Source organism: Megalopta genalis, chromosome 4, assembly GCF_051020955.1.
Source record: "Megalopta genalis isolate 19385.01 chromosome 4, iyMegGena1_principal, whole genome shotgun sequence".
In the NCBI taxonomy this organism is placed as follows: Eukaryota; Metazoa; Arthropoda; class Insecta; order Hymenoptera; family Halictidae; genus Megalopta; species Megalopta genalis.
This window is the reverse complement of record NC_135016.1, coordinates 25917167-25989255: the sequence shown is the minus strand read 5'-3', so window position 1 is coordinate 25989255 and position 72089 is coordinate 25917167. Positions and strand designations below refer to the sequence as shown.

At 36.7% G+C, this 72089-nt stretch overlaps 6 protein-coding genes across 16 annotated transcripts in view; 4 read left to right on the top strand and 2 right to left on the bottom strand.

The window, feature by feature from the left end:
- Positions 1-3625: 3625 nt before the first annotated feature.
- LOC143259297 (farnesol dehydrogenase-like) lies at positions 3626-12085 on the top strand. Its single transcript, XM_076520831.1, has 5 exons — positions 3626-3958; positions 6734-6860; positions 8099-8231; positions 10101-10247; positions 10868-12085. Exons 1-5 carry the CDS (start codon positions 3664-3666, stop codon positions 10925-10927), a joined length of 762 nt encoding a protein of 253 aa, XP_076376946.1. The 5' UTR covers positions 3626-3663; the 3' UTR covers positions 10928-12085.
- Positions 12086-16670: 4585 nt separating this feature from the next.
- On the top strand, positions 16671-19491 carry LOC143259296 (farnesol dehydrogenase-like). The gene is made up of 5 exons (XM_076520830.1): positions 16671-17013; positions 17479-17605; positions 17718-17850; positions 18613-18759; positions 19278-19491. The coding sequence occupies exons 1-5, from the start codon at positions 16719-16721 to the stop codon at positions 19350-19352; spliced, it is 777 nt and encodes a 258-aa protein (XP_076376945.1). The 5' UTR covers positions 16671-16718; the 3' UTR covers positions 19353-19491.
- Positions 19492-27254: 7763 nt separating this feature from the next.
- On the top strand, positions 27255-42966 carry LOC143259293 (arylsulfatase I). Of its 4 annotated transcripts, none has more exons than XR_013033114.1 (9): positions 32882-33049; positions 33947-34191; positions 34315-34545; positions 35630-35785; positions 36084-36348; positions 38099-38467; positions 39003-39445; positions 39928-42557; positions 42740-42966. XR_013033114.1 is itself a non-coding variant. In XM_076520825.1 (9 exons), exons 1-9 carry the CDS (start codon positions 32980-32982, stop codon positions 40429-40431), a joined length of 2208 nt encoding a protein of 735 aa, XP_076376940.1. In that variant the 5' UTR covers positions 32884-32979; the 3' UTR covers positions 40432-42966. The 4 variants fall into 4 exon arrangements, 3 of the variants coding, with proteins under 3 accessions (XP_076376941.1, XP_076376939.1, XP_076376940.1); XM_076520825.1 differs by having other exon boundaries at positions 32884-33049; positions 38099-38256; positions 38332-38467; positions 39928-42966; XM_076520826.1 differs by lacking the exon at positions 32882-33049 and adding an exon at positions 27255-27352 and having other exon boundaries at positions 39928-42966.
- Positions 41520-58156, bottom strand: LOC143259292 (uncharacterized). Of its 7 annotated transcripts, none has more exons than XR_013033112.1 (11): positions 56795-57010; positions 56330-56719; positions 55900-56252; positions 55050-55809; positions 54866-54974; positions 53773-53901; positions 44616-53643; positions 43358-43521; positions 42844-42898; positions 42532-42609; positions 41520-42418 (listed from the first exon to the last, which is right to left on the bottom strand). XR_013033112.1 is itself a non-coding variant. In XM_076520820.1 (11 exons), the coding sequence occupies exons 2-11, from the start codon at positions 56954-56956 to the stop codon at positions 42394-42396; spliced, it is 11175 nt and encodes a 3724-aa protein (XP_076376935.1). In that variant the 5' UTR covers positions 56957-56962; positions 57878-58155; the 3' UTR covers positions 41520-42393. The 7 variants fall into 7 exon arrangements, 5 of the variants coding, with proteins under 5 accessions (XP_076376935.1, XP_076376936.1, XP_076376937.1 ...); XM_076520820.1 differs by lacking the exon at positions 42532-42609 and adding an exon at positions 57878-58155 and having other exon boundaries at positions 56795-56962; XM_076520821.1 differs by lacking the exon at positions 42532-42609 and adding an exon at positions 57878-58155 and having other exon boundaries at positions 54908-54974; positions 56795-56962.
- A 981-nt stretch (positions 58157-59137) lies between these two features.
- LOC143259294 (fatty acid hydroxylase domain-containing protein 2) lies at positions 59138-69851 on the top strand. 2 transcript variants are annotated; one of them, XM_076520828.1, is made up of 6 exons: positions 59138-59297; positions 65394-65523; positions 65587-65690; positions 66504-66831; positions 67235-67507; positions 68293-69851. In XM_076520828.1, exons 1-6 carry the CDS (start codon positions 59270-59272, stop codon positions 68450-68452), a joined length of 1023 nt encoding a protein of 340 aa, XP_076376943.1. In that variant the 5' UTR covers positions 59138-59269; the 3' UTR covers positions 68453-69851. The 2 variants fall into 2 exon arrangements, with proteins under 2 accessions (XP_076376943.1, XP_076376942.1); XM_076520827.1 differs by lacking the exon at positions 59138-59297 and adding an exon at positions 62030-62189.
- Positions 69852-69897: 46 nt separating this feature from the next.
- The window catches only part of LOC143259295 (uncharacterized), a 2832-nt gene continuing 640 nt past the window's right edge, over positions 69898-72089 (bottom strand). The window contains exon 2 of the mRNA XM_076520829.1: positions 69898-71973. Within this exon, the coding sequence (XP_076376944.1) occupies positions 71266-71973 (708 nt within the window). The 3' untranslated portion in view covers positions 69898-71265. The remainder of the gene's footprint in view (positions 71974-72089) is intronic.

Genomic DNA, 72089 nt, shown 5'->3' with positions numbered 1-72089 from the left:
ATCTAATATACATGGTGTCCCAGGTTTTAATGTTCAAACTTTGTCAGTGTATTCTATGGCACAAAGTAAGAACAAAATGTTATGTAAACATAGGTCATACAGAGCTTTATTAAGAAGTTATAACAAAAATTCAGAATAGGAATAGTAATCAATTGTTTTTGCAGTTTCTGCGCAATATTTTTGTATTTTTACGAAAAGTTTTTTGTTCAGCAGGAAAACTCTACCCAGGATCGGATTCTGTAGACATTTCTGAAGAAGAAACGACCCGGTAAAAGTGTCGGAACGATATACATTTCGAGTAGATCGAGAAAATGTTCGACGGCAACATGTACACGACGTTTTGCCGCCATGAGCTTCGCTGCTCGCTTCTCTCTGTCCGACAGGACATCAAGCGTAATCAACACCGATGGAGGGATCCAATGGGGCACCCTCTTAGCGTGTGGGGCGTGCTACTTTGAATTTTTTTTAGTACTTCAATGTGCTATATTCAATCCACTATATTCGGCAAACTCTCCTCTGTCTTTTAACACCAATTAGAACTTTCTAACGTTTGTACTTTTCATGCAATACCTCATTTTTGTCGAAAATTTTGGGTTGCTACAAAAGTTCGTTTATTTAAAAAACTGAGGGTGATGGAGCAATTCGGTTTTCGAATTCTTGTTCATTTTGTCGGACAGTGTAACCGTTGGGGAGCAGAGGTCACGCCAGCGTGACAGCGGCCGGCAAAGTGTTAATTGATATTGGAAAAAATTTGAAAAGATTGCTAATTCATCCAATATTTCATTAACCCTAGAAAGATAACCATATGACAACGTACGTAAAAGATAACCATACGCTTCAGAGGCGCATGCTTTTCTAAGGCGTCAATTTTATACTAATAATGGATATTTATTTAAGTTAATCTAGTCATTTTAAAGGTTTGGCATTATTGTAAAAATAAAATGCATTTATATTATATTTTTTTATATTTTAAGTAATTTTAAACTTAAATCACTAGACCTCTATGAAAAATTAACAAAAATCAACAGTCTTCGCAGGCGCCTCTGCGACGTAGGTTATCTTTCTCGGGTTAAACTTGATTTCATTTATCGATTATCAGACATAGTCCTCTAGATTATTACTGATTATTGACTTGAGAAATTCTAACCCCGAAAATCTGAAGAAGGTGGAGCAGCATTGCGAAAGAAAGGCTGCAGCATTCCTGTTAGGAGAATTCGGTCGTTAACATCATCTTCTTCGGAGCTTAAACGGAATGATGCACGCAGCAGTAGATCATGCGGCTTCTATAATAAATCTATGTCAAGGGTTTGCTTTACATTTGTCTTGAAGAGCACGTACTTACTGCTCTGCGAATGTTCTAATATGAAGTCTTACACGAAATTGTACGTATACCCTTGTTAAGTAGAGCTGATAGAACAGAATAGAAGAGCAAAAACTAGAGATCACTATTTCACGTGTTTTTAAATGCACGTGTAATTAACAGTTCCAAGTTTTAACCCGTGTAATTCTTAATCCTCGGGTACCCGTGTATTTCTAACACACGTGTATCCTGTATTAAACGCGTGTATTTTGTGTTCCGTTTCTTCTTTGTGACACAATATTTTCAGCAGTAGTAGAATTTTCATGTGATCGAACATTTGTTATTGATAATGTTGTGAAAAGATTATAATATCATTGAAGAAAGTCCGAATGATGACATGTTTGGACTGATTTTGTGCGGGAAAAGCACCTCGATGCATTCGTAGTACTTTCATGAAAGTGTATTGACAAATGTAAAAGTTTCAAATTTCATTCGTGCCTGATTGCCCATCTGTTTACATTATATGCCGTTGATAGGTCGCTCGATTTTTGACGTATGAGGCTCAACGCTTGGCAACGCGTTATTTGTAATCTTGGAATACATTTTTTTCATTAGAAAAACATATTTTTTTTTAAATTTCGTGAACACGTGTACAGTAATGTCTCTCTAATTGTCCACAGAAATAGACAATTTGGGAAGAGGAGATACGATTATTCGAGCCTTGCGGTTTATTTTTATAGTTATAAATTGTCCACAATTATAACAATGAGCCGCAAGGCTCGAATAATCGTATCTATCCGCTAAACTGGATAATTTGGGAAGAGGAGACATGATTATTCGAGCTTTGCGGTTTATTTTTATAGTTATAAATTGTCCACAATTATAAAAATGATCCGCAAGGCTCGAATAATCGTATCTATCCACTATCTATCCACTAAACTGGATAATTTGGGAAGAGGAGATATGATTATTCGAGCCTTGCGGTTTATTTTTATAGTTATAAATTGTCCACAATTATAAAAACGAAACGCAAGGCTCGAATAATCGTATCTATCCGCTAAACTGGATAATTTGGGAAGAGGAGACATGATTATTCGAGCTTTGCGATTTATTTTTATAGTTATAAATTGTCCACAATTATAACAATGAGCCGCAAGGCTCGAATAATCGTATCTATCCACTATCTGTTCACTAAATTGGATAATTTGGGAAGAGGAGATATGTTTTTTCGAGCATTGCGGTTTATTTTTATAGTTATAAATTGTCCACAATTATAACAATGAGCCGCAAGGCTCGAATAATCGTATTTATCCACTATCTATCCACTAAACTGGATAATTTGGGAAGAGGAGACATGATTATTCGAGCTTTGCGATTTATTTTTATAGTTATAAATTGTCCACAATTATAACAATGAGCCGCAAGGCTCGAATAATCGTATCTATCCACTATCTATCCACTAAACTGAATAATTTGGGAAGAGGAGATATGATTATTCGAGCCTTGCGGTTTATTTTTATAGTTATAAATTGTCCACAATTATAACAATGAGCCGCAAGGCTCGAATAATCGTATTTATCCACTATCTATCCACTAAACTGGATAATTTGGGAAGAGGAGACATGATTATTCGAGCCTTGCGGTTTATTTTTATAGTTATAAATTGTCCACAATTATAACAATGAGCCGCAAGACTCGAATAATCGTATTTATCCACTATCTATCCACTAAACTGGATAATTTGGGAAGAGGAGACATGATTATTCGAGCCTTGCGGTTTATTTTTATAGTTATAAATTGTCCACAATTATAACAATGAGCCGCAAGGCTCGAATAATCGTATCTATCCGCTAAACTGGATAATTTGGGAAGAGGAGACATGATTATTCGAGCTTTGCGATTTATTTTTATAGTTATAAATTGTCCACAATTATAAAAATGAGCCGCAAGGCTCGAATAATCGTATCTCCTCTTCCCAAATTATCCACTTTAGTGGATAATCTGAGCGTCGGTAAGGGAGACATTACTATACTGACACTTCTCAATGACAAGTATAAAAGCTAATTGGTTAAACATCGTGCAAACCGATATGTAGAATATGTTTTCGAAACTCGTGACGACAGGGATAGAACGCAACAAAAACTAAAAGGTCATACAAGCCTTAAAAGGCTTATACAAGCCACCGATGACAGTAAACCTCTGAAGGTGTATGTAATTAAATGACTTATTTACAATCATTCTAGCATGGTCCGCTGCATTGACTATTTTATGACACGCAAGATTGTTTCGCATGGAGGGGACCTCTGTATAAAATAGAAGCAGTACACATAATGATACCAATGTAACAAATATCGTGCCGTAAGATGGAAGACTGGTCTGGTAAAGTAGCGATCGTGACTGGTGCCAGTAGTGGAATCGGTACAGCGGTCGCCAAATCTCTTGTGAAACATGGTGTTAAAGTAGTTGGCCTTGCAAGAAGGAAGGAGCGAATGCAGGAAATAGCCAGCCAACTCGGCAAAGACAAATTCTATCCTGTGCCATGCGACCTCATGAAACAGGACGACATTATACGAGCCTTCAGATGGACCGAAGAAAAATTCGGTGGCGTCGATATCCTTATAAACAACGCTGGAATGGTATCTACGTCGCCGATTATCGGTTAGCATCGTCAATCCATTAATTTCCAAGTTCTTTACTTTTGGTCGAACGGTTATTGAATTTCGGAAACTCTGACGTTTGTTCGAAAATCAATCGATTTTTAGTATTTTAACAGTAAACTTACCGACTCTACTGAATCTCTAATTGAGACGCGTACTGTTTCGTAAAAATGACAAGATTGAAATTTGTTTTTAAATTTTTCGATATCTTTAGTAGAATGTATCCTTTAACTAAAATTAGTATCATTATCCGGGTACCCGAGTACTCATGAGACACTTGGGTAGAGCAAAAATACCCGGGTATCTCATGGGACAGCCGAGTATCTCATAAGTAAGGCCTTATAACTGGCTACAAGAGCTACTATATTAACACTAATTATTCATGCCGTTTATACGTAATTAAGGACCATCGAGTCCCACCGAGGATACCGAGCCTAAGCTTCGATCTGCATATAAAATATAAAGTATCCAAAATGTTTCTTATATTAGAAATTATAATATTTTATGATGTGTTGTGTAAAGCTAACTGTACACATGGAAACATTAATTAATGCGGATTGTATTCTTTTTATTTGTTATTTAATGTAATTTGTGAAACGTGTTTTTATATATTCCGTAAACGAGAACGCGTTTTCTGTAGTTTAAATCTTTTAACACTAGAACTACCGAACCCAAATGTTCGACTAATGTATATTGATTTTTAACAATGCTAAGATTGAATTTATTTAAACTTCGTACGATTTACAGTGAGTCGCATTAATATTCGGACACGATATTATTAGAAAAATTATTGCTCCTTTTTATTGTTTATGATAGTATTATTTAATCAATTGTTTTCTCATATATTGAAGCACTACTTATAGTAAGTAGAAACATAAATTTTGTTCATTTATTGCGCATGTTCTTTTGTATAATAAACGATAAACAAGATTGTGACAAAATTTAAGTGTATATTGTAATATTATATTATATATTTTGAATTATTATACAAAAGAACATGCGCAATAAATAAACAAAATTTATGTTTCTACTTACTATAAGTGCTTTAGTATATGGGAAAACAATAGATTATACATATACAAGGTGTCCCAAAAATGTCTCGCAATCCGAACGTGGCGAGTTCCTCAGGTCATTTGAAGCAACTTTTTCCTTTACAAAAATTTTCCCCGAGGCACCGTTAACGAGTTATTAATGAAAAACAGTGACCAATGAGAGGCGAGATCAGCTGCCGCTAGGCGGCCGAGCCAACGGCGCCAGCGGTCGAGGCGGTCGAATCCCAGCTCAGCTGGCGCGAGGCGACAGAGCCAATGAGCGGAACTGGGCTTCGTGCACTGATTGGCTGGTTCGCCTCGCGTCAGCCTTACTCGATTCTTATTGGTCACTGTTTTTCGTTAATAACTCGTTAACGGTGCCTCGGAGAAAACTTTTGTAAAGGAAGAAGTTGCTTCAAATGATCCGAGGAACTCGCCATTTTCGAATTGCAAGACATTTTTGGGACACTCTGTATATAAAGAAGTACTTCGTAATATATAAAGAAGTATGTGTACCTAAAAATTTCTCCTAGAAATATTTTTATAATATCAGGAACTCTGAAAGAAAAGATCAGAAAAACAGTTATTTCGAATATTGGTAGGCCTAGTGTTAAACATGTTGACTTTTCATTGAAAAGGCAACTTTTGTTAACTGAGAAACAACGAAAGAGGAAAGAATACGTTCAGAATAACGAAAGACACGGTAACAATGTAACAGGCACTTAACAAATGTTCGATATCACTGTTTTTAGAAGCGAAATCTGTTATGTAAGAAATCTCAGTCGTTGCCTTCTTCTACGAGCAACATGTGGCGCATCTAATTATATAAATGACTTTGAACAGTTGTCTTACAGTCAGTTAGAAAAAGCTCTGTACACCTTTCGAAACGCAATAATTTTTTTAAAACTACACTAAATAACTTGAATTCTTTTATTAGATGGTAGAGAGACTAACGTACTAGACAATGGCTAAAATGTTTTTCTTTTTTTAATTTCGTTATTGATTGGAATGACAGAAGAAAGTAAACAAATTGCTTTTTAACTTTTGTTTTGAACCTGTTATATGCGTGCTGAAATTTTGAACGAAATCGATTAACCCAGACTCGGGCTACAGGCGCTGGACGATTTGGAAAACTACAGATTTGGTCGAAATCGTGACCAAACTGAGATTTCTGCCGTCCTTAATTTGTAGTAACTCACAAGAACGATTTCGATAAAATTTTCAGCACGGATGTAAGTCACCGAAATCTACGAATTGCATTTCTTAAATTTTCGTCATAGACTCAGATAAAAAAAAATAAAAAACGAGAATTTTCTTTCTTTTTTTTGTCATTCCAAGCAATAGCAAAATTTGAAAACAGCATTTTAGTCATTGTCTAGTATACTAGTCCCTTTGTAAAAAAAAATTCAAGTCGTTGAGTCTAGATTAAAAAAAGTTATTGCGTTTCAAAAGATGTACGGAGCTGTTCTTGACTGACTGTACGCCGCGGATGATGATCCTCGTTGAATGTATAATTGTATTTGTTGTGCAATTGCTGTGCCTTACGGGCTTAATCAACATTTTATTTATGGAATAAGACGTATTAAATGTTTTTATTCTTTTATTTTTGAATGAAAAATATCTTAGATCTTACTCGATAAATTTGAATTTAATTACGCCCGAAAACAAATAGTCGAAAACAATTATAATCATTTTTCTTTGAAATTGCTGCAGAAGAATGATAATCTATGTTCTTTGTGTGACAGAGGCATCTTACGAAGAGTACCGACGTATAATCGATACTAACTTAATTGGACCCGCAATATGTGCAAGAGAGTTCGCGAAATCGAACAAGAAGCGCAAGACACGCGGCCATGTATTCAACATCAACAGGTGAGATTCGTTGCAAATTTGTGAAACATTTACCTCAATCTTTTTCATTAAACTTTTGAGATTCCATCGAAACTGTTGAAAGTACAATAATGAATCATAAATTTGCTGGGATTAAAATTATAACGTTCCCTGTTATATTGTACCATTAACGTACGATATATGTTTATTATATACCATATATTCAACATCAACAGGTGAGATTCGTTGCAAATTTGTGATACATTTACCTCAACCTTTTTCATTAGACTTTTGAGATTCCATCGAAACTGTTGAAAGTACAATAATGAATCATAAATTTGCTGGGTTTAAAATTATAACGTTCCCTGTTATATTGTACCATTGACGTATGATATATGTTTATTATATACCATATATTCAACATCAACAGGTGATATTCGTTGCAAATTTGTGATACATTTACCTCAATCTTTTTCATTAGACTTTTGAGATTACATCGAAACTGTTGAAAGTACAATAATGAATCATAAATTTGCTGGGATTAAAATTATAACGTTCCCTGTTATATTGTACCATTGACGTACGATATATGTTTATTATATACCATATATTCAACATCAACGGGTGAGATTCGTTGCAAATTTGTGAAACATTTACCTCAATTTTTTTCATTAAACTTTTGAGATTACATCGAAACTGTTGAAAGGACAATAATGAATCATAAATTTTTTGGCTTTAAAATTATAACGTTCCCTGTTATATTGTACCATTGACGTACGATATATGTTTATTATATACCATATATTCAACATCAACAGGTGAGATTCGTTGCAAATTTGTGATACACATTTACCTCAATCTTTTTCATTAGACTTTTGAGATTCCATCGAAACTGTTGAAAGTACAATAATAAATCATAAATTTGCTGGGTTTAAAATTATAACGTTCCTTGTTACACTGTACCATTGACGTATGATACATGTTTATTATTTTAAATGCATTAATAACACCGTAAGTCAATCGGTATAAATTAAAACAGTGCATTTGATAACGATATTGAATATCGCTGAAACTTTATGGAAATTCAATTTTTTCTAAAGAGGCTTATTTTTTTATACACTGTAGATAGTAACGCGATGCAAATCATTCGAATTCTGAAATATTTAAAAATTGTACGATACCTAATCTACGAACGTAGATGATAGAAATTGCCTAACATGTACTTGTTAAATCATAAATACAACGTGAAAAGTAAATTAGGAGAGTCATTCGATTTACAGTATAGCTGGACATTATGCGGAAGCTATTCAAATACCTCTCGGCATGTACGGTCCTAGTAAATATGGCCTGACAGCTTTAACGGCGGAGCTTCGGCATGAGATAATCATTGCCAAACTTAACATAAGAGTTACGGTGAGCCTTTTTGTTACTAGCAAGTATTTTGATTATAAACATCAAATATCCGCAACAAGACGCTGTTAAATTAGATTTAATAGATGATAGATGATGATCGAAAAAATTGAGGCTGTCTCGGGCGCGCATTCGCAATAGCAACAATTTTACTCGCTAGTTTATCATTTTTAACAATACGTTAATTTTATATTACTTTATGAAAGCAACGATGATACATTTATTCGGATTTTTATAACGGTCCCTGTTTGTAATATTCGTTCCTTACAAAAATCTCTCACAAATGTATCTCCACAATTTCGATAACCGTAAACTAACAATTTGTGCAAAATGTTGATTGGTTCTATGGTTTAAAGTCAATTATCTTTTAAATTAATCTTAAAGTATAATACACCTTTTAACAAATGTATGCAAAGTGAATTTTACATATAATATATACGAAACGTAATTGCATAAAAATTGTATAGAAGATTTAAGTAATTTGCAACTTGTGTAGAAAATTTTTGACACAATTTTTCCAATCGTAAACCAAAGTTGCAACTTCATCGTTAAAATACCAAGCTTAAGAACGATTCGTAAACGTTCCATAAGACTATTCATAATTTTTCTCACACATATTTCGGAACATATTGGGTTGGCAACTAAGTAATTGCCGATTTGTTCAATGAAATAACAATTTTTTTTTTACTTGGAATGAAGTTTAATCTGTAATGTATTTTCCATTTTGTTCGATGACCTTTTGCCATCTCTCTGACAACTTGAAAATTCCACGCTCGTAGAAAGTCCGATCCTTTTCGGCCAAAAACTGAGTTAAGTGAGATTTTACAGCGTCATCATCGTTAAAAGTTATACCACGAAAGGAGTTGTCGAGGGATCGAAATAAGTGGTAATCCGATGGCGCAAGATCAGGGCTATATTAGGAACAAGAAATAAATATTATTTAACAAGATTCTACCCATATTTTTTCATCAAAGACATTTTCGGATACATGTTAATTATTAATATCTTTATTATTATCATCATAAAATACCCATATATACTCTCAGACCCAGATAATTTTATTTTAGCTAACCCAATAATTACACCAGAGCATATTAAACCAGAATGATATTTTTTATTCGCTTACACAATTCTTCGAGTAATCCCAAATAAATTTGGAGGAGTAATTGGCTTATTCATGCCAATTTTAATCTTATTATTTATATCTATATTAAATTTAAATAAATATTCATCTAATAAATTCTACTAATTAAATCAAAATACACTTATCGATTATTTATTCTTTCATTTATTATACTCACATGACTTGGAGGACAACTAATTGAATACCCTTTTACCTATTTAAGATCAATCTTCACTATTTTTTACTTCTCTTATTTTATTATCTCTCCAATATTGAACTCAATTTGAGACAAACTATTATTTTAGATAATGAGCTTGAAAAAGCATATATTTTGAAAATATAATATAAATATAAAATTAACATCAATTCCCAACCAATATCCATGAATTTTTGCCGAGTGGACAAAAACGTGTGCGACCTAGCATTGTCCTGGTGGAAAATGACACCTTTACGATTGACCAATTCTGGTCGCTTTTTCTTGATCGCTGCATTCAATTTGTCCAGTTGCTAACATTCACGGATAATAAAAAATAACATAATAATAATGATAATAATAATTTTATAATATAACATTTACGGATATCATAAAAATGGGAGTGAGAGACACCTATAACTGAAATCGGCAATTACTTAGTTGCCAACCCAATAGAATGTTACTTATTTTGAAGGACGTTCATCTTTTTATATCGCCGACTTACACAGTCTCCAGTATAAATTAATAGATAAAATGAATCATGGGTTATTTATAGAGTATCAGTCCGGGAGCCGTACACACAGATTTAATTGTAAATGCAATGCGGTGGAGTCCAGAGACCGCCGAGAAGGTGGCAATGTTACGTGATCAAGATATAGCCGATGCAGTGATATATGCATTAGGAGCACCGGAAGGCGCAGAGGTAGCAAACTTTTTATAAGGATCAATATACATATGTTAACACGTTGAATGTCACGCCGGTTTTACATAAATCGTCCGTGGCGCCACGATGAATTTTTCAATTCATACATATATATATAATGTTGAAATATTATCTGCAATAGATAAAGTTACAGTGTATAACCATGTTTGACATGTTAATTGCGACAGGGAACACTGTTTGAATTGACGATGGTAATAATACAAAATTTTAGATATTGACATTTGTTTGAAATTGTATATATTCCTATCAATTTGGGCGCGCCTATAGTGGCTTACTCTAGTAGCTCACTCGGTCATCGTTTGAATCAAATAATCGTCACCATATGCATTGTTTCACACTTCTTTTGTCTTCACATCGATTTAAAATATACAGACTTATCTTAACAATATAACTGTATCTTAACAATATACAGATAGAATATACAGACACCCTGTACAGTACATATCAGACTCTGCCGTCCAGAGAAATAGCCTCGCGCAGAATTCAGCCGTACCTAAAAGGTTAATTGCCGGTCACCGGTGACCCCCGTGGTATTCAACGTGTTAATAGTTGTTAATATGATTTGAAGCAAAGCTATAATCATTGACTATCTTTTTCAGGTATACGAGCTCACAATCATACCTCAAAATAAACCAATCGAGGTTCCAGTAGCACCATAGATTTGATTTTTAATTATCGAGCAATGTGTAGATTAGAAGACTAACGAAAACAGTAATATACAGGGTGTCCCAAAATTATGGCACTTCAGGGAAATTAGAGATTACTGAGGTCATTCGAAGCAACTTCTTCCTTTACAAAAATTTTCTCCGAGGCATCGTTAACGAGTTGTTAACGAAAAACGCTGACCAATGAGCATAAAAGTATTACTTCTATACTGAACGGTCTAAATATTTCCTTTGTATCCTGCGGTTCAAAAAGCAATATGTTTGCTCTAGAGCAGAGCTGTTCAACAGGTCTCGCGGCGGGCAAGGGCAAATCCACGGGCTAAGGGCAAAGCTATGGGCAAACGTCTTAGCGGAGTGGAGCCATATGGTTAGTGCTTACGTCACTAGGACCTATGAGGATCGTCCGATGCTCATTCTATTTCACTCAATTTCGACGTAACCTACAGTCGACCTCTATCACCGCCTTCAGCTAATAACGTGTCCTACGAGTCGCTTAGGTAAGGGACACCGTTGCCCTCGAAAGACGAGCCTAGAGCTCGCCGATCGGTGTTTGCTCTGGGCTGAAAATCGCTGTCCGTACGGGCAAACTGTTGAACAGCTCTGCTCTAGAGTCTAGGTTCTGTCAATGTTACGGTGTAAACACGCTGATATTTTTATAACGCACAAACTGTTTTCGGAGTTCATTGTGAGGAACACGCTGTTCATTCAATGTTTCATTCATGATTTGAATATAAATGGTTCGTGTCGCCATTCAAGCCTTAAAGATGAGGCGCAAGGCCATAAAAACAAGGCGCAAGGCAATAAAAATGGGGCTCCTCTTCTTAAATTATCCATTTTTTTGTTTACAAGCTGAAGAACAGTTCGGGGGAATTTATTATATTGCGCGAAAATTAAAAAAGTCAGAAAGGTCACATTGGCTTGAAAGATAAAGGAAAAGTTCCTGAATGTGTCAATATCGATTTTTATAAGAAGAGATAAAGCGAGAAAGGAAGAACGAATAATAGAAGAGAAGCGTTAGTTTTAAACGTTAAAAGTGATAGGTTTAGATGGTAATTTGAAACGTTAGTCTTAAGCATTAATTGTAAGAAGCGGAAGTCACATGTAAGTGGTATAAAGGAATATTCAATAAATACTGCTAATAATACTAAAGAATGTTGTGAAACTCCGTAAAATTTTACGTAGTATTTAAAGCTTTTACGTTACTTAAGCTATTTTAAAGTACTTTTTATTTATTTTTTTATTTTTTATATTTTATTTTTTTATATTTTTATTTAAGGTTTGTAATCAGGAAGCTTCACAGAAATAGAAAGAAACAAGAAATACAACAGTTAAATGTTAGAAAAATATAAAATGTTAGACAGAATGACTGGTTCATTCAAGGCCGTTATCGGCGATGATCACGCGCAGCTGCGAGCACTACGTCGTGGACAAAACTACAACAGACCACGCGGTGGCAAATCGTCGGCGACACGCATTGCTTATTTAAATTTTCTCGATCTGTACGAATCTAAAATCGTTTCGACACTTTTTCTCCATTGTTGCGTCTTCAGAAATGTTTACAGAATCAGACGACGCGGTTAGTTATACTTAAGTAAGTTATGCTTACTTAGTTATATAATGCTTCAACATTTTTCTTAAACTTTGAAGGTCATTCAACACTATTTAGAAGCATAAGTAGTATAAATAAATTTTTATTTATAATATTTCTAATATTATAAATATTAATATTATTAATATTATTATTATAATATTTATAATATCATAAATATTATAATAATAATATTAATAATATTATAAATATTATAATAATAATATCAATATTTATAATATTATAAATATTATAATAATAATATTAATATTTATGATATTATAAATATTATAATAATAATATTAATAATATTAATATTTATAATATTAGAAATATTCCGATACTTCGTTTTTGCTAAATATTGCACGCTCTCGCAAAAGCTCTCGTTTTTTGAAAACTAAGGGTAACAGAGCAATTCAGTTTTCGGATCGGTGTTTGAGAAGCGACGCTCTACAAGAATCATCCAGTGGTCGTTAAAAGTCAAAATGCGTGTTGTACTGTGTAATACGAATTTAAAAGTAAATATCGTAAAATTTCGTAGATGTGCGTTTAACTGCAATGGAATTGAATATTTAAAATCCTTCAAGTATACGAAAGAAATATTCTTCGACAAATAGGTTAATTACAATAATTATCCAATCATTTGTTTTTGTTCGTCATTCGGCATGACACACCTGTGTAATTTATCTATCGCTCGCGACTTGCGTGCGACTATTCGTATAATCTCTGTGTAACAGGCCTATGCAACATCCTCGTGGTGGGGATCGCAGGGCAGTGGCGGTACAAGTTGTTCTCACGGTGTCATTCCGTATGTTGTCACTGATTCAATCTCTCGCAATCGGTTATTTCACAGAATACACATCACGATGACTTTGTGAAATAAATTTTAAAATATGTTTAACACGTTCGGAAAGTGACTGCGCAGATTCCGGAAGTAAGATCGACTCAAAGTTTAATTCGTCGAATTCTTTCGCATTTTGAATAAATTATGAACACGGGACAGTTACGCGGGAGAAAAATCAACGCACCTGCGACCGCGATTAACGCGTTAACCGCAGAATATCGATCTCTCGCAATCAGTTATTTCAAAGAATACACATCACGATGACGTTGTGAAATAAATTTTAAAATATGTTTAACACGTTCGGAAAGTGACTGCGCAGATTCCGGAAGTAAGATCGACTCAAAGTTTAATTCGTCGAATTCTTTCGCATTTTGAATAAATTATGAACACGGGACAGTTACGCGAGAGAAAAATCAACGCTCCTGCGACCACGATTAACGCGTTAACCGCAGAATATCGATCTCTCGCAATCGGTTATTTCGCAGAATACACATCACGATGACTTTGTGAAATAAATTTTAAAATATGTTTAACACGTTCGGAAAGTGACTGCGCAGATTCCGGAAGTAAGATCAACTCAAGGTTTAATTCGTCGAATTCTTTCGCATTTTGAATAAATTATGAACACGGGACAGTTACGCGAGAGAAAAATCAACGCTCCTGCGACCGCGATTAACGCGTTAATCGCAGAATATCGATCTCTCGCAATCAGTTATTTCAAAGAATACACATCACGATGACGTTGTGAAATAAATTTTAAAATATGTTTAACACGTTCGGAAAGTGACTGCGCAGATTCCGGAAATTAGATCAACTCAAAGTTTAATTCATCGAATTCTTTCGCATTTTGAATAAATTATGAACACGGGACAGTTACGCGGGAGAAAAATCAACGCTCCTGCGACCGCGATTAACGCGTTAACCGCAGACATCGATCTCTCGCAATCGGTTATTTCGCAGAATACACATCACGATGACGTTGTGAAATAAATTTTAAAATATGTTTAACACGTTCGGAAAGTGACTGCGCAGATTCCGGAAGTAAGATCAACTCAACGTTTAATTCGTCGAATTCTTTCGCATTTTGAATAAATTATGAACACGGGACAGTTACGCGAGAGAAAAATCAACGCTCCTGCGACCACGATTAACGCGTTAACCGCAGAATATCGATCTCTCGCAATCGGTTATTTCGCAGAATACACATCACGATGACTTTGTGAAATAAATTTTAAAATATGTTTAACACGTTCGGAAAGTGACTGCGCAGATTCCGGAAGTAAGATCAACTCAAGGTTTAATTCGTCGAATTCTTTCGCATTTTGAATAAATTATGAACACGGGACAGTTACGCGAGAGAAAAATCAACGCTCCTGCGACCGCGATTAACGCGTTAATCGCAGAATATCGATCTCTCGCAATCAGTTATTTCAAAGAATACACATCACGATGACGTTGTGAAATAAATTTTAAAATATGTTTAACACGTTCGGAAAGTGACTGCGCAGATTCCGGAAATTAGATCAACTCAAAGTTTAATTCATCGAATTCTTTCGCATTTTGAATAAATTATGAACACGGGACAGTTACGCGGGAGAAAAATCAACGCTCCTGCGACCGCGATTAACGCGTTAACCGCAGACATCGATCTCTCGCAATCGGTTATTTCGCAGAATACACATCACGATGACGTTGTGAAATAAATTTTAAAATATGTTTAACACGTTCGGAAAGTGACTGCGCAGATTCCGGAAGTAAGATCAACTCAACGTTTAATTCGTCGAATTCTTTCGCATTTTGAATAAATTATGAACACGGGACAGTTACGCGGGAGAAAAATCAACGCTCCTGCGACCGCGATTAACGCGTTAACCGCAGAATATCAAAGTCGTTTAACCCCTTGTCGTACTTCGACGAGTACGATTCGTGACGAAAATTTCTAGTATCAACACAATAAGTAAGGATGTTATTCTCTCTTTTAAAATTGGAATTAAATTATAATCCTTTGTCAACGATATTTAAGCATTCAAGCAAATTTAGGCACACGATAAACGTCAATTTTCTTTCCCTTCTAAAAAATCATTGCAGTCGAAACATTTCTAATCGCAGCAACTGCGAAGAAGATGGTACGTCAAGGGGTTAATTAATGAAACCGTAGCTAAAAAGTTCATATTTACCGTAAGAAATGTTAATTGAACTCTTGTGTAGTCTAACAATCTTGGTAACGTTCGGTAGCTTACAATCAAAATTAATCTCAAGACCTAGTTAACTCTTTGCACTCGAATGGCGACTACGAGGCGTCGACAAAATTTACCGTGCCGTAATTTCGAGCAATTTTTACGTTACCGAGTCTTGCTTTTATTGAATAAACTGCTAAAAAATTCTAGCGTGGGTTGAGTAAGCGTTCAATTCAATATGTAAAAGCGAATAAAAATTGCGAAAGAAAACTTCTTAGGTTGGAAGAAATATCTAGAGTTTTTCACCCTTTGCACTCGAAGCCATTTTAACTGTAACGTGGTTCGAGTAAACGTTCAATTCAATATGTAAAAGCGAATAAAAATTGCGAAAGAAAAGAAATCTTCTTAGGTTGGAATAGATGTCTAGAATCTTGATGTTAACCCTTTGCACTCGAAGCCATTTTAACTGTAACGTGGTTCGAGTAAGCGTTCAATTCAATATCTAAAAGCGAATAAAAATTGTGAAAGAAAAGAGATCTTCTTAGGTTGGGAGAAATGTCTAGAGTTTTCATGTTAATATGTTTTAAATAATAATAAACGGACTCGAGTGGTGACTCTGAAACACCACTAAAATTATTGTACCACATTCCAAGATAATTTCTACATTAACAAAGTTTAGATTTAAAAATTTGTTAATTTGTTGTTATGAGTCACCGCAAGATTCAATTGCACACGCATAGAATGCACTTTGTCATACAAAAATGGCAATACTATAAGCCAGAAAAATTTGCTTTAGATTTTCAATTAAAACGGCTTCGGGTGCAAAGGGTTAATACCACCCACGCGTGATCGACACGACGCCGGGCGTATTAACAACGCGCGTAAAAATGTAACGTTCATCGTAACAAGCATGATTTCGACAATCACGTTCATCCCGATTTAAGGCCAACAAGTGGTATTAAGTGACGCTATAGTAATAGGCGAATCCACCGACGTTGCCACGAGTTACGCACACACATATACAGAGGAAAGAACAAGCAGAGTAATCTGAATGACGTGTCCCGGAGCACGCGACGCTGGTTGGATACACGAGAGATATGTAGAGACTGCGGTGCGTATATAAAACGGATTGAGGTATAGCGGAGCTGGACAGTCTGCAATACGGAATCAAGAAGCATGAATCGTTGGACCGGCAAAGTAGCGGTGGTGACAGGCGCGAGCGCCGGCATAGGGGCCGCGATTTCAAGAGCTCTTGTCAAGGACAATGTCAAGGTGGTGGGCCTCGCTAGGCGGGAAGACAAGCTTCTCGTGCTAACCGACCAACTCGGCAAGGATAAATTCTTCCCGGTCGTGTGCGATCTCCGTAAAGAAGAAGACATCGTGAAAGCGTTCAACTGGGTCGACCAGAAACTTGGCGGAGTGGATATCTTGATTAACAATGCCGGAGTTTCCGAAATGTCGGCGATCATTGGTAAAGTTCATCGTTCCCCGAATCGCTGTCTTTTCATTTCCGCGAATCGTCTCCTTAGTTCACTTTCTTCGAATCTCGGAAGTGTGAATTTCGTCGTCGACGAAGTGTGAAGTATAAGAGAAAAACTGTAAGCTTCCTTTTTTTCTTACCGTCGAAACTCGATTGTTCGATATTGGACACTCTGTATACGGACGAAACCGGCTCGGAGGTCGATGCATCCACGCGGAAGTTCTTATTCACGGTCAACAACCGCTGCACCGATGACGACCTTCATTTTAACTTGCGGATGCATAGCCCCGTTCGAGGCTCGCGAATTTCTCCACGTCGCTGTACTTTCCGCCGCGAAAGATACGAACCGCGTACGCTTGTGGAAAACGTTTGCGGAAAATCGGGGAGGATCGAAAGTGTTTCGTTTCGAAAATTTTCGATCGACGAAATGATCAGTGATCGAACATTATGTTGCAGACACGACCGTGGAGGACTACCGCAGGGTATTGGACACGAATGTTATAGCTCCTGCAATCTGTGCACGAGAGGCTGTCAAATCGATAAAGAAACGAAACGTGGCCGGGCATATCGTTAACATCAGTAGGTACGTAACGCGATGCGTATACAACATAAACGCGTGAAATCAAAACTTCATAAAAACTATCGCACAAGACAGAAAGTGCATATATTTCGAATTCCTGTGTCACTGTTTCTAGCATCGCTGGTCACAACGCGGAGATAATATCGGTGCCAATTGGCATGTACGGTGCCAGTAAATACGCCCTGACTGCTTTAGCTACCGAACTCCGCCACGAAATTGGACTCGCCAACTTGAACGTCAAAGTAACGGTATGATTTCATTTCATTTGTCTGAATGGGATCGGATCGGTTGGTCGGATTCATTGACACGCTGAGAACGTGTCGAAGCAACGTAAGAAGACCAATCTAACCGGTTGTCAGTAAAATGTTCCGTTACCAGCGACAGCGATACGTTAACATTGCGAACCGTTAACACTGTTTCTTCTACGAGATAGCTGGTATAGCGATGGCTGATAGCTCTCGAAACACACCGTACACGATCAGACTGTCTCTGTTTTGTTTACTTTCTTCATTAATGTAGCGCGAAGCTGAACTCTTTTCAGCCAATGCTGTTTCCGTTATCTCGAAGATATTTCGATATTGTGTACGTTCGTTCAATTTCTCGCGCGTTCAGTTCATAATATCGATATATATAATATATATTATAATATCGATAAATTAAAAAAAAATATCGATTAATTATTATTAAATATCGATATATTATAATATCGATAAATTATTATTAAATATCGATATATATATATATATATATATATATATATATATATATATATATATATATATAATATCTTATATAATATCGATATATTATAATATCTTCTCGCGGCAAGGATATCGGTATTATATATTATATATAATTAGTTACTTAGTATATTTATATATTAGTATATTATATATATACTAATTAACTAATTATGTATAATATATAATACCGATATCCTTGCCCCGAGAAGAACCTGTAATGTTATAAGAATTCCAGTAGATACAATGTCTTCTTTTATATTTGAATAGAATGTCAGCCCTGGAGCAGTGATGACAGATATGCTGACAAATGCATTCAAGGAAGTTTCTGAAGCTATTTTCAATATGCCAACCTTACAAGACAGCGACGTTGCTGATGCAGTGATGTATGCGTTAGGAACTCCGCCAGTAGTAGAAGTAAGTACGAATAGAAGAAATAATAATGCCCAGAAGAAAAAGCTACGAATCTATGCAAAGTGAATTTTACATACAATATACACGAAATGTGATTGCATAAAAATTGCATAGAAGATATAAGTGCGTTTTATACAAGCGCAACTTGTATAGAAAACTTTTAACAGAATCTTTCCAATCGTGAACCAAAGTTGCAACTTCATCGTTAAAATACCAAGCTTAAGAACGATTCGTAAACGTTCCATAAGACTATTCATAACTTTTCTCACGCATATTTTGAAACATAGTAGGTTACTTATTTTTAAGGACGTTCATCTCTTTTATATCGCAGAATTACACGGTCTCCAGTATAAATTTAATAAATAAAACGAACGTCGGCCGTTCAGCGCATTCTTCCTTGTTCGAAATTATATAGTTTGCTTCGCGATGGTTAACGTTCGGTTCAGCGTCTATTGAAAAATACACAATACCCGACGTTCGAGTCGAGCAAACAAATGAATAACAATCTATATTCCTTGCAGGTTTACGATATTTTGGTGTCGGCGATAAACAAAGACAAGATGTTGAAAGCAGTGAGAGAGCAAGCAAGAAAGTAGAAGTGTTACTTAATGTGATTTATTTACGTCGCTTCGGCGAGTAGATGTAAGTTGTGCTAAATAGACGGTAAATTTGTACGGTAAATTGTGGCAATTATGCGCCATTTTTCTCAAGAATAAACAATATCGCGACAACGCAGCATCAATTCTAAGATTTTTCCGCCTCTCACGATTCGAGAATACGCCTAGTCATCTTATCAACTCAAATACGCACGTCACCGGATGGTGCAACGAGTTTGTATTGGATAACAAGTGTAGATTAAATTTACGAGATAATCATCGTCAGAAGTCGCGAAACTCTTGGGTTTAAAAATATTATGAGATTGCATAAACAATGCAATCTAGAGAGAGAGAGAGAGAGAGAGAGAGAGAGAGAGAGAAAGAGAAAGATAGAGTAGAAGAGAGAGAAAGAGAGAGTAGGAGAGAGAAAGAGAGAGAGAGAGAGCCAGATTTCCGAAAACCGTATAATCATGGAACGCAATTAGAACGATTCAAATAATTGATTTCTCCGCGTTCCCTTTTCTCCGAAAACAAGCGAAGTTACTTGTTACTATACTACGACATTTTTGTTTCCGATCGGAAAATAAATATTGCATTTTACGACATTATTTCTTACTCCTCGATTTACCACTCTTCTCTCTCTCCCTCACGTTCCTTCCCTTATGCAATGCACATGGTGGTCTTGCGATTATGATGTTACAGTGTTATACGATCGAATGATAATTATCGATTAGATAATGCAGTACGAGCACGACGGCCCTTCAATTTGCAGCAAGCATCTTATTAAAAATGTGAGCATTCGGATAAGGAGAAATAACAGCGTCATTCCGATCAGTGACGTACAATGATGCTTATTGTACCTAGAAATATTCTGCGACTCCCATTTCTTGCTGTTACTTCAGGAAATATTGATTCTTCATACCTAATAATATGTCTCCCTAATTGACGCTCAGATTCTGCAGAAAAATAGACAATTTGGGAAGAGAAGATATACCATTGTTCGAGCCTTGCAACTCGTTTTTATAGTTACCTATTGTCAACAATTATAGGAACGAGCTGCAAGACTCGAATAATCGTATCTGCTCTTCCCAAATTGTCCATTCATGTGGACAATCTGAGCGTCAATTAGGGACTCGATGAAAACAAGCGTAAATTGCAAACTGACACGATTAACTCGCTGTACGCTGTGCAATTTTTCATATTAAAATAAATATATTAATAATTAAATATATTAACAATTAAATATATTAATAATTAAATAAAATATATTAATTTGAATAGCTCTATCTTATCGTAGTGTAGATGTGATTTTATTTTCAGCGTGTACTTGTCCAGCTATAGATATGAAAAGAAATTGCGAGACAATTATTCTCAGATCAAGATTAGGGATTGAAGAAGTTTTCACGAGACACTCGGTAGATTCGTATCGGGTACTATTCCCCGAGTCGATCGGGGTCATCTTAACGTATTCACGAGGTAAGATCGAAGGAAGAACCGGGAACGAGAGGCATTTTAACAGAACATCGAATCGCTTTGTAACTCGCCAACCAGCAAAAGTGTAGGTAATTGGTTTAAGGTCCGCGAGCGGAAGGCTGCGTCGCGATTAAAGGACGCCTATTTGTCACGTGTAATTAAGCACGGAGCACGGAGATTCCGTTGTTGTCTGCGAATTAGTTCCACGTCGATTCTTTATATCTTTATCGGGTAATTGGCTTAGGCACAATACGGACGAAACGTAGCTGAAAAGATTATTCCTGGAAATTTCCTGCAACGGCGCAGACCACGACGCCCGGTAGCGATTATAATTTACATATCTGTGTACCGGCAATCATTTGTAATTTCCGCATTTAGGGCAAAGCTGTCTAATAGCAGATCTCTCCCAGTACGAGACCGCAGCTTATCACCGTTGCAGAATTCTTGGATGTTGTGTTAATCCTTTGTCGTACTTTGACGGATCCGACTCGCGACGAAGATTTTTTACTAATAACCAGTTAAATATGAATGATTAAAAGAGCTCTAATCCTGTACCATCGAAGAAAAACGTTATCTGTAAAATTACAAACTCTATCTTGATTAATTATTTTGTTTACGAGATGGGTCTGATAATAATCATTCCGTCGAAGGTAACAACGAAAGGTGAGACTTTTTTCATAGAATAAATAAGAATTGCGGGACACCTGATGCACATGTGCTTAAATTGCACCCTGCGAGGACATTCGAACGATAAATGTAGGCAATACGTCCACGCGAGTTTTCTTGAATTACTAATACCTTAATCGCCGTAGAAGATTAATGCGACGCGTGACTCTGCTGTACAAGTGAATTCAAGACCTATTTCCGAGATTTAACATCTGCCATTGATCCTTGAAACGCGTGACGCCATAGTGAGCACGCTATTACGGTAACACTGTTTCCATCATTCGATAAATTTCGGATTGCATTGTCGTTTAATAAGTTGTTCGAATTGGAGAATAAATTAACAAAGATCGAGGAATCAAGTAATCACAAAAATATATATTTGGTGACACTTATTGCAAGGTACGTTTAAATAAATTAGTTGCATTTAATGGATCCATTGAAAAAACGATTTCATGTAGCAGTGATTGTAGGACGAGAAAGAAACGGGTCGTTCTGGCACCTATAGCAGTTCTAGTGTTAAATTAAAATTCCACTCGACATCCCATTTGACATTTCTGAGACTAAAATATTCGAGATTTTCTTATCAAAGTCTGTAGCTCAACCACTTGGAATTTCTTTCGCAACTGTGCTCGCAGAAGCTGCTTTTATCTTCGAAAGAGCTTTTCCACTACCGGATACAATCATGGAATAAAAATACGATCTATTATTTTTACTGGTACTATCATTTGTTGTCGAGTGGCTTATTTGTAATAATTTTCAAAACATCAGAGATTAAATATTGATAAAATAAAAATGATGTATCTTCTCGTCGTGTGAAAATGACTGGCACTTTTGTCTTGATGATATATTTTTCGCACGAACCCGGTAGTGTTCACATTTTTTGTATTCAAATTGAAATCTTTACTTTGTGGTTACCTCAATTAGTAATTTTTATCATAGGCGCGTAAAATCTACTGTCTAATTATCATAAACATCCTAGTAATTATAACTTCGATATCATTTTCGGTATTTGTTAACACAGCGTCGATAATAAAATAATACTAATTCTAAATCTGTGCTTCAAGCTACTTTAAAAATTATAATAAAATAAATAAACCGAAAAAATTACCGACAAATACACCCGTATTTTACATTTCGGTAAAAATCACTGATACGAATGCCGTTAAATCTTTCACTGTACACGAGATCATTGGCCATAATCCAGTGTTTCATTTTTCATCCTCCGTGGAACAAAACGAAACGCGAGTTCATTGTTCTATTTCGTTCTCTTATTTTATTATAAACTTAAGGCTTGGATTTTTATCGATGTTTGACTCAATCGAGTTCCTTCAGTTAAAATGAAAAATTAATTTTTCGTTTTCAATGGGTTGACCTGTTCCATAAATTTTCTTCATTCTTGAATTCTGTTTGCAAAAACTCGCTAAATATGCATCGGTGAGCCAGGTTCATTGTCTATTGAATCGTACGAATCGGAAGCGGTCGCTGCAACAGGCATCTCTCGGACGTAAACAAGCACTTTACATCGAAACCTTGTTGGTATCCATCCCAAACTAGTTTTGTATTGGAGTGTTAAGATGGTGCAGTATACATACCATTTCCCTTTTTTCTTAACGAGGAAAACAGTGAAATCAATATGAAAATTTATTCTGCTCGGTGAATTGGAAATACCTGCAGCAATTTTTCACCATTCTGCTTGTACAACTTCGAATATTTTTGACAGGCGCACAATTAACATTCGTCTTCAAACCATTAATTTGAATATTCCAATATTTCTTCGCGGTAACTCTTAATAAACGGTTCCTTCCTTGTTAGACAGCTTTCGAGTATTTCAACAACACTGACCCGAATTTGTTGTATGTACAATTTATATCTCAGCCTGTCTAATTAATTATTCTTGGAATATTAAAAATTTTATGTTATTTTATGTTCTAAGCTTGCAAGCGATATTTAAAAAATCGTTCTAGACCGTAAGAATATTTATTGTTCGACCAAAGAATTCTCAGGAACAATTAAAGAACCTGACAATAAAAGTCGGCGGTCTGTTCATTAACGATGCCTGCATGAACGCTATTAATTTTAGATTCTCGGAAGGACTAATGCTGCTCGTAATTCCTTTAATGTTTTCGCACACAATGTTCCTTCGCGTGCAACATTGCCGAGTCTTAACGAGCGTTTCTCGTATACTCAGCCCGTTGCAAATATGTACACGGTTGTTATATTTTTATAGAGTTTCCGACGATCGCGTCTTCGAAAAGAATTCATTTCAATTAAACCAGAAATCGTGACGCAATTGTGCAGAATAATTGCATAAAATTACGCGGTATAAATAACCAAAAAAATCTATACGAAAACGAACAAAGACGATGCGACAAAATTTACAAAAATCGTGTGGCATAATAAACGAAAATTCTTCGGAATAATTTAACAATTGTCGCGTACATTAAGAATGCAAATAAGGATTTAAACGTGTGAGAATTTTGGATAAACTTCCGTATCATGTATTTTACGGCACAGAATCGTTATAATACTACAGATAAATTAATTTTCCAAGTTCGATACAATTTTCTAAATTTCATCCAAGCCTAGTTCGCTGTATGATTTTGCGTAACATTAATAATTCGTGAGAAGCATTCGACAGCAGCTAAGACAAGGCGAAACGTTCGAGAATAATGTACAGCGTTCTCAGGTTCCGCTGAAAACCGAAAAAACCAGCTGCGATGGAAATCGTGATTAACGTTCAAGGTGTTTTTGTAGTCGGTGGTCGTTGGCGTGTATCCAGACGTATCTGTTACACTCCGTGCAATTGAGAAAATTGGAAATTCCGTGCACATATTATGCGTCCTTATTTGGATAAAAATGTTAACAGAAAAAAAGGAGACTCTCAACAAACGCAGAGGGAGAACTGCGGCTCGTTCTATCCAGCTATTCTGAATATTTATCGTTCAATATTAACAAGTTACGGGGGATTTAAAATCGGCATAATTTTTATACCGGTATATTGCACTGGTAATATAATAATATAATATAATACTGGAATCGTTACGGTATAGTACAGATATACGACCGAATTTTCTTTTAAAATACCGATATTAATTAAATAATAGATCTTAAGTAGTACGTTTGCAATCCTATTAATTTTAACTACGATTTTATTATTACGTATATTGCACTGGTAATATAATAATATAATATAATACCGGAATCGTTACGGTATAGTATAGATATACCACCGAATTTTCTTTTAATGCCGATATTAATTAAATAATAGATCTCTTAAGTAGTACGTTTGCAAGTCCTATTAATTTTAACTACGATTTTATTATTGTGTATATTGCACTGGTAATATAATAATATAATATAATACCGGAATCGTTACAGTATAGTATCGATGTACGACGGAATTTTCTTTTAATGCCGATATTAATTAAATAATAGATCTTAAGTAATGCGTTTGTAAGTCCTATTAATTTTACGATTTTATTATTATACCGTAATACAAAAATATCAATATATTTTCGCACAATAAAATATAGCATAACCGCAGTCTGCAGTCATAAGATATGCCAACTATTGTAACTATTGTAAATTGTAATGTGTCATTACTAATGTATCATTATTCATATTAATTGTAAGAAACATAAGTTAGATGCAAATGTCATTCCCGTTTTAAAACTCGCGATAAGCTTTTGTTCTAATGTCTTCACAGTTTTGCACTTCAATTAGGCATTTTTATCATAGGTGCGTAGAATCTGCTGTCTATAATTACCATAAACATCCTGGTAATTACTTTAACCTCGATATCATTTTCGGTATTTGTTAACATAGCATCGATAATAAAATAATACCAATTCTAAATCTGTGCTTCGAACTACTTCGAAAATTATAATGAAATAGTTAAACCGAAAAAATTACCGACAAATACGCCCATATTTTATATTTCGGTAAAAATCACTGATACGAATGCCGTTAAATCTTTTACTGTACACAAGATCGTTGGCCATAATCCAGTGTTTCATTTTTCATCCTCCGTGGAACAAAACGAAACGCGAATTCATTATTCTATTTCGTTCTCTTCCCATCTCTAGACTGACACTAAAAATCGCGACTCTTTTTTGGAATCCTCTTGGCTAGAAACCAAAAACAATAAACATCGTGGTTCTTGTTTGCAAATAAAATGGCGTGCAATGCAAGTTCCTCAACATCTCACTTTTCTTTGATTTTTATTTCAGCCCCTCTTGCGTCTTTTATCTTCGCCGACAGCAATAGCTGCAGCGTTAACGAGGACACGAAGTTTCGTTTAATGGACACAATGAATGTGAAAAATAGATCTAATAAATTAACAAAATGAAATTTCATTTACAAAATGAGAAACTGAATACAACTTGCATCGATTAAGAATCTATGTAACTTCGATCGACAACAACGTGTAAACGTAAATGCATAATAATCCTCTGATTAAAATTCAAATTTTCTGCAGTTTCGAAGTCGACAGCAGATAGTTGCTTATCGTACTAGTTCGCGATAGCGTCGAAATGCATAGGCATACTGAAATGCACGAACTTCTGGGAAATGGAATTGATTAACTTGGTTCCCGGTACCTGGCTGGAAAGCTCTCCACGTAATCGACAAAAGTGAAATACCGCACAAACTTGAATACACACGTTTAATGTCGCATCATGCAAACAGTTAAAACGTGCACACCGTGCAATGTCAATGTTCGATATATCGGATAGAAATAGATTCTAAACGGCGCGATTGCCACGATTCTGGGTGTTGCAGTTGTTGACTCGTGATCGTCTGGATCGTAGAAAGCGTTTCGCGTCATTCGAAACGCAATGTTTTACTTAAACGAAATAGCAGACACAGACTTATGCAGAAGCCACGGTTAGCCGGGCACCAGGCCGTACTTTGCATTCCTTGGCGTTGTCAGCTTGAAATGCATTTAAATGGTGTGCATTAATAGAAAGTCGTTCTCCGTGACGTGTAAGCCGAAAATGCAAACTTATTCAGCGAATAGTAACTGATTAACGAGTTTTGCATTAATACTTGACAAGGTGCACGGTGCGTACAACGTTCCGAACTAATTATTGCATATTAGACCGCAGAGGTTCGTCCGGATTCACACTCTTTTGCATGGAAATTTAAAGAAATCGAAAGCAATGCGTTGAATCGTAGTTATCAATGTTTCGAATTCGTCATTGCCAGACTGTAAATTTTCATGCGTTTGCGACATACGCAAACATGGAGCACAATATGGAAATCATCGCAACGTTCTGAACTAATTATTGCATATTAGACCGCAGAGGTTCGTCCGGATTCACACTGTTTTGTATGGAAATTTAAAGAAATCGAAAGCAATGCGCTGAATCGTAGTTATCAATGTTTCGAATTCGTCATTGCCAGACTGTAAATTTTCATGCGTTTGCGACATACGCAAACATGGAGCACAATATGGAAATCATCGCAACGTTCCGAACTAATTATTGCATATTAGACCGCAGAGGTTCTTCCGGATTCACACTTCTTTGTGTGGAAATTTAAAGAAATCGAAAGCAATGCGCTGAATCGTAGCTATCAATGTTTCGAATTCCTCATTGCCAGACTGTAAATTTTCATGCGTTTGCGACATACGCAAACATGGAGCACAATATGGAAATCATCGCGCAGTTCTGATACAACTTTTCTCTTCAGGCTATTCCACTTCGCATTCGATTATCTGTTTTATAACATTATCCACCACGGCCGAAATACAAAAACTGCCGCCGAGGTTGCACGAGAGCTCGCCATTTAAGCGTGAATTAGTCGAATCGCAGTCTCCTACGAACTGTTCGACAAGAAAGTTTGCTTCATTGTGTTTCGAGGTGAGCCCGTAAATTCTACCGTCCTATATATGCATATTGTGGCCGGTTGTTTAATCCAATCGAAATAATCATCGGTGAACAATTTATAAATTCCAAGACACGATAATCAGCGTATTACACAACTTATTCGGTGTTGATGCATCGGGGCGAATACTTGTGTTAAATAAATTTTTGAAACATTCGTACAATGTAACGATAACACATGTATATTATTACAGTACGACTACATTGAAGGAAATTCCAAAAAGATAATAACAAATAATGCACGCACAGCAATATGTAAACAGTATACATAGATTACGAAGAAATTAGTAATGTATGTAAAAATTGATTTTTCATTAGCATTAGCATTTTCTAGTTGTCAGTTTGTGTTAGATTATTATAGGAATAAATCACAATGTAAATATTTATAGAAACAGATAGGGATAGAATGGTAATGTTATATAACTGATAGCGAAAATTAAATGCAGGCGTTACATGTCAGTTTGTAATTAGACTGCTGACGTGTTCTTGTTGAAGTACAAAATCATATGAAGACATTTATGACGATTGAAACCGCGACGAAATCGTCTTAAAAAGGATAGAAAGGGCATTAAACTTTTTCGAAGATTATGCGCTGCATTTTGTTATATAATATGATAAAATGTATTGTACAACAGCAACTTCTTATTCCATTCGCAACGTTTCAACCACAAGCAATCCGCAACACAATATCGTCGCGCAGACAGTGCGTTTTTATTGAATAATGAAACGCTGCTATAAATACGCAAAAAACACTGCACCGTGCGTTGCAATAAAAGTTAACCAGGAAACGTGTGTCGATACGGTGCACCGAAAGAAAAGATTATGCCACGATAGGGCTGTTCCTTTCTTGTCTTTTTGTGCGACGAAAGCGAGTCTTCGTCTCGAAGAAAGCAAGAGTGAAAATGACGGTGACATAACCCGGTTTTTCGACACTGAAACAATGTCACGCAGATCTATCGAATTGTTTTGCAGAATGAATGTCGGTCAGATGAAAATGAAAGATTGATTTAAAGAGAGAGGGAAAGCTGTGTGTGTGTGTGAAACGCGCATGAATTACGCGTGAAATAATCGCACTTCAACGAACGCGTAACGATGCAGGGTGGAAATGGAAGTGAGTACAGTGATATATATATATATTTCGATAAAATCAGTGAAGACAAAAATAGTCGTAATTCTCTTTCTAATCGATAAACTGTGGATTCGATGCGCATCAATTTACAGAAATTGCAAAAAATAGAAAATATAACGACTACAAGTAAACAATGCACACGTGTGCTTTCTAAATACGTTGAGCTGCAATATATTTAATTTCGTTATGTATGAAATTCGAAAAGTTTTTATTTGGGTGATAACGATATTCGCGCCAGCGTTCGATAATAAATTCGTGGAATATCTATCGATTGAAGTTTAGCACCTGCGTGGCGATAAACAGTTTGCCTGCGCGAACATAAGTAAAACCATGATTTTCAGAATACATATGCAGGAGGAAAGATATGTATGTAGTCGTTTTTTATCCGCCGTTTCTTTTCTTAACAGCCAATTACAAAGAGAGCTCTTACATCGCGATGTTACTGCTTAACGTTATTACAGCATAACACGCACAGCTATAATTCACCAGAAAAACGAGCATAACTCGTCCATTTTCTATAAATATGTAATACAAGCTCTTTTCTGTAATTGATCCTAATGGTATATTCTCACCGTATTCTCGTTATCTTTCGTTGTGATCGTGTTAAAGGTTGTCTGCGACGAGGAAATAATGTTAAGTGTTCACGATATGTTATTCTGGCACGTGATCCAAACATGAATTACTATTTACTAATTAAGAAAGCCGTTAGCTGGAACACAAGCTATGGTAATCCGGCCGCTAATCATCACGTGCTTTTTATATGAACGTAACCGTTTAATGAGAGGCGCGTATCTATGGCCGGCTCGTGAATTTCTTGGACGCGTTCCGCGTAACGTTTTTGCGCACTTAATGTGCCGTGGATACCACCTTGCAAATCACTGCTGTCCGCGGTCGCCTTCATAATTTCAAAGAAGATACGAGAAACCTTTTTTCCCAATATTTTTCCCAGCTCGTTGATGCTCGTTCAAAGCACCAGTTGGCCTCGTTAAAATTTCAGAGAGCTCGAAAACCCAACTGTGCTTTGGCACGATAAAAGGAAAAACCATTCTTACGTATTAGATCGATGGACGTGCTCTAACGGCTCGAACTGAATTTTCCTTTATACGGAACAACGGACACGAAGCTCGGCATAATTGCCGTATGATTACCGTTTCCATTTCCCGCGTGTTAGGCGATGCTAAATAATGGGAATGAATCAGGGCGTCACGTGTGGATTCATTGTATAGTTGGTACGTGCCAGGCGGGACAAATCGAGCAAATCGACGGCAATTAGCGAGCCGATTTTCGGGCCGATCCGTTTATGAAAATCTCGACGTCGCCGCAATTGGAAGTTTAATTATCCGCCGCGGGATCGGTGGATGGGCAAATTTTATTTACGTTCCCGTCTAATTATTCAAATTATATTTGGCAAACAGCGGCAACGTTCGGCTCGGTTAGGCGAATTATCGCGGCGAGCACTCCATATTCCGTCTATAATAACCGTTCCCGTTAAAGAGATGCTTCCTCTTGCTCATTATTTCCTCGAAGAGTAACCAAACTTTGTGCTGCTGGCATATTTGCATTAGAATAACGTAGCTTCGATGAGCTCTTTCCAAATACTTAATCGTACAAATTTTAAGGACGATCCGATGCTTATACATATATCGGGACAAAAACTTTTCAGGAATGTTAATTACAAATGCCGTGTAAATTTCTAACGTACGGAGAATTTCCCGACCTGTTCTTTTTTTACTCCTTCCTGGAAGCGTACGCCGGCCAGCGCCGGCAGGGGGATCACTCTGTATGTACAGGGTGTCCCAAAAAAGTCTCGCAATCCGAAAGTGGCGGGTTCCTCAGATCATATGAAGCAACTTTTTCCTTTACGAAAATTTTCTCCGAGGCATCGTTAACGAGTTATTAACGAAAAACAGTGACCAATGAGAGGCGAGATCAGCTGCCGCGAGGTGGCCGAGCCAACGGCGCCTGCGGTCGAGGCAGTCGAATCCCAGCTCAGCTGGCGCGAGCCGGCCGAGCCAATGAGCGGAACTGGGCTTCGTGCGCTGGTTGGCTGGGCCGCCTCGCGTCAGCCGTACTCGATTCTTATTGATCACTGTTTTTCGTTAATAACTCGTTAACGGCGCCTCGGAGAAAATTTTTGTAAAGGAAAAAGTTGCTTCAATTGATCCGAGGAACCCGCTATTTCCGGATTGCGAGACATTTTTGGGACACTCTGTATATGAGTCAAGGTTATGTCAAGGGGTACGACGACGAACTTTCTGGAACCGGCTGATTCTCTTTCGAGCATTTCAACGGAATGCGTATATTGCCACAGGGTAATAAGCCCCCACCGATTCAGTGAGAACGCGACTTGGAATCTGCGTTACACTCGTACACGTACAGTTGTAATAGACTTAAAACTTGTATTATACTACCTTTTACCAGTCTCTTTAGTTGTTAAAGTCAATTATTCCATTTCCTGATTCGAAGCAACGGAGATACACCTTTACCGCTCAAAGTGTATCTTCATTTCTCTTCTTAAAAAGTTACGTGGCAACCAAACTTTAAGCTCTACCCTTCTACTCCTAGCGACCGTCCCGGTGATGAAATAAGCATCGGCTAGTTCACGAACCTCCTTTCCTTGTAATGGCGCCTCGATGATGAAATAAGCATCGGCTAGTCCACGCATTTCCTTATGAAAACACTAAAATCGCATCAAAATAGACAGCAAAAGGTGAGGCACTTTGGATGCAAATTTTAGAACAATTATAATATATACGAAGTATAAGAACATTTAAAAAGCATTCTTTTTTTTACTTAAACTCTTTACGAAGTACATGGAATTCTCCCTAATTGTCCTTCAGCTTGTAAACCAAAACGGACAATTTGGGAAGAAGAGATACGATTATTCGAGCCTTGCGGCTCATTTTTATAATTGTGGACAATTTATAACTATCAAAATAAACCGCAAGTCTCTAATAATCGTATCTCCTCTTCGCAAATTGTCAATTTTTGTGGTCAATCTGGCCGTCAATCAGAGAGACATTACTGTACATGGAATTCTCCCTAATTGTCCTTCAGCTTGTAAACCAAAATGGACAATTTGGGAAGAAGAGATACGATTATTCGAACCTTGTGCCTCGTTTTTATAATTGACAATCGGCATCTCCTCTTCTCAAATCGTCCATTTTTGTTTACAAGTTGAGGGACAATTGGAGAGAGCTTACTGTACATGGAATTCTATTCCATTTCACTTCCTACAAATAGCTCCACCGAAACGTCTCGAATAACAATCGCGAATGATGCATCAATTACTGTCTGTTCGATGCGAGATATTTCTGGTTTGGCTGGATCAAAGCTCGAAACACGTAATAAGTAGACTGTGGACTTTTCTGCATCGACTTAGCTTGATGATGAAATATTAGAGTTATTAACACAGGAAACTTTCAGCCTTCGTGAATAATGGCCGGATCATTTGATTTTGTAATACGAGCGGAATAATTCTTTCAGATTTCTCGGTAGTCTCGGAGCAAAACGTGAAACGTCATTTTAACGAAAATGCGTTTCTCCCGCGTTACGAATGTTTACCGATTCCAGATATGTCGGATGATTCTTCTCTGGCGTGCTTCGCCCGAATTTCTAGATTGGCTGGATCAAAGCTCGAAACACGTGAAAAGTAGACTGTGGATTTTTCTGCATCGACTTAGCTTGACGATGAAATATTAGAGTGATTAAGACAGGAAATTTTCAGCCTTCGTGAATAATGGCCGGATCATTTGATTTTGTAATACGAGCGGAATAATTCTTTCAGATTTCTCGGTAGTCTCGGAGCAAAACGTGAAACGTCATTTTAACGAAAATACGTTTCTCCTCCCGCGTTACGAATATTTACCGATTCCAGATTTGTTGGATAATTCTTCTCGGTCGTGCTTCGCCCGAATTTCTAGATTGGCTGGATCAAAGCTCGAAACACGTGAAAAGTAGACTGTGGACTTTTCTGCATCGACTTAGCTTGACGATGAAATATTAGAGTGATTAAGACAGGAAATTTTCAGCCTTCGTGAATAATGGCCGGATCATTTGATTTTGTAATACGAGCGGAATAATTCTTTCAGATTTCTCGGTAGTCGGAACAAAACGTGAAACGTCATTTTAACGAAAATGCGTTTCTCCCGCGTTACGAATGTTTACCGATTCCAGATATGTCGGATGATTCTTCTCGGGCGTGCTTCGCGAAATCGCTGATACCGCTCGAAGTTTTCCCACCGTGCCCCACCTCCTTTTTCCTTCCCCGTAGGAGTACTCTCGTTATGCTCCAGATCCTCCCTTTGCTCCGCGTGTTTCCCCCGTCGTGCAGAAAATCCAAAGTGATAATAAACCAAGACATCTCAAGTTTCCCCAGTCAGTCGGTTCTCGCGTTGCAAAAGACGAGCCCCGGACAACTGATCTCTTTCGCCCTATTCAACGGGATGACGGTCCACGAACGCAAGCGCAAAAAATGGAGATCTTGCCGCTAATAACAGGGTACCTTTCATCGTCGCCGATCTTTCACCCCCTTTGCCGTCGACGTAAGAGAAACTTTTATCTGGGGAATGCGACTTCTCGCGCCGCGCCTATTCACCGTTCCTTCGAAACACTCTTTTTATTATTCAACGTTATTACGTTAATATGTCTTTCGACGACTGTGCGCACATTTAAAAGATCGTTATGTGATATATCTGACAAGTTTTCGTTCAGACACAATCCCGGGAAGTGAGTGGACTACGTTACACGAGACAACTTATTGATTTCCCAATACGATTACAGTAAATTCTCCCTAATTCGTGCTTCGATTATGTACAAAAATGGACAATTTGGGAAGAGGAGTTGACAATCGGTAACTATAAAAACGAGCCGCGAGACTCGAATAATCGTATCTTCTCTTCCCAAATTGTCCATTTTTGTGCACAATCTGAGCGCGAATTAAGAATTTACTGCACTGCCGGCCGCGTCGCTTAAACACCGATCAAGAATCCCCGAATTGTTAATCGCTGATTTTTCGGAAGTTTTTCTCCTGTGAATCGAGTGCATTTTTATCCCGTTTGTTTTTCCACGGAGCATAGGACAGACCGTCAAATAGACCTGTGATCGTTCTTCGCGAAGCAATAAATCGGAAATGTAAAGTTCTCTGTCCGATTCTGTTCGTAGGAATATCGAAATGGAATATTTATCGTGCTAAAATAAATAGAAAGGCGTACCAATGGACAGACGCATTATTCGGGTCCTGCACAACGGCACGCACGGCCAATGAATATTCAGATTCGATTTTCTCGAAAACCGAATCCGGTGTGGAAACAGTTTGTTGAATATATTTGATTTAGTTTTTCACGTCGATTTGCGTCACGGTTTTCTCTTATTCGGTAACAAAACTGCAGCTGGCTTTCTTGAAATTCTATCTTGTTCTCATTCTATGTTCTCTCTTGCAGTATATTTCGAGATGAACGTCTCGTTGGTATCAAAACTGCTGACGCTGTTGGTACTGTCGGAGTGTTTAGTGACAAGTGCAGTTGCATTCTTCTTCTCGTCGTTCGTTTCGAAGTTCACGGCGGAGACGAATGTTCCGTCCACGACGGATTTGAAACATGGAAACGCGGACATCGACGATGACAACGAATTTCGTCACGGCCAAAATCGAAAGCCCCATATCGTGATTATTCTGGCCGATGACATGGTGAGCTTCCGATTCAGCGGCGCGTAATATTCGCGCGAAATGTCGCCCGGAAAACGCGAAGTTTATAGTGCGAGAACGTGTTCGCGTTCATGCGGAAAATAAGTATATAATCTCATATTTCAGGGATGGAACGACGTAAGCTTCCACGGATCGGATCAGATTCCTACGCCGAACATCGACGCTCTCGCATACAACGGGATCATATTGAACAGTCATTACGTGCCCGCGTTGTGCACACCAAGTAGAACTGCTCTAATGACCGGGAAAAATCCTATTCACCTCGGCATGCAACATTCTGTTATTTTCCCGGCCGAGCCGCGCGGCCTCCCGTTGAACGAGAAACTATTGCCTCAGGTTTTGAACATTCTACTTTGTTCATAATTTCCTAAGTGGCAGAGAACGTTTATATTTATCGCGCGCAGGCTATATTTTTACTTTAGAAAAAGTTCGGATATTTTTTAATCTGAGGTTTAACCTTTTAGGCACGACGCGCCACTATAGTGGCTTTCGCGGATGTCATCTTTCAGAACGACACGCCACTATAATGGCTTGCTCTAGTAGCTCACTCGCTCATCGTTTGAACCAAATAATTGTCTTCATATGCATTGTTTCACAGTTCTTTTGTCTTCACATCGATTTACAACAGTCTACAGGCTGTCCGAAAAATGTCTCGCAATCCGGAAATGGCGGGTTCCTCGGATCATTTGAAGCAACTTCTTCCTTTACAAAAATTTTCTCCGAGGCACCGTTAACGAGTTATTAACGAAAAACAGTGACCAATAAGAATCGAGTACGGCTGACGCGAGGCGGCCCAGCCAACCAGCGCACGAAGCCTCTACCGCTGGCGCCGCTGGCTCGGCCGCCTCGCGCCAGCTAAGCTGGGATTCGACCGCTCGACCGCTGGCGCCGTTGGCTCGGCCGACTCACGCCAGCTGAGCTGGGATTCGACCGCTCGACCGCTGGCGCCGTTGGCTCGGCCACCTCGCGGCAGCTGATCTCGCCTCTCATTGGTCACCGTTTTTCGTTAATAACTCGTTAACGGTACCTCGGAGAAAATTTTTGTAAACGAAAAAGTTGCTTCAAATGGCCTGAGGAACCCGCCACTTTCGGATTGCGAGACATTTTTGGGACATCCTGTATATACGGACAGAATATACAGAATCAGACTTTGTACAGTATATATCAGACTCTGCCGTCCAGAGAAATAGCCTCGCGCAGAATTCAGCCGTACCTAAAAGGTTAACATTTTATCTCCCGTTCATTGCTGTAAATACTACGCAAAATTATGATGTAGAATACACGACCGAAAATATATTACGTTCTGCTACACTAACGCCGGATTATAAATCTAGCAAACTTGCGCGGATTTATTGCTTCCGCATAAAATTCTACCGCGAACTCTGCGATGCTATATAAAGACCAATGATCCGTATTGCAGTACTTAAAAGAAGCAGGCTACAAGACCCACGCGGTTGGCAAATGGCATCTGGGATTCTATAGGAAGGAATATACTCCCACGTTCCGCGGTTTCGATACCCATTTCGGCTATTGGAACGGTCTTCAAGATTATTTCACGCACATTGCCCAAGAACCGGTAACTATCCAATAAATAAATTTTACGTGTCGCGCATTTATGCGACGGGCCTGATATAACGCAAAAAGATAGAACACAATATTTCTAGAAAGAATTAATAATTTATAAATTCGCGAACATAAACTGCTACAACAATGTCATTTACAGCTTTCTTCGAGCCATAGAAAATTTTGTTAGTCACTGCATTAGCATGGTAAAATATTCTCGTAAAGATTTCCGAATTTTCAAGAGTTCGCGTCGAGCTGCTAAACGCACCTCGAATTTAGATGAACAATTTTTTAATCGACGCGTTCCGCAGGGCCAGCAATTTGGTGATTTTCGCGGTTTCGACATGCGACGAAATCTTACCGTTGCCTGGGACACTATGGGACAATACGCGACCGATCTCTTCACGAACGAGGCGGTGAGATTAATCAGGGAACACGACGCGAATCAACCCATGTTCCTGTATCTGGCTCATCTGGCGCCCCACAAAGGAAATCAAAATCAGCTGCTGCGCGCTCCCGACGAAGAAATTTCCAAGTTCGCGTATATCATAGATCCTGAGAGGAGGGTTCAAGCAGGTAACTTTCATGTGCGCTAGATTGCAATATACCTTAACAGGTTTCGCGAGATCATTGGCAAACCAATGGCGGAAGATCTAACTGAACAGCCGATGACGAACCTATCTTTTCATACTTTCGAGTTTCAATCTGCGCTCGTTAATTCCTGAAGATTTTCGTACGTTGTAACTGTAGAGACCGGTTCAGTGAGAAATTATAATATAATTATAATATTATAATATTATATTATATATTATATATTATATTATTATATTATATATTATAATTATAATATTATAATATTATATTATATATTATATTATAATTATGGTGTGATATCTTTGGTAACAATCTCCCACGTGCATTCTGGGTTTACTTGGACAAGTGTCACAATATTCACTTTGTCAAATAGAGTTACTAGATATTTCTTTCAAGTTTAGAACATTTTCTGCGTAATTGTTGGTTTCCTTTATAATTTCATACTTTATAATTTCATACGATAACGTATGCTAAAAACATCTAGCTCCGCAGCGGAGCCTTCGGAGTTACGGAACAAATGACAAATGTCTCCGCGCGTTTCTCGAGTACTGCATACCAGCAACTTCGGCACATTTTTGGAGCGGAGCGCCTGGGATAAAGGAAGTCTTATTTTGAGCGGAATAGATTACACGTCCTCGTGAATGCATTCGATATTTTATTTATTTTATAAATATACATTTTCCTATTGTAAATAAAAGATAAATTTTAAATTCTGTAATTCACCATGGTGCGATATCTTTGGTAACAATCTCCCATGTGCATTCTGGGCTTACTTGGACAAGTGTCACAGTATTCACTTTGCCAAACAGAGTTACTAGATATCTCTTTCAAGTTTAGAACATTTTCTGCGCAATTGTTGGTTTCCTTTATAATTTCATTTACCAATTCGTCCGTGAAAAATAATTTAAAATATTGTATCGGCTGTTCAACGTTTGTAGGAACTTGTGGTTCAATGACCTGTGACAATACGCTAAAAAGTATTCTATCTGGAATATGTAATTCTTCCATAACATCACGCCATTCATCCAAGACTTGCAACGAATCTTCGCTTTCGCTTTCAATAATTCTCATTCTTCGTCTCTTTGGTAGTATAATTTCGCTACTACTACTCGAAGTGTCAGAATCATAACCAGCATTGTCTTCCACAATGTCTTTTAACTCTTCAAAATCAAATACGTCTTCGGTATCGCTCGGCTCTAAATTCTCAACATAATATTTATTTTTCTCCATGTTGCTAACCATAGAAAAGGTCAAAAAATGTTTTAATCGTAATGGTACAGACTTAGCACGTTTTAACTACAGATAACAATTGCTAACGCCAACGATAACGAATGCTAAAAACATTTGGCTCCGCAGCGGAGCCTTCGGAGTTACGGAACAAATGGCAAATGTCTCCGTAGCGGAGTCTTCGGAGCGCTAAGGGTTAATTTGTTAAGTAACTATTACGTTTTCGTCGATTGCTTCCCATTTGAATCCTAGTTGGAACCTTGGTAAAATAAAATTCATTTCAATCGAGGAAATTCGATAAGAATCCACTTTATACAAATTATGCGAACTACCGTACTTTCATGATTCACTTTCAAGTACCATTTAACGTTTACTGTTAACTAGTTAACTAAAGTAGACAGAATACATGGTGGAAAATTGGAGAAAAGATGAAAGTGAAGAAACGTTAAAAAAATGTTAACAATCGATGTAAAGAAATGACGAAAGATGAACTTTCTGTTCATAGCCGTTGTGTCAAAATTGGACCAGGGTGTCGGCGAAGTGATGGACGCTCTAAGGACCCGCGGAATGTTAGAAAATAGCATAGTGCTGTTCATGAGCGACAACGGCGCACCGACCGAAGGTTTCCTGAGCAATCGGGGCAGCAATTATCCGCTCCGTGGCGTAAAGATCTATTTCGTACAATTCAGAAAAACGTGTTGCACAAACTGCGGGACCGAACTTTCGATAATTTTACAGATGAAGGATAGTCCGTGGGAAGGAGGGACCAGGGGAGTGGCAGCCGTTTGGAGTCCTTTGATCAAAGCGCCGAGAAGAGTCTCGAATCAGATGATGTTCATGTCCGATTGGCTTCCTACGTTGCTGTCCGCGGCTGGTTAGTTAAATAGCTCAAACTAACGCTTACATTAATGTTCACGTTTTACCTAATGGAAACCTTTCAATGGCGCTCTCGGTAAGCCGCTGAACGATATAATATCCTTAAAACCATAGCTTTGAAGACTGTTAGCCAACTGTCGATGATTGCTAGGTAAATTCTTGATAGCATCGATGGATCATAGATTTTCGCCACAGCTGTTTAACCTTTTAGGCACGACGCGCCACTATAGTGACTTTCGCGGATGTCATCTCTCTGAACGATGCACCACTATAGTGGCTTACTCTAGTAGCTCACTCGGTCATCGTTTGAATCAAATAATCGTCTTCATATGCATTGTTTCACACTTCTTTTGTCTTCACATCGATTTACAATACACAGACTTATCTTAACAATATAACTGTATCTTAACAATATACGGACAGAATATACAGACACTCTGTACAGTACATATCAGACTCTGCCGTCCAGAGAAAATAGCCTCGCGCAGAATTCGGCCGTACCTAAAAGGTTAATCTCGTTCACGCGTTCTCAGGAGTGAACGGAGAGCAGTTTAGTCACATCGACGGGTTCGATCTTTGGCCGGCTCTGGTGTCGAACGGACAGAGCCCCAGATCGGAGATTGTGATCAACATAAACGACGTCGACAACTACACGGCGATCAGGCGTGGTGACTTCAAGTACGTGATCGGTCAAACGCAAACCGGCGGCAGCTGGGTAGGCGCGACCGGAGATTCATCCGAGGGAGTTTCGCCGAAGTATATTCCCGAGAAAGTATTGCACAGCAAAACGGGCGTCGCAATCTCCGGCGTTTTAACCGCTAGACAAGCGATAGAGCTGAGAGAAAGGCGAAAACGAAACGCGGACGGAGCAACTTCGAAAGCAAATTTCCGGGAGAAGAAGATACTCACCGGCGACGAGATACTGTTGTTGCGGCGAAGGGCGCAAATCAAATGTAGTGCCAGAAACGAGGAGAAGGTTTGTGCAACGATCTCGAAATTATACGGATATACAGTAAATGTCTCCCTAATTGTCGCCGAAATCGTGCACTAAAATAGACAATTTGGGAGGAGGTGACGCGATTATTCGAGCCTTGCGACTCGTTTTTTTTTTATAATTACCGATTGTCAATAACTATAAAAACGAGCCGCAAGGCTCGAATAATCGCATCTACTCTTCTGTAACTATAAAACTTGGCCACAAGATGTATATACGAACTTTGAACATGACACGGAGTTTTTAACAATTAGAATTCCCTATCGGACGGTCCCCTTTACCATGATTCAATATAGAAATTATCACATCGAGGACTATTATCCACGTTTCTATTTTTATAAAATGATTTCTTAATCGTTAAAATGAAAGATAATTGTAATCTTCGTTCAATCGGAGTGTTTCTTACAGTAAAAACAACGTGGAAATACCATTAATATTTACTAATACTTTGCTCTAATCCATAGATCGTTTGCGACCCTCTGAGAGCACCCTGTCTCTTCAACATAGCGAAGGATCCTTGCGAAATGGTGAACCTGGCCGAAAGAAGGCCGTTAATCATGGCGATATTAGAAAATGTTATAATGAAGCGTAGACTCACGGTTGTGCCGCCTAAGAATTTGAACGGCGATCCCAAAGCAAATCCAGCTCTCTGGAACAACACGTGGACCAGCTGGGACGAGCCTAATCCTTTAGCACTCAGTTATGTAAACGCGGGTGAATTTCAATCGCATCCTGGACCAGCGGATATTTTAATGTCCATCATAGTTTGTATTTTCATACTCGGCATACTGACATTGCTCGTCTTGAAGTATAGAAAAACAGGTTCGACGAGGATGAAATCTGCGGATCATCGTAATGGCCATGAAACGATTGCGTGTACCGATATCTGTCACAGAGAATCGTATCCGGTCCATAGGTTGCTAGAAACTAAACCGAGTCGCATAGTTAGACTCGACGAGATGAATTGACACTTTTCTAGGAGATACACGAGGTCTCGACCTGTTTTAATCATTGCAACCATCCATTATAGAGATCGTACTTAATTGCTCTGATACTCTATCATATTTTGAACAGTTACCAAATTCTCTTTTAATTTCGATCGTTTTTATATTATTATTCTCTGTTCAGATACCAATCGAATGAATAAGATATACATTATTGTATACGTACACGGTATACATAATGTAATTGTTGAAACAATGAGACTGCAGATCCTTGTACGCTTATGATAAGTTCAGTAGAATTGAATCTCTGTATCCGTAAAAATTGTTACCACACGAAACAACGAAATCGTGGTTTTCATGAACAATATGCAATTTAACGATAATATTCGATATTTGTACGATAGCCAGGATATAAACAGAACAAAATATCCACTGAATATTAACAATGTGAGTTTACGACTTCAAATTAGTGTCATCTCGTTTCACTCAGTATTTTACAGTTTAACGATAATATTTGATATTTGTACGATAGCCAGGATATAAACAGAACAAAAAATATCCACTGAATATTAATAATGTGAGTTTACGACTTCAAACTCGTTTCGCTCAGTAAGTTAAATTACGTGCAATCCGCATGGTATGTAATAGCGCTATACCATTGATGGGAGAGCTATAACATAATTGAATTATGCAAGTACCGCTTGCTTCGCCAAGTTTGTCGTACTTGTGATTAAATTTGTTGAACGAAGCGTAAAGCTTTCATAACAGTTTATAGAAAACGTTTTGAACTTTTTCATAAGTGTCCAGTTCAACGTACTTTACGAATTCTTCTATATTATTTGTTAACAAAGCATTACTTACCGATGTATCCAGCCGTTATACTCGTTCATGAAGGCGTAAATTGGCGGGGAACGGCTTTCGAGACAGTTTTGACAATTTTGCTGCTTTACGCAGCGATCTCTCGACATTTCCATGAAAACAAAGCATCGAATTTAAAATCATAACGACAAGCATAAAGAACCAAGCGACATCGTAGAAATCCTACTTACTGGTCAAATGCGTATCTAACAAAACGGCAGAACATGATCCGGGAATAAAAAAAACACGTCCGATGAAGAAATATTACGTCTTATAATTTATTTATTCGTCGACGCTCACACTCTCTGTACAAAATTTCGTGGAAATAGAAAGTTCGAATCGTCGTGGTCAAAGAATAACAGACAATCACGGCGCCTCCGTTTATGGACAAAATGCTAATCAACGATACTGTTTCAGTTATTGTGACAGGCCAGCGTTTTCTTTCGATCGGCTCCGAGCTTTCTCCCCGTGCGGGGAGAAACTCCTGAGAAAACGTTCACGACAAAAGGTCGACGGAGTCGTACGTAAAACAATTTACATGAACGTGTTTTCAACGTAATTGATCATGAGAACGTTAAAGAGTAATCAATCATCGGAACAAACACACTTCCCGCGGGCGTCGTACGACGCCCGGGAAACATCTTACAATATTAACAGTTTCGTAGCTAATAAAATAACTGAAATATACACTTCTCTCCAAGGCAATTCTTCGTTTATAGTGCACCTAGAAAAAGGATTGCTATACAACGATTATAGTACAATTAAAAGTCATCTCCTCGCACACTCTTCTGCTCCGAAGAGGAGAGACTTCTCAGTTTGGAAAGCCTAGAAAAGCGCAGGGCTCCGTTAAAACGGAGCACGAAAGCGACGCTATCATTCAGAATCGTCGCGGCACGAGTATACAAATACTTTTCTTCGACCCCTGCGATTCCGATACGGTCCGCCATACTTCTCGCAAAAAGCATGACGACCTTCCGACAATAAACATAGACGGACCGATAGTCGCACGGTGGCATTTCTTCATCGTGTCCGGTCTAGTCTAATTACAGGAATTGTCTTGGCAGTTGGCACTTGGCAGGAATGTATCCAGAAGGCGAGGAGAGTGTCCACTACACTGTTGTCGAAACCTCACATGTGTACCACTTTTGGCGTGCTACAACAAAATCATGAGTGAAGTGAAACCTTCTTCGGTTAAAGCTCGAGATTAGAATATTGTCGGATTGCGATGGGAATTGATATGGACGCACGAACGTTTGAAAGAATTACCTCGATTTTCTTCTCTTTCTTTACCAGTATGTATTAACTTCTTTGATTTTCTCTTAAATCGTTTCGTAGACGGCGGATCTTTATATAAAATTAAAAGTTCGATAAAATTCAATGTTCGGCCAAGGAAATTATTACTATAGGATATATGATACTCGATTTAAGTCGAATTCGTTATTACTTGTCTATGGAAACTGGCGATTTCTTATAGATTTCGAGGAGCGTTTTAATGACGACACCACGTCTCTATTGGCCGATTAAACGAACGGATGGTTGGTTGAATAAACAAAATGTTCGAATGTATGTAAAGCCTACCTTTTTCCCCATAGCCAGTTTAGTAAAACGCTCGATTGGCTCTGAACATCCCTAGCTGTAAACAAATTCACGTTATTTTAATGTAATCTTGTATTTCTTTGAATTAAATCAAAGTTTCCAAAGCACGTGTCTTTATTCAATTAAAATGAATATTATTTGTCTCCGATTGTATCTTTATCAATTTGAATAATTAAGTGAACACAATACGGGCTAACGAGTTACCTACCAGGGATTATTTCGTAATATTAACAAATCCATAACCCATAATTAAGATTTTCTCATCAATGTTTTTCACAATCATTTTTTCCATCTATTAAGTTAACAGTCTTGGTAGGTAAAGCGTTAAGATATTTTGTACACTCAAAAAACGTTGCAACTGAACTGTCGCAAGTGAGGAAGGATACGTTATGATAGTAAACTACGCAAAAAGCAAAAACAAAACGATATTTACACTAAAATGAACCAACTTGAAAACGTTAATCGATAAATCGTATCAACGTTTGATGATACATACATAATGTGTAATTTGCATTGACGAGCCTGGCAGCTGCTTCGGGGGGCAAAGTACTTAGGACGTCTTTGTGTGCTAGCAAAGACATTTGCTGTGTGTGCCTCAATTCTCGTTCATCCCTCAATCGTACGTCTTTCGCGTGGCTCACCGTGTGCAACTGTGACAGCCTAGAGGGAAAACTAGCTTTTACAGTAAAACAAGCAGCGTACATACTACTGGTATATTATCAACACGTTCCTTTAACACTATGTTATTTAAATTCGCATTATCTTCTTATTTTGAAGCCTTGTTACGGATACGTCGGCAACATTAACACATACGTGAACTTATAAATATTATAATTATATAATATTTATATAATATTAATTATATTATAATTATAATTTTTTTAAATGCAACGATTCAATCGACATATTTAATTCATTTTTAAATAATAGAAAGGTTTATCCAAATCTTAATCATTAAATAATTACTGAAATTAATATTACGCCCACATAAAGGCACGTATGATAAACGAATACGAACGATAAATAATAATAATAGAGGAAGATTTCTATTCTTATAAATCATTAAGATGCGACCGTGTTAAATGGACTGTTCGGAGTTCAACAGTAATTTATTTAAAGTGCGAACTATTTGTATACAAATACAACAACTCAAGATAAAAGTTGAGTTTTGAAACAGATAGGTATCAAACCTTTGCGCCTAGCAAATCTGGATGTACTTCAACAGTTTATTTATGCGAAACATTTACTTCTTGATGGAGAAGGTTCTTTCGAGACTTCGAGTGACATTTGTGAACGGTACGGTGTTTGAGGAAAGGATGGATCAACTGGTAAAGCTTGTTTTGCGGTTTCCTACATGCTAAGCAAAGTCGGGAATTAAATACGCTACGATCTTTTTTGTATTGTATAGGATGCATAAAAAAAATGAAAGCCCATGGTTTCGCAGGAAAAATCTAACGTTGTCTGTTGATTCCACGAGCAATCATTTTCTTACACCCCACATACAATATGAAGAACTGCAAAATATTATTCTATGCGAAATTCGTTACTTCGTAAACAATTACTGAAATATAGTTAAATCCATACTATGTCAAAAGACAAGAAAACTACTAACATCTAAAAAAAATCCAAGATATTCGGTGCAATTTTAAAATAATTATTGTGTACTGTAGGATTTTCAGAGATCTTTTAGATTCACAGAGAGGATATTTTTGCGGAGACCTTATACATATAAGAAAAACTCTGAGAATACGTACTTCAGAGCAAGAGTGTCCTTGTCTTCGCCAATTGGTGCATCGATAGCCTCTTTCGCTATCTCGACTGGCCCCTCGGACTTCGAAGGCGAGGGATGTTCCACGAGCGGTTCGGAGCTTCCGGAAACGGAAGGTTCGTTCGTTAGACTGACATCGGCGTTGCTACCTTTTCTAAGTTCTTCGTTCACTCTAATCGCGTTGGATAGGCGCAGCTGCAGCGTGTCTCTTTCTTCGAGCAACTGCATCAATTCGTACGTCAGCTCCTCGCACCTGACGTCTCGTTGATGAAGCATGTACATAGCTAGTTCCAATTCCTGCGAAGTGGACGATCCGGCGTCTTCGCCGGAGGCTTGTCCGCTTCGAATGGCGGAAGCATCCACAATGGGAACATCTTTCTTCAGCACATTCTGAATCAGCTCGTATTCCTTCACTTTGTCCTCCAGAAGCGTCTTCAACGAATTAATCTCCGTTTCTCTGGCCGCCAACGTGTTCTTCAACTCTTTCAGTTGCTTCTCCTCCTCGTCGGAGAGGGCTAGCAACTCCTCTATACGAACATCTTTCTCATGAATTAGCACCTTCAAATTGTGCAGCTCCGTGTCCTTGGTGATGCTCAACTCGGCCAATCTACGCTCCTTCTCTGCCAAGTCGGCACCCAATTGAACAATTTCTTCGTCCTTGCCGTTCAGGATCTCTTTCAACTTTCGCTCCACCAAGGAAGAATCTTCCAGCTCGATCTTCATATTTTCGATATCTCTGTCTCTCAGCTGCAACTCGACGAAGATGTTTCTATTCTCCACGGACAACCTTTCCTTGATATCGTCGATCTCTGCCTCTTTTTCCTTCAATTTCTGCTCCAGGAACTCCTGCGCCTGTAGTCGCAGCTGCTCCTTTTCCATGCTCAATCTCTGTATGGCGTCTCTGGTTTCCTCGGACAGCCTTTTGTACCCCTGCAGACGAGTCGCTTCCTGTTGTAACCCGGCGATCATCGATTTCAATTGCTGAATCTCCTGTTCCTTTCCGTAGAGCTCAGTGGTCAGCCTCTGCACCATTTCCCGCAGCTCGAAGTCGTCGGATTGCGGCTCCATGCTGGCTTGAAGGGACAACTGCGAATCCTTCTCGGCAATCACGTATTTCAGCTCGTTGATCTCCTGTTCCTTAGTGTGCAATTCGTTTTGCAACTGAACGATTTCTTCGTGATCCTCTGCGGACCGTCGAACCTTCGTTGAAACCGTTGCCTCTTCCTTAGATACGAACTCCTGACTCTGCGTTTGGACTAACTGCACCAAACCTTCGATTTCCTTGTCCTTCTCTGTAGTCTTCAACGCGGCAGCTTCCAGCGAGGACGTCAACTCGGCCTTCTCGTTGTAGAGACCGTTTATTATCTCCTGCATCTCTTGAATTATATTTGGATACGTATTCTCGTTCACAATGTATTTCAGATGGTCGATCTCTTCTTGTTTCCTGTCCAATTCAGCCTGTATAGTATCTATTGTCTGCTGCAGTTTCTCGGTATCGTCGCACATCCTGAAAACCGGCAATCCGTCAATGATCTCGGAAGAGTTCTGCCGTGGCTGCTCCTGTTGCGCAGCCGACAACCTGTCCAGCTCCATTTGCTTCTCGTTCAACAACTGGTTACTCTTATTCAGCAAACTTGTTTTCTCGTTCAACAGCTGGTTATTCTTATCCAGCATACTTGTTTTCTCGTTCAACAACTGGTTACTCTTGTCCAGCAAGCTTGTTTTCTCGTTCAACAACTGGTTGCTCTTGTCCAGCAAGTTTGTTTTCTCGTTCAACAACTGGTTACTCTTGTCCAGCAAACTTGTCCTCTCGTTCAACAACTGGTTACTATTATCCAGCAAACTTGTTTTCTCGTTCAACAACTGGTTACTCTTGTCCAGCAAACTTGTTTTCTCGTTCAACAACTGGTTACTCTTGTCCAGCAAACTTGTTTTCTCGCTCAAGTTCTGTCTGGCCTCGTTCAAAGCAATCTGTACAGCTTCCAATTCTGCACTGAAACGATTCATCTTCTCAGTCTTTTCCAACAGTTCATTCCTCAAAGCTTCAGCCTTTTGTAACTCCGTACGAAGCTCGTTAATTTCGACGTTTTTGCTTTCCAGAGTTAGTTTGCACTCGGCGGATTCCTGAGTACAGTATCCTAAAGCGGCTTCTTTTTCCATTAAAGTAGCTTTCGTACCTTCGAGTTCCTGCTCCAAGCTCTGGATACGTAAAACATGAGCTTGCACCTCGTTGGAGATCTCTTCAGCCTCTTTCAGGCGCTTCTGCAACTCTTCTATAGCTTCCACGTACCCTTTATTATCAGTTGTGAGTCTAAGTACGGTTTCCTCATTCTTCAACGCTTGCCTTTCTTTCTCACTTAACTGTTCCTTCAGCGAGGCCAGGTTCAATCGAAGGGACTCCTGAGTCGACTCCTTCTCCAATAGATTGCGTCTCAGCAATTCCAATTCCTGCTGTTGAACCTCGAACTGACCAAAATTGTTTTCCTTCTCCAGCCAACAGGTCTTCACGGATGATTCCAATGTCGACATTTTCTCGTTCAGCTGTCGAATCTCTTTTTCCTTCTCCTCGATCTCTATAGCATGCTTCTGCACAAGCTCCTGAGTCGCTTGGCTCACTAAAGCACTGACTGTCTCCACGCTTTGCTGTTGTATAAACTCGTTTTCCTTCTCGCTCAAAGACTTCTTCAGATTCTCCACTTGTTGCTTCCTCTCGTCGAGCTCTTGGTTCAGTTGTTGCATAGATCCCTGCAGTTGCGTTTTCACTTCCTCGTGCTCGATATACTGTCTTTGAAGTGCTTGCTTCAAGTCTGCGACCTCCTGTATCCTGACGTTCAACAGATCGGTTATCTCCGCCATCGACGTGCTCATGCTAGACAATTGCTTCTCCGACGATACGGTTACATCGGACAACTTTTCCCGTAGGCCTGTGTTTTCTTGGACAGCTTCTTGCAAACTCTTCTGCAAACTGTTCGCATTCGACTCGGATGCTTCCAGCTGTAGATGCAAGTCTGCGATGTTCATCTCTAACTTGCTGATCTTCTCGAGTGTTTCTTCCTTCAGGAAATCGGCATTCTGCCTCATCACCGTCACCTGGTCGTTGGCGTCCATCAAGCTCTGCTCGTACTGCTTCCTCAGCAACTCGTACTCCTCTCGAGATTTGCTCAGCGTGCTCTGCAACTCCGCAATTCTTTTGTTTAGATCGTCCACGATCTGAATTGACTCGTTCTCGTCCGCGATTCTTTTCGACTCCAATGTAGACAACTTTACCTTCTGCTCCTCCAAGAAGTGTTGCAGCTGTTCGTTCTCGGAGGCCAGTGCTTCCATCTCGTCTTTGAGATCGTCTATTTCGTCTTTGTATTTTTTACAGAGAACTTCCAGGTCTTTACCGGCGACGGATCTTTTCTGACGTTCAACCGGTTTAGCTTCTTTTTCAGGAGCAACAGAAGTCTCCTCTTGAGGAGCGTTCCTGTCTTCAGCGCCAACTATACTCTCCTGTAAACGTTGGTCCAGGAACTGAACTTTGTCAGACAGTTCCTTGTTCCGAATGCGTAACACCTCCATGTCCATGCATTGTCTCTCTTTCATCTCCATGTACCGCTCGTTCGCAGCGACGAGGATATCTACCCGTTTGGTCAGCGATTCTTTCTCGATAAGCATGTTCTTCTGCTCCTCTCTTACTTCGTTCAACGTCTTTTCGAGCTTGCTGATCTGAGACTTCAGCTCTTCCTCTATCGCAGAGTCTAGCTCATAAAAGTCTCTCGTTGACTTGTGGATCTTCAACTGTTGCTGAAGGTTTTCCACCTGCACCTTATACTCTTTAAGTTTCTTTATCATCTTGCCGCTTCTTAACTGGATATGCTTGTTCTCCTCCTTCAGCGCGTCCCTCTCCTTCTCCAAATCCTTTATTTGATCCTGAAGATCCTCCACCTGCGCTCGCAACTGCATCTCTGTGTTAGGAACCAACGCTAAACTAGTAGCGACCTTTTCACCGATCAACTCAGCGTCTTCCTCGGTCCAGCCCCAGGTTTCTTCGTCGACGATCAGTTTCTCGGAAGAGCTAGCATCCCAGACATTAGGTGGAGTTATTTGTGTGACATCTTCAGCGACCGGTTTCAAAGAATCTGGTACCGCGCGAGTAATCACGGGTTCATCCTGTGGCGTTGACTCTTTGGTAGACGAATCCGTGAAAGTGGACGTTTTCTCCGCAGTTTTGTAAGCGTCTTCCAAAGCCTGAGTCAAATTTGCTACCATTTCCTTGGCTTCGTCCCTTTCACGCGCCGCTTTTTCGATTTCCAATTGCATATTTCTTCCAATTTCCGCAGCCTCTTTCATTTCCATCAACGATCTGGTCAAGTCGCTCAGCTGTAACTGTAGTAAGTCCCTTTCCTTGGTAATATTCGAAATACGAATCTCCAAGTCACGTATCAGTTCAGAGTCCGTCGAGTTCTTCAGTTCCTCTTCTAAATTGGCAATTTGTAGTTTGTAGGACTCCAACATAACGTTCTGGTGGTCGCGCTCTGCGGTCAGCGTCTCGATTATCTCCTTTGAAGAATTCGACTCCAATGCTTCTGTTAATTGTAAATTAAGAATGTTTAGGTCCGCTTTTAATGATTCGATGTATTTGTCCTTTTCAGATAGGAACTGTTCCAAGTTTGCTTGAGATGCAACCATCTCCTTCCTCGAGGTTTCTACGTCTTCGACGCACTGGCTGTAGTTCTGCGACATCTGAGACCTTTCCTCGATCATCTGCCTCTGCAAATCGCTAATCTCTTGGGTAAGATTCGAGCATTGTGCCTCTTTCTCACTCAACAGAGCTTGAAGTCTTTGCACTTCTGCGTCACCTAGAATATTGGAATCAGCGGCAGCTGTTGTTCCGAAGATTTTAGAGGCATCAAACAATTGAGGCACATTGTCTCGTTCGCTGGAGGCAAAGTCCAGAGTAGGCGCTTCTCTTTTACTGACCGATTTCTCAACGAACGATTCGCTTTGATTTTTGTAAGTCTCCAAATCGATCTTTAGATCCTCTATTGTTTTCTCACTCGCACTTTTATCAGTCTTCAAAGACTCTATTTCCTGTTCGTAATTATTTCTTGAGTCCTGCAATAATTGTTCCGCTTGCATCCGTTGCACCCCTTCGGATTTCAGCAGTGCATTCTGAGAGTTCAATTGCTGCTCTAGCTGAGCTGCGTGCTCCCGAATATTTTGCAACTCTTGTTGTACATTCAACAACCTTGATTCGCTGTCCTCGCATTTCTTCATCAACTCAGAGTTCAAGGAATCAACATTCCCCAATAATTCCACGTTTTGCTTGTTTTCTTCCAATGCTTGTTCAGCTGCGACTACTTTCTCTTCTAGAGTAACATTTGCAGATTGTAAACCTTCGATTTTGTCTAATAAATCTTTATTTCCCTGTAAAACATCGTCCAATTTTGTCTTAACTTCTTCGTGATTCGATGCCAACGCGTTATACTGGAACAGCAATTCGTTATAAGGATCCTCCAATGACCTGTTCCGCATAGCAGTTTGGTTCATCAAACTGTTGAACCTGAGAAACTCTCTCATCTGAGCAAAATTACCAATGGAGTTAGCCAGCTCGTTATCTAAATTCTCTATTTCTGCCTCCCGTTCCTGTAGCTTCGCCTCCAATGCTTGTACCACTGTTTGACACTGTTCGCAATGGTTGCAATGTTGTGTACCAGGAATCTTAGTATCGTCCTCAACAACTTCTTCCTCCTCGGTTTGAGTGGTGGCTGTAGCGGTATTGCACTCCTTTTGCAGCTGTTCCAGTAACACCCTTCGATCCTCCGACTCCTTCTCCACATTCTCCAACTTTTCATTGATCTGTGACTGTTTTGACGATAACAGAGCATTCTCGGCTATTAGATTCTTTATTATTGCAAGTTGCTCAACGTACTCTGCTTCCATAACCTGCATTCGTACGCTAAGCTCCCTTGCTTTCTCCTTAACTTCGTCCAGCTCCAATTGCTTGCGCTCATTCTCTGCAGCAACATGTTGTCTATAAGCTTCGTAATCCGAAATCACGTTTTGTTTCGCTTCTTTGTCTGCCGCGAACTCAGTCGTTATAGAATTCAATTCAGTCTTAACCCTTATAGTTTCTTCTTCCATCTCTGTTATCTGTTGCACGAGCAAGGATATTTTTTCGTTAGAATTGGTCAAGTCACTTGTAAGCTTGTCGATATTCGTGAAAGCCTCTGCACTCTCACTCTTCGCTTGCATTAGCTTTTCTTCTAAATCTGCTATCTGTGTGTCCTTTTCGCGCATCGAGATCTCCACATCCTGAATCTGCTTGTTTTTCGCCTCCTTTTCATCTTTCTCGGTCATCCATTTTTCTTCGAGTTCCGTGACCCTAGCCTCAAGTTCCTGGCACATCGCTGACTTCTTTTTTAGATTCGCCGCTATTTTCTTCATTCTCTCTAACTGCGTTTGTATTTTATCCTCGGAGTCTTTCAGTTTTTGTTCCAATTCAGCGACATTAGCTTCCAAAGCAATTTTAACTTCTTCAGTTACATTTTGACCAATCAGCTTTTCTTTCTCTAACAGTTCGCTGTTCAGTGATTCACATTCTTGCGTCTTAGATTGGAGATCTTTGATCAATTCTTCCATTCTTTGGTTTTGTAATTCTATGTCCTCTGTGTGCTTCAGCTTCAATTGCTCTATCTGTTTGTATCCAGTCCTTAATTCCTCTTGTAAATCTTCAACAAAGCCTACGTAGTAAACTGAAGTGTTTTGCAATTCTTGAATACGTTTTTCATCCTGATCCTTGCTGTTCGTGAGCTCTACGATTTGAGTATCCAAATGATCCTTCGCTGCGAGAAGACTTGAAAGTTCTTGTTGCTTTTCGTTCAATTGTTGCTCCACATCATTAATCTGTTGAGACAAATTCTTTATTTTTTCCAATAAATTACTGTTTTCTTTTGTAGTAGCATTAAACTTATATTGAGTCTCATCAAGAATCATATCCTTATTCTTTAACTGTTCTAATAATTCGTTGTAGTCTTTCAAAGGTTTAGATGCCTCTAGCTTCTCATTCAAGTTAGTAAACTCTTTTCTCAAAGAAACTATTTCTTCTTCTCTATTTCTCACCACATTCTTAAGACTCGCGACTTCCTCGGAAACAGATATTAATAAAGCATCTTTCTCTTGGATTAAAATTTTCAAATTGCTCAGTTCATCCTGTAAACTGTCAATCGCAATCATTTTATTTTGTAGTTCCATGTATTTGCCATGCAACTCCTGATCTTTCTCTTCAATTTTTTCTTTCAATTTTACAATTTCATCCTCCTTTTCAGATATCGTTGCTTGTTGTTCCTGAATCTTTAACTCGTACGAGGCAGTAGCATCTTGTAGTTGTTGCTTCAACAAATTATTTTCTGTATCTTTTGCCTGCTTCTCTTTGAGTAATGCTCCTTTCGCTTCATGCAATGCATTAAATTCCTCTTCAATAGAAGCTTTTTCCGTTGACGATTTGTGAAGTCTCTCTCGTATTTCCTTCAATTCATCTTCCAAACTTACAATTTTCTGTTGAGATATTTGATAATCGTGAATCTCTTTATCCTTTTCTTCTAATTCTTTCTTTTTACTCGCCAGTTTAACTTCAAACTCTCCAATTATACCAGTTTGTTCAACAATCATTTTCTTCGCATCTGCAATTTCTTGTTCTAACGAAGCGATAAATTTATCTGTCGCTTGATCATCAGATACTGCTTTATTTAATTTTTCCAGAAGAGTTTCTACTTGTTCGTTTAAGTGCTGTTTTTCTTTATACAATTTTTCTAATTTTTCAAATAATTCTGATCCTTCACTAGCAGGATCTTCGGGTAACATTTGATTAATTTTCTTGTATAATTCATCCTTCTCTTCCGTTATAGCCACCAATTCTTCCTTTAATTTCTTATTAAACGTTTCAAGATCTGATAGTCTACTAAGTATTCTCTCATTTTCTTTTAGCAATTCTTCCACTCTCAATGTTAAATTCTTTAATTCAGAATCCTGGACTGTGACCTCGCGGGATTTCTCTAAAGCGTTACGCAATTCCTTTATTTCTTTTTCTAGATGAACTTTTTCTTCCAATAACATGTCAATTTGTGTTGATAGATCAATTTCTCTCTTCGATTTTTCTGTAGCATCCTCTAATTTAATAGTTGAGATCTCTGTAGTTAAAGTTTCAATTTGCTTTTGCAGATTAGTATTCTCTACTGTAATCTCTAATAATTGTGCTTTAAGATTAGATAATTCCGCGGACTGATTACTATTTTCTTCCAGTAAACTGTCGACTTTTGGTTGCAAATCGTCGTTAGATTTCGATTCCTTTCGACTGGTTTCTATGTATTCCAATTGCTCTTCTAGTTTCGTGAGTTTAATTACTAATTCATGATTTTCTTGAGTAAGCAGATCAATTTTTGTCATACTCTCATTGTGCTCTGGAATACGATCAAATGATTCTGTTGATCCTGTATCAGAGGATCCTTTCTCCTCTACTCGATTCAACTTTATTGTTAAGTCATTGATCTCTTGAGTCAACTGATCAATTTTCTTTAACAGTTCATTTTTATCTGTATCGTTTATAGTTTCAAACGATTCTGTTGATCCAGCATGTGAATTTCCTACCTCTTGAACTTTGTTTAATTTCAGAGTCAATTCATTATTCTTCTGAATCAGGTCCTCAACTTTTTTCAACAAATCACTCTTATCCATGTCTTGTAACGCTTCGAACGACTCAGTAGAGCCAGAGTCGTAAGCTCCTTTCTCTTCCATCTTCGTTATTCTATTATGTAAATCAGTATTTTCTTGTGTCAGAGCTTCTATCCTCCTATTTAATTCATCTTGATTCTCCTCCGGTGAAGACTTCGATTTACTTTCATCTTGTAGTTTCTGCAAAGATTCTAATTGTTCTTCGAAATCAACAACTTTCATTTCTGCAGTCACTCGTAGATTTTCAGACTCTGCATTTTCCGCTTCTAAAGATGAAATTTCCTGCTTCGCCATATGAAGTTCTGTAAAGTACATTACACATAAATTTCCGAGTAATCGACTTATCATGTTTAAAATTTTTAGTTAATAATTTTATATGCAACATTAATTAATTTGAAAATTAATATAAAATACAAGATATAATCAGTTACCTTGCGTGAGATCCAATTTTTGATTCTCTAACGCGGCAATGGCTTCAATTTGCATTTCAATTTCTTTTGCCTGATCAGAAACTTTACTTTCGAGGTAAATAATCTGTTCTTGCCAGTCTCCTGCCGAGGCTGTGCAAATTGTACAACATGCCAATGATGCATATAATTGACATTAATATATCAAATCTTAATGAATAGTAAGTGCAAAGCAAGCAAATTGAAAACGTAAAATAATTAAAATATTCAATATTTAATGTTAATTACTTCTAAAGGATTAGTTATTTCAATATTGCAATAAGCATGGTCGATAGCTTTAAAACCACAAGTTTTGCAAACAACTACGACAATCACTCAAAGCAAATAAGAACTGGTTGTTTGTTACTTCATTTGTTAATGTTGCACGGCATTAATTACACATTATCCTAAATCATTTCATATAATGTGTAGTATATAAGTAATACAGTAATATATGGCGAACGATATTTAAAAAATGAAAAAGTAATGTAATGCATTGTTCATGCAAATAAGTTGACTACGCTAATAATGATATAGTAATATGAGTTGTGTGAACTTATAACATAATGTTACAATCTAAGAAATAATTCTATTTTCATAAAATTAGAGTATAGCAAACTTTGACAAGTAAAGTAGGTACCATGTTATATTAAATTATTAAAACGTATCCCAAGTAATATAATCAATTAGTTTTCTGAATAAAGGCTTAAACAATTTAGTATATATCTACTATAATTATATAAGAATACTCCATCACCAGAAATTAGCATATCCCTAACTGTATCAAGATCAATATTCCTTTGATAGAATAAGCATCACGAAAAAAAATATTAACAGTGTATTTCAAACGACTATTTCGTTCAAAATCAATTCTCAAACAATACAATAGAAGTGCTTTGTACGTATTATCAAGTATATGTACATAGACATTGGAATTTGTCTGCAGCAAGGATAGTAGGGCTATGGATAACAAATTGCTTCGAGAATAATATAGACGGACAATGCATTGCACGTACAATTGATAACAAAACTAGAACAATGGAAACAGCAATGACAGAATTTCTGTCCTGGTTCCTACCTTTAAGCTCGTCAAAGTCTACCAGATTCAGCTGAAGGTTACCTTTCTCCTCCTCTAGTAATGCCACTTGATTCGCCAGTTTAACAAGTTCTGCATTTGTGTCTGATACCTGAATCAAAATATTTATATATATATATATATAATATCTGTTTTCAGTTAATATAAATACTTAAAGGAAAATTACCATTTTGAAACTCTCCAGTTGCTTTTGCAAATTCTTTATTTTATTTTTATGTTGCGCTTTCATTTTAATCATGCTTCTATTCAAGTCCTCTAATTCTTTGGAAAGTTTCGCCACTTTTTCGTCCGTATCAACTGCACTCTCGTCTGGTAATCTGGCTGCAATATCACTTTTTTCTTCTTCGAGTTTATGTACTAAAGTTTCAAGATCGGTAATTTTATTTGCATATTCTTCATTTTTCAATGTCATATCTGCCAACAATTTTTGCAATTCCGCCTTAGATTCTTCTTCAAGAAGTTTATTAGATTGTTTCAGCTCCTCCACTAAATTTTCAAGTTCAACTATTCGATTGTCCTTTTCTATTACTGCACCATTACCATTGGCGGATATATTAACTATTTTATCTTGTAAATCAGCAATACTTTTTTGCAATTCATACTTCTCATCTTGTAATTGTTTGTGACTATGTTCCAACTTTCCTAATTTATATTGCAAATCATCAACCGTTGGGTCTCTTTCTATTCCAGCACCAGATTCCAGTTTAAATATTCGCTGATTAGCTTCTGCTAATTTTATTTCGTAATCTTGCAGCTGCTGAAGAAGATTATCATTTTTTGCTTTAAGCGAAGATTCTATAAGTACAAAATTCTCTTGCATTGATTTCATTGCTTCTTTAGTTTCTACCAATGTATCCATTGTAGACCGAGAAAAATCTGCACTTGCCGATTCGGATAATTTCTGTTTGTTGACTTCTTCTTCATACCTAAATACAAACAAGAAAATCATGAAATTTTTATGACTATTCCTTAAGAAATCATGAAATCTTTTTTTAGGAAAGAAATTGTAATATTACCGGTTAACCGATTCTTCTAATTCCGTTATTTTATTATCTCTTTCTTGTAATTGCATTAGAAGATTTTCATTCTTATTTTTTAACGAAGATTCCAGAAGTACAAAATGTTCTTGCATTGTTCGCATTTCATCTTTTGTGTCTTCGAGAGTGTCCAATGTTGTTTTACCTTTTTTAGAGAGGTCTGCAGACATGAGCGTAACTGCCTTCGTTTTTGATTCAATGACAGAATCTTTTTCTTTCAAATTTTCTTGGAGATCTATAACAGTTGCTTCAAGTTCTACAATTTTATTATTGAGTTCTGCAATTTTATTTTCTTTTTCTCGAATGTTCTCAATTTGTACTGGTGACATCACCTACAATCAATATTTTAGACATTATTTTAAACTGCGTGTTTATTAATGAAAAGGTAACAAAATTTTTTATCACGAACCTCTGAAGTGATCATGACTGGTTTGATAGGTGTGACAGATATTTGATCCTTTTGTACGTTTATTAGTGCTAAATCTTGGTGAGACACATCTTTCTCTTCTAGCTGTTGTCTAATAGCCTCTACCTTCTCCTCCACTGCGCGTTTAGTTTCAGTTCTTTCTTTGTTACGTTGTTCAAATACTTTTCTGTCCTCTGCTAATTTCTTTTGGAGTAAAGTAGACTTTGCTTTTGCAGTTTTTGCCTGACTAATATCTTCGATAGCTTTATCAGAAGTGCTGGGCGATGTTGCATCAGATGTGTGAGATGTATCTCTAGGTGCCATATTTCCTTCCTTATTCCTACGTGATAATTTAGCCCTTGATTTAATTTTTGAAAGTCTTCTAGCATATTCCTGAATCAAATCAATGTTTACAGAAAATATTTAAGAAGCTTGTATTAAATGTTTATAAAGAAAATGTTTACTTACCTGAACTTCTTCCTGCTTTTTTGAACTTGATGTGCTCTTTGTCATAACTTCTTCAAGGGCTTCCAGAGGACTTTTGTTTTCACATGTTTCTTTTGCTTGCACCACAAAATCTGATGAACCTCCTGCTTTTTCTCCTGGTGGCTCCCCAGACGTATCCCACATTGTGAACTGTATAATTAATAACAATATAAACCACTTCATTATAATTTATATTAAATAACATAGACAATAAAACTCTTGCGAGTAAGAAATTATGAAGTCAATGGCAGTGAAAGTTCTTATAGAGTGATCAGACAGTGTGTCACCCACTGCTCTCATTTTCATAGACTAATTGGATAAAAGCTCGACTGAGGTAAACTAATTATATTACTCTCGTGTATACATACTGACTGTCACAATATACGTAAGTTACCTTGTGGCAAATTTAATTCTTATAACACAACATGTAAGCATGAACCTTGATACTTTTTCAAGAACACCATATAGAAAATGTTAAGTAAATAACTAATCTTTTATGCACATAAAAGAATATGTGAAGTTTGGATATTAACCTTATGTAGAAATGAATTCAAATAGTTTTATTTAGACATTCCAATAATAATTTATGTTTTAGTAAATTCAAAATATTAAGTACTTAAAATTCATATAATTATGACACAAGTATAAAATGGTTATATAAAATATTATTGCATACAAAGAGGACTTACTTATTTATGCAACGTACATTAAAATATAATAAAATGTAACATCCATACAAAATTTAAGATATAAAATTCACCATAATATAATTAAAATTGACAATATAATGAAGTTAACCTCAAAATATTTTTATATCATGAGGAAACAAATATATTATACTTCATCGAAAAATAAACTATCAGCATCCTAAAGAATATGTGTAATTTAACAAATAATTTTGAACACGTAGCGAAATGACGTAATTCGTATTGTGAGAAAAAAGTAATGGTCTTACTAATTCATGTTAGGAACAATGAATATTACATAAAAACGAACAAACTTTTGTGATAATATAATAAAAAGGCACAGTTTTATGGAAGAAATTATCTTTTGAAGTATATTCACCTTTATTTATATTCCAGGAATTGTCAAGATGGAAACACGTCACTATTCGTGCACATAATTTACTAAAGAGCTTTCACCACTTACATTTTTCTATACTCCACTGCAAACACATACATGTTCTTTTTTAGTTTTAACTTTACAATAATTACAATAATTTTACTAATTATTGTACATAAATGTTGTGCAATTCGTTACTTTACACTTCCAAATGTAAAGTCTACATCACTCCTTTTACAGCCGGAAACAGTTGGTCATTCTAAATGTGATAATATTTCCTCGACTCGTCACCAGAGGTCTATACGAGTAGCCACGAATTTTCACAAGATCTTCAACGGTATGAATTGAAACTTGAAACCCAAGATTTGAGTAACATTTTTGGTTCCTACATGTTATTACACTAACATATATATTTTTAGCAATGGATATCATTAAGATTTTATTCTTTTATTTCATTCATATGAGCTGTGTTAAAACTAGAATGATGTTTAATTTATTTGTGAAATGTTATAAGCAATTAGTAATGCTTAAGCGTGGATGTAAATACAATCAATTTGATAATTACAAATTTTTACTATATATTTTCGGATATTTATGTAGTTTAGTAAATCTAGAATAGTATATGAAATAATCGCATTCCAACTTGCGATGCATGTATCAATATACATCGCGACACAACAGGTGATAACAGCTGATTCATATGTAACACAAAATAAAGCGACGCTGTGCAGATTCTAGACGATAAAGTAGATTGTCAGTGACAGAAAAATAACATTAGTTTTACAAAATTGTATGATGTGATTCTTTGTAAAATTCGCAATGTTTTTGCAATTCACTTTTGTAAGCTAGCAACGTGTACAAAGGTACGTGCAAGCTTTAAACATAAACTTCGAACAAAGGGAAAGGATCGAAAACTCGACACTTTCATATCAACGATACCTCCTATTGCGTCCATCGTGTCGTTCGGAAGTAGCGTTTCGAATTCGTATTTTTCGTTCTACCATTATATAAAATAACAAAAACATGGCGGCAATTTAATAGACTTGCAAATAACTTCGAAGATTTTGAACGAAAGATTTCTAACTTACATCATTATGATCTATTTTTAAAAAAAAGAAGAATAAGAAAGAAATTTTCTTACACGTCTTTGTATCATTTACACATTTGACAGTTGCTTGAAACGGAAAAAATTTGCAGACACCCCGTATATATCTATTCAGTATATATGTATATATATGCTGGAGCTGCGAAGTACAGGTTTGGCGCTACGGCGCACTTGCCAGTATCAACGGTCTACGTTTATCGACTATTGTGTGTGCTGTGGCAAATGCGATCCATTGGTTCCAGATACAAGAATTTACGTGACCTTCTTGTAAAAGTTATCCATCGTTAACCATGATGGACGTGCAGAGCCAATACAAAGGTAGGAAAGGACATTCCAGTTTCCTCCTATGTTGACAAGACGAATGAAATCACGCTCGAACGACTCGACAGAACTCAAGGCGGCCACTTTGACAGTTGCTCCGAGGAGCAGCTACACAATGCGTTGAACCTTTTCTGTGTTTTCGTTTCCTGTACAAGTTCACACGGGAGAGTATATCGCGTTTGTTTCCTTCGTCGTGTATTTCTTTTTTGTTATTCTTGTATTCATACCTAGACGAAATCCATCGACAGACGCTCACCTATTGGCCATTCACTTTTGGAGGGAAGAAAGCGGTCAGCGAAACTGTAAATAAACGCGTGCCCATTGATCGTGACCGACCATTTGTTCTGTTCGTCATTAAACAATCGATCATTGTCATTGATAGGCCGTTGCCATAACCGCGCAGGCAAAACGCTAACTCTGTTTAGACTAGACTCTAGCCAGCGTCGGCTGTGTCGTCAGCGAGAAAATGAGCGATGTAATCTTAATCGATAAAATTCGTGTTTTCAATGGGATACTAATGTGTGTGACGCCATATATATCAGACTACACATAACTGTCAGAGCAAGTCGTGGCAGTGATCGAGTTTCTATAATGTTTAAAGGATAGGACGACACGTAATTAAAATGTTGTCGTCGAACGGTGTCAACATCGTTAAAGTAATAATATGTCATACAATCATTTATTTTTATACGTATTCTATCATTATTATGATTATAAACAAGTGCGGCAAACCTATTAGGTGAAAAATAAGATCTGTTATATATAAACGAATAAAATATTATAAGACTAGGTGCAGAGAATTATCATTTTATACATAACTATACATTTTTATAATGATCCGTCGTCTCAAAACTGTTATTTTATGTTTAATTATAATACAATATAATATTATATATATTATAATTAATAATAATATTATATATATATTATTAATATATTATTAATAATATTATATAATTATAATATAATATTTATTTTGCACTTATTTACAACTGTTTTTTAGCAAAATTGTTTTTGAAAAAAGCGGTGAAAATATTATGTAAAGTATTCAATGTTTATTTGAATATCAAATCGTTGTTTTCATTCGTTTGAAGATTAACATAGATTACATAATAATCTTACCACCTTAAAAATTTTATTCCAAATTTGGAAATGAAAAACATCCTTTCAACAGATTTGGTGTATTTCTTGACTGCAATTTTTGGTAATTGTTTGGAATTGCGTTCTCCTCGACAATCTTTTTGCGCCTTTGCTACATTGTATTGTTTGTTGCGTGGATTAAGAATCTGAAACGAAAAATTGTCACTCTCTTCTCATTTTTGAGATATAAATGTTTATACGTATAGATAAAGGTAGCCACTTTCGATTTCGATGATTTTTTAATATGTTGTAGAGTTCGATATTTTGAACAACTTTTACCTATACGTATTAGCTTACGAGATATTATTATTATATATTATTATACTTAGCTTTCGAGATATTATAGTAAAAAGCTGGCCAATTTTGATCACTTTCAGTTTCGATAGAGTCGGTAAAGTTTTATATATAAATAAGGTTAAGGTTAAAGGCCGAAGGTTAAAGATTCACAGAATACAGAAAAATATAATCACTATACCCGTTTCACTTAAGTGGAAACAGCAAGCATTAGGCAGACGTATTATTCAAACTCGAAGCGCACGAAATCGTTGAAGTGTGCGTTATGTCAATAATATATGAACAAGTTTCATTATATGTTATTCTATCGGTACACATATGTAAATACGCTTATTTTAATGTTTTATTTTTCCATCTATTAAGACTTCAATAATAGTACCAGAAATTTATCACGTAAACACGCATAAACCAAGGCGAATATGTCTATCTTCAATCTAAATATACTAAAATGTTCTTCTTCTAAGTACTAAAACTATATTCTTGTAAAAGTTTCACTACATCGATACATGAATAATCCACAATACAAAAATATATTCGTTTTTATCTTAATCGTATTCAGTCACTCAAACAAATTATTTACGTAGAAATATAGTAACTAAGTTCTTATTTTAAAGAACTTATCTTTTGCCATCTTACAAATGGCGAACATGTAAAAGGGTCGCATATAGCTAGGACCAGAAAAAGTTATTTATTTCTGACTTTTAATCTTCAAGTATCTTCGCTGTTTAGACTTCGTGGGGTAGATTTCTATCAGATTCGAAAATTGGAAAAATCTGTCTATTTACAACAGTTTTAGGGAAAATGAAAGACTGATATATCTCTCTTCGAACACAATAAAATATAGTATAATATTTTTTATTATATATTATATATTTTAATTATATATTTAATTAAATAATTATATAATTATTATTAATTATTATATAATTATATATTATTAATTTTTTTTTTATTATATACCTGATAATATATTTTATTTATTTATCCGAATGACAGAGCAGCAATAGTATCGAAGTTATGAATATGAATATTACCCGTGAGATAGAAATCTATCCAAAGTCTCCTTGAGGGTAAAGAAAAATCATGACAGATATTTTGGAAAGTTTTATTTTTCCGGGTCTTCTAAATCTATGCAACCGTTAAGCGTCCGTTGTCGCAGAGGATAGCGTTCTGAAAATGTGGGATCCCTATCTCTGTTTAATCTCAGGTCAAAACTTTTATGGTGGCCTAATATTTACATAAGTCCACAAAAAAATTAAGTGCTGCGAACACAAAGGCAAATGGTGGTGGGGCGATTATTGTCTGAAGCGTAGTCGGCAATGAAACACGACTACGGTCAGTACGTGACACTTGATGGTGAGATGCCGGTCGTAGCTGAACTCTAGTGTGAATCTCAAATCCTACGTTGTGTTGAAATGCTATTCCTATTGTACGATAAGATATTTGGGAGGAAAGGTACGGCACAAGAAAACTACACAATATTAACACCGCGGATAATCAAAAATTAAATGCGCGATCTTCAGTCTTGGACCATTTTTAAAATTCGAATGGTATACCGTCAGTGTACGTTGACGCTAAAAAATTGTTGATCACCAGACCGATGAATCGCGAGAGCTTAGAAATTAATCCTAGTGAAATCGACAAAAATAATCAAGCCACAAAATCGAAGAATTATTTTTCTTCTGAAAAATGATTTATTATTAAGATAAACTTATTATTTCTCAGTCATTGGTCGTTGCTTTTTTTTTTAACTGCTGTTAGAAAAATCTTCAATCAGTAGAATTTTAATAAATAGAATATAAATAATTCAATTTTTAATAAATGACAAAATATGACAAAAAATGTTGATTTATGACAAAACAAAAGTTAATAGACAAAATTTGTTAGTATACCGTCTTTTTTAGTAAAATTCTAATAAATCTAAGCGATTGTTTATTTGCCAGAGTTAGCGTGCATGTATAACAAGTTTTATTGCGGCACACTTCAACAGCTTCAGTGTCCGCTGTATTAAAATGTTTTGTCAGTGACGCACGTACTTCGTTTAAATGGAATCGTTCTTAGGAATCCATTTACTGAAAAGTACATTACCATGTAACGTTCAGTGAGATTTTTGCCTTTCGAGTAGTGTGCACACATCATAAAGATATTTCATAACGATTGTATCCAAACATTGACTAAAGCGATAAGTGTATTATCTACTGTTTCCTAGGTCAGCTACATGTATTGCAAGTTCGCAACGATCACATGACACGACAAGATAACATTGTTTAGATTCTTAATCTACATTTTTACATGATGCCTCGTATTGTCTTAGGTTGAACTTCGATACGTAGATCGGTACTTATAAACGTTGAAGCAGGAAGCAGAATGATCTCGAAACGCAATTATTGATCTACACGAGTCGTATTGTTTATTGATGAACTTTTTCTCACGCAAGTTTTTAAAAAGAACAAATAATCATATACTTGACAAATTATTTACCAGATGCATAGATTTTTCAGTAGTAATCTAAAAAACAAGATATCTTACTATGAGAGATAAATCGTTGATCTACGCATGAATGTGCTGTTACTACAATTAAATATTACTAAACGATTATTTCCATAATGAATTATCATATAATCGACAAATCAATTACCAGATGCATAGATTTTTCAGTAGTAATCTAAAAAACAAGGTATCTTACTATGAGAGATAAATTGTTGATCTACGCACGAATGTGCTGTTACTACAATTAAATATTACTAGACGATTATTTGCATAATGAATTATCATATAATCGACAAATCAATTACCAGATGCATAGATTTTTCAGTAGTAATCTAAAAAACAAGGTATCTTACTATGAGAGATAAATTGTTGATCTACGCACGAATGTGCTGTTACTACAATTAAATGTTACTAAACGATTATTTGTATAATGAATTCGTCAACTTTTTCGTAGAAGTATTTCACCTCGATCAGCCTTTCCGAGAAATCGAAAGGTTGTTAATTAATATTTGAATAACTTTTTAAGTGTCATGAATCATCGGATAACTACCGCAATTAATTGTCACGGAATGTACCATTAACTAGTTACGCGATGAAACTGTAATATATTTATTAGAGAGTATTGCAACAACTTTCTAGTTTGTGCGGAAAAAATCAGGTTCGGTGTATCGCGTATTAACAAGCGTCAGTCAGAAACAAACGTCACGTTTTCCGGGTACAGTTAGATCGAGTGAAAGATACTATCAACGAGAAGCCGTTACTCGAATTACAGACATTGACTGACAACCGAAAACGACGATTTACACTCGTGACATAAGTTATTTACTAGATTTAATTGAACTACGCCGTACTCGACAATATATCGCCGTGAGTAAAGAACCAATTAATTGCTCGGATTAAAGGGGATAAAAGATTATGCAAACACCTTATATCATATTTAGATTCGCTCTTGAAGATAAATTCCGTCAGATGATCGATCATTTTTTAATCAAAATAACACAAATAATCAGAGACTTTTTATATTCGCAAACCGATGTTGTTTCGAGTTACACTTTTTGGAGAACGAATTTTTTCCGATGAACCGAGAGATAGATCATCATGCCGCAAATATAAAATTTCAGAAACCAGTTTACAGAAAAGAAGTCGTTGGAAATTTTACCACAATGAATTTTTGAACATTCGTGCGTGCGGTAAACGCGGATAAAGATCTACGCTATAAATATAATCTTGCCGATGTGGCGCGATGCAAGTGAGACATGGCAGACGTGTTGGATAACTATCTTCTATGCAACACTTTTTCAGCACTTCTATAATTCGGCCACTCTGAAAGCGGTAATTGCATGTAATCACCTGTCTGAAAGGGCTGAAGTCGAGTGGTTGTTCAGCGCATTGTCGATCGAATCCGGGCAGTCTTGTGCAACGTCCTGTTGTGCAAACGCCGTCTTTCTTCATTGCACGTTACTACCTTCGTTTATTAGCTGCTACGAAATCTCTTGCCAGCTCCGGATTTGCTAATAATGCGTGTCGCAAAAAAAAAAGAAAAAAACAAAACGGATTTTTGCAACGTACCCTCCATCGGCGAACTTCTTATCCATTGTTGTTCGCCACCATCGCTGCACTCGATAACGATCATTGCCGCTACTTTAGCATTAGTATTTAGAACGCAAATAAAGTTTTAATCGTATAAATATTCCTACGCGCCGCGAACAAAAAAGGAGACCAGCTGGATCACTATCATCCAATTAATTAATGTAGAGGCAAGCGTTCAAACACGAGAATTTTCAAGTTATGCAACGGCTATTGTACGAGACAATTGCCAACGGGATGGGTAAAATTTAAAAGCTACGCGATAAAATAAGGTGTAATATACTACCCCTGACAAAAAATATTCGAATTTCCTTATTCTGAGACTTAAGAAATTTGTTATACGCAACTAGTTTTATTATTGCGTTTGCTTGTATGGTTGACGAAAATGTATTTTCATTGATGAATGAATAAAACCTTGCCACGGTTAGTAAACGATAAAATAATAATATAGAGATTTCGTTGTTCGGTTAGGAACATCTGAAAGCTTTTGGTTAATTGCAAGTCTTATCGCGATCAGTTTTACAGAGTTGAATCGTTCGATTCTTACAGAAAATATGAACTAATGCTGGTTTTCTATTCCAGTGACGGCTGCGAGCGGCGATGGCTGTAAAAATCAAACTCCTCCGACCCTTCTCTCGAGCTTGAGAAGCGTCCTCTTCGTAATCGGAACAGTGGTGATAGGATTCGCTGCTTTCTGCAATTCGCTAACATGGTACATCTCAACGGATACAAAAGTCCTGTTGTAACTTTTATTTGCAATTCATTTGTTTCGCAGGCATCTGCAACGATTCTGGGGCGCATCCGGTGATTTCTGGCAAGCACAATGGGACACAATCCTAGACAAACTGGGCGACGATCCTGTGACGCTCTGGGTTTATGGTATTTACAAAAATCTCATAAAGTTATTAGCTGCAGAAAAAGAGCATTAGCTCTCACCATTTATCAATGTACGTGGACAGTTGTCAGAATTCGTTTGAAGAAACTTTACATACATTGTACATATTTCAAAAGAAAAAGAAAACGAACCTAAATGTCGCTTTCAAAACATTAAATTGTACAACAGACCTTTTTGTACACCTAGTATGTTCGAAATTTTCTTATTCATGTAGAACTATTTGAATTGAAAATGGATATATTCCGTGGAAAAATAAGGCTTATCAGCAGACTGTGGAATTTATTGTGACACATACGAAAGGATGAAATGAAATCAGTAAAAGATACAAATGCAGCGATATTATCTTCAAAGTATTGTAATTGCTGAGACTAGAAGTCGGTTTTATTTTGCAGAAAAATATTCATTTTCTATGAAAATGAGTAGTATCGATGTTTAGTATAAGTAAAAAGGAATAAGTAGTAGCCAGACGCGTAGTCGGTAGTATTAGAGAACGCATGGTTTTCGAAAAATCAAAGCGTTTGTTGCGCGAAAAGAATATTATTCTCACATTCCGGCTCTACTTTATCTCTACTTTATCTCTCCACGGAAATTTTTAACGGTTTCCGGGAAGACGATTGCTAATCGACCAAGATGGTTACCGACGGGTATCAATTCAGTATCATCTTCTTTCTCATCTAGCACGATTATCTATTTAGTAGTTCATCTTCCGTGAAACATTTTCTACTCCTATTTTAACTAAATAGCGCCACGGGTATCATATATATAATTAATGTGCAAAATATCATTTGATATTTCAGGGTCGCTGGGGCTCACATTTTTCGTTTACTGGATCTTCGGCGGTATTTATACAATTTTAGACATAACTAACCGACCGGCCGCTCTGCGACGATACAAAATACAGCCTGGAACGAACGAACCCGTCAACAGTAGGGAATTGTGCAAAGTAATCGCTCAAGTCGTGTTCAATCAGATCATTGTTGGAATTCCTCTGGCGTACGCCAGTTATCGCTTTATGGAATGGCGCGGTTACCCCCCTGTGCGCGAACTGCCGACCTTCCACTGGGTACTCGTTGAAATTGCAATTCTCATATTATGCGAGGAAATTGGATTTTATTACTCGCACAGGTACGTCGATTTTTCTAGACATTCTAGGTACATGAGACTGTCACGAGTACGTTGGACAGAAAAATCGGTGAAAAGAACGTTGCTTTAACAAATGCCGAAAATGGTGTACATTAATTTAGTTCGTCTCTTTAAACATTTGCTAAAATTGTATTTTATTTTACTTCCATTTAGTTTCGGTACTCAAGGCCACATGACGGTCGCGGTATCGTAGGTATTTACAGTAAGAAGACCATAGAATCTTATCATTTTCTTCTTTGACATTTACTTCCTATTATCAGTGATAAGTGAGATATTTTTACAGTGGTCGAATATACGTACGATCACCAAATTGTACACCATAGCAATTCGTATAATATAGTAAGTTATTAGTTGCAAGTAAAGCAGTAATACAATTGTATTTCAGATTTCTCCATAGCCGCTATTTGTACAAGTATATACATAAACAACATCACGAATGGACGGCCCCAATAGCTGTAACATCGCTATATTGCCATCCTTTAGAACACATTGGCTCAAACCTATTGCCACCGTTTTTGGGAGTATTCATCGTAGGTTCTCACGTGGCTACCGCTTGGCTTTGGTTCTCGCTTGCTATTCTATCTACGTTGAACGCTCACTCCGGTTATCATTTACCATTCTTCCCATCCCCAGAAGCTCATGATTTCCATCACTTAAAGTAAGTATACTTTCCAGCAAATATCGAAGCAGAAATTTTTGTAACACTCGTATCCCCTTTTTCATCTATCAATTATCATATCGTACAGAGGGAAGCACCTAGAACAGGCAGCCTGGATAACTCGATTGCTATTGACGATAGATAAAAATACATCAAAGTCAATTCACTTAGTGTCAAACTCAGATTGTACATGATTCAAACTTCATAGAGGGAATATCGAGGTCGATTTCCTGGAGTGAACTGTTTTTCATCGTAGTTGACTTTGAACGGCTATGAATGACCTTGAACCACAGGTCCTACGCGTCTTCACCGCTTTAATAGAAGAATTGTCCATAAATAACAGTTTACATTGAACCATCTATTGTCTCTCGATGCTGAGTAAAAGTCTGATGAATTTTACCTATTGTCTATACCAAGTTATTCAAGTGATTTGTTCTAGGTGTCTCGACCTGTATACTGAGCATTATAGAATTAAATATAAGTAGCAACAAACATGAACAAATCCTTGGAATGATAAAAACGGCGTATTTTAAAAATATTTTCAATTTAAAGATAACTAAAATTTTTTGGTTTTTAATTTAAAAAAATGCGCTGCACACTAGAATTTTCGTCATTGTCAAAAATACTATCGTAATTAGGCGTAGTGGAATTAAATACAAAGTATGTCTTACTACAAGATTAGAATTTTAATAATGCCGATCTGTATATAAAATGCAGAATGTGTAATTTCAAAACCCTGTGTTATGAACTGAACAGTGATCATCTTAAGTGTTGGATCGTTTCAGATTTAACCAATGCTTTGGAGTTCTGGGATTATTGGACCGCATCCACGGAACAGACACTCAATTCCGTAATACCAGAGCTTATCAGCGTCACTTGATGATGCTCAGCTTGGTACCACCAAGGGAGGCATTCCCAGATGAAGTAAAATATAAATCCAAATAAAGGATTTTGAATGAACGTCATAATAAATATGAAAGTTCGATATAATGCTATTTTGAAAATACGTAGAAGATACTTCATGGTCTGAAGTATTCAATTTTATTATTTCTGATCGAGAATGAATGACCAGAAAAATATAATCAGCAAATTGCATTCCGAGCTGATGATATTTTTCTCATGGTTGCTTGATTCAACGATCAAATACGCTTTTCTTACGTAAAAACTGTATGTTTTCAATCAATTAATTTTTTCTAGCAGTTTCAGTTCACCCTCGGACGGCAGGCTGTTTACAGAACTATATGTATAATTGACGATATTTATGACGATTTTCAGTTTTATATATATCAGTTTTTCAAAAACATATTTTTGAAGATACTTTGTCGAGACCTTTAGTTTAACAGCAATTTGTCTAATTTAATTGTCGATTTAAATACATTGGGTCAAAATGACCTGGTAACCGCACACCGAGGGTTAATTCAGAATGCTAAAATGGTGCGATAGTAATTTATATATATAATAATTCAGTACAAGTCCGATGGTTTTACGATTTTTGTATGTGATGCAACCTATTTAATGTAATTGTACCGAAGATGTTATTAATCAGACAAGGTATAAAAGCAATCGATTTAAAGTTGTAACGAGATCATATATATCCACTTTCTTTTCTTATTGAGGACTATACAAATATATATGGAATGCTATAAGAATTTTAAAGAACGAAATTTAGATTATTGAAATATCTTTTTTACGACAAAATACACTGTTGGAGAACTTAGAATTATGTCAAGTACTTCATCTGGATATTAACTTATTACAGTATATATAAATACAAATAAATAAATAAATATATATATATATATATATATATATAAATATAATATATACATTCACGTAACATAGCAATATTCTGAAAGCGTTTACTTGGCAAATTATGATTGTATTGAGATGATGACATTGTGACAAAACCGTTTATGACAATTACTATTTTTATATTGAGTTCCATAATAAAAGCAATAACTTAACGTAAATTTAATCTAAGGTGAAATCATGATTATAGTATTATAATGTGTCATCTATGATTATGCACTTTTAACGCTTTTTTATACGATTAAGTCGAATTTAGAGACATCGATATGTACAATCATCTTTTTGTAAGCTTTAATTTATATATACAAAAGAATGTGTTTGTCAAATCACAGAATCTGTTCTTCTCGTTACGAGGAGAACATTTTTCAAAACAGTAAACAGAAATCGATGCTCTCTTACTTGTTAATTATTACATTAAACAGCAACGTTTCTTCAATCGACAGTACGAAGTTTACAATTTGTACGAGATTCCAACACTGCTAATTTTATGTAAATATTCACACAAAATGCTTACTAATAAAACTTTATAATCAAATGGTGGCAGAGTTTTCGTTTTATACATGGAAAAAAAATTATACAGCTTCAATTATATTTGTTTATATTTTATAACAATATGATTTTTTACATGCTTATATAAAAATAGCTGTTATTGCTTTATCACATTTAGAAAAAATAGAAATTTTATGAACAGTAAACAAGAAGGAAGTTCCACACGGAATTTCCTCTTTATAAATAACAATCGCGAAAACGTTATAAAATAGTGTAATTGCACAAATCATTGCTTGTATTTGCAACGTCATGAGACTTTCGCTGACATTGCTCACTCTTCATTTAAAATGCATATCGCAATTCTTATCAATGTAGAAGAATCGACCTTAAGAATAAGCAAATAAATGCACAGATACAAGAACAATTCTTATAAGAAATTAGAAATTTGTTGTTATATAAATCAAACGTTTCTTTGGTGGGACAGATATTAACTTAAAATTTGTGAAGTAACACAAAATATATTGTACAAGATTTGAGTTATATAATAAAATATATAGTGAAAAAGAAATGATTAAAAGTAGTCGTTAATGAAAATTTTTTGTCAAAAGACCTAAAGTGGAAACATTGTAATACAACAGCTGTATCAACACCTTATTAAATTCTAAATTCTAAATTCGAAAACGACCAACATTAAACTAAGTAACGAATTATTCATAAATTATTTTCTTTTAAATAATTTCGGAATAATGATATACTAATAATTCTAACAATTTCGAAATTAATGTCTCTTTAAAATCGTATACTGACACGATTTATCAAATACTTTTATTATTATAATTTTCATATCTAGTTTGTTGTAATTTTTATATTGTCTTACACGTATACCATTTATCATAATTATATTCATACGAATTTTCAAATTCCATGTAAATGATCTTTTTCTTATGCAAAACATATTTATAAACAAATAAAATAATAAATCTCATACTAAGGCAGTAATGTAATAAGAATATTGTATGTGGAATAAGCTATGACACAATACATATTTGCAAATCTGTATATAAATGGTATATCTGAATGAAAATTATACTGGCAAAATAGTATACTAAATTTGTATATACAGTGTCTCAAACATATGTACATTGAAGTATAAATATAGGGGGAAGTGAGGAGCTCAAATGAAATAAATGTTCTAAAATAATGGTGATTGTTATCCTTTTTTCCAATATATTCATACCACAGCTTAAAATCGAAATATGTTTATATTTTGCCATTAATTGGAAGGTTTTTTCATTTTGTAAATTTCTTGAACAACAGTAATGAAATAAAGTAATTCCTTTGAGTTTCTTTACCACTTCCATAAATATAATTCAATAGTTATATCGGAGACACCTTCTATATTGCACGGATGGAAGTATCCTTATGATATAAATTGCTGAACAGTATTACGTTTATAAATGCTAATCATTGTACATTCCATCGATAAGAAAATCCATTCTACGATAGTGTCTTTTCTCCCAACAATCTCTACCTTGTTTATAAACTATAAAAAGAATAGCACCTAATGCTGGCAAAGCTATGAGGGCAATAATGACTTGAAAAACATAATCTATTCTTTTTGGCAAACCTGATCGTAATCTTATGGGTGAGACAAATGGCCTCTTATCGTTATTAGGTCCTGCTACAGTTACAGTTGGCTTTGCTTTGTGTTCTCTTAGCAAAGGTGTTGCCATAGTGGTTGTTGTATCTTGATGTACTGATACATTTGTATTTGGCTGTAATGTGCTGCCTGCGTTAGCATTCAAAATATTCTCTACTTTGTCAGAAGTACTTATTTTTAAATTACTCAAATTGTTATTTGTGTCATTATTATTATTTCTAGTCACAGCTGTTGTAGAAGATTCAATTATTGACTTAGAGTCTTTACCTATCAGTTCTTCAGGAAGGAAGGACATTTCGGTTGCACCTTTCCTTGGCACTATTTTGGATAATGTATTGTTCCTTTTTGGAACTGTTATAAACTCATCATTACTCGTTAAATTATTTTTCAAGCCTAGATTGTCAAAACTATCTGCTGGATACAAAGTAGTAGAAGATATAGGCTGAGTACTATATGTTACTGAAATTGGACCACCTTCTCCCATCAACGAAGAAGAGACGTTATATCCCTGAAATAAACATTTAAATAATCTTCAACCTTATATTTAATTGTAATTTCTATACACTTATGAAAGATAATTTCCAAAAGATACAATTAACTATTTATATGGAAAGAATATAAACA

Coding starts and splice junctions, on each gene's coding strand:
- LOC143259296 (XM_076520830.1), top strand. CDS start 16,719: ATGAATCGTTGGACCGGCAAAGTAGCGGTGGTGACAGGCGCGAGCGCC. Junction 17,014..17,478: donor CGAAATGTCGGCGATCATTG/GTAAAGTTCATC, acceptor ATTATGTTGCAG/ACACGACCGTGGAGGACTAC. Junction 17,851..18,612: donor ACTTGAACGTCAAAGTAACG/GTATGATTTCAT, acceptor ATATTTGAATAG/AATGTCAGCCCTGGAGCAGT.
- LOC143259293 (XM_076520824.1), top strand. CDS start 32,980: ATGGAGATCTTGCCGCTAATAACAGGGTACCTTTCATCGTCGCCGATC. Junction 35,786..36,083: donor CGCACATTGCCCAAGAACCG/GTAACTATCCAA, acceptor CGCGTTCCGCAG/GGCCAGCAATTTGGTGATTT. Junction 38,468..39,002: donor TACGTTGCTGTCCGCGGCTG/GTTAGTTAAATA, acceptor ACGCGTTCTCAG/GAGTGAACGGAGAGCAGTTT.
- LOC143259297 (XM_076520831.1), top strand. CDS start 3,664: ATGGAAGACTGGTCTGGTAAAGTAGCGATCGTGACTGGTGCCAGTAGT. Junction 3,959..6,733: donor ATCTACGTCGCCGATTATCG/GTTAGCATCGTC, acceptor TTTGTGTGACAG/AGGCATCTTACGAAGAGTAC. Junction 8,232..10,100: donor AACTTAACATAAGAGTTACG/GTGAGCCTTTTT, acceptor GGTTATTTATAG/AGTATCAGTCCGGGAGCCGT.
- LOC143259294 (XM_076520827.1), top strand. CDS start 62,150: ATGCTATTCCTATTGTACGATAAGATATTTGGGAGGAAAG. Junction 66,832..67,234: donor GGATTTTATTACTCGCACAG/GTACGTCGATTT, acceptor ATTGTATTTCAG/ATTTCTCCATAGCCGCTATT. Junction 67,508..68,292: donor CATGATTTCCATCACTTAAA/GTAAGTATACTT, acceptor GGATCGTTTCAG/ATTTAACCAATGCTTTGGAG.
- LOC143259292 (XM_076520819.1), bottom strand. CDS start 56,995: ATGAAGTGGTTTATATTGTTATTAATTATACAGTTCACAATGTGGGAT. Junction 56,720..56,794: donor AAAAGCAGGAAGAAGTTCAG/GTAAGTAAACAT, acceptor GATTTGATTCAG/GAATATGCTAGAAGACTTTC. Junction 42,419..42,843: donor AACTGGCTATGGGGAAAAAG/GTAGGCTTTACA, acceptor ATTTTGTTGTAG/CACGCCAAAAGTGGTACACA.